At 42.4% G+C, this 69852-nt stretch overlaps 1 protein-coding gene across 1 annotated transcript; it reads left to right on the top strand.

Moving 5' to 3' along the window:
• The first annotated feature begins 16965 nt into the window (after positions 1-16965).
• Positions 16966-67749, top strand: SHC4 (SHC adaptor protein 4). Its single transcript, XM_074964778.1, has 12 exons — positions 16966-18014; positions 29058-29128; positions 46027-46090; positions 47033-47152; positions 49094-49147; positions 53356-53407; positions 55852-55978; positions 59011-59188; positions 61162-61222; positions 63217-63396; positions 65279-65532; positions 66365-67749. The coding sequence occupies exons 1-12, from the start codon at positions 17430-17432 to the stop codon at positions 66518-66520; spliced, it is 1902 nt and encodes a 633-aa protein (XP_074820879.1). The 5' UTR covers positions 16966-17429; the 3' UTR covers positions 66521-67749.
• The last annotated feature ends 2103 nt before the right edge of the window (positions 67750-69852 follow it).

Raw genomic sequence — 69852 nt, 5'->3', positions numbered from 1 at the left:
CCTTCACTGAAATGTTTCCAGGTAAAACAACCCATTTAAAGGTTTTGCATCATAGGAGACATATATTTTGGTCACTTTACAAATTTGAAAAAAAAACTTAAGTAAAAACTCTTCAGTCCTTTGCAGAAGTTCTCTGTATAAGTGTAATTTTAGTAGAACTCTTGGAACTTACAAATTTGAAAAAAGCATCAGAAGCATCTTGTTGAAGACAAATCCTAAATCTGAACTACACATTTTCAGGATGAAGTAAAGTTGACCTTGAATGCATACAATCAATCATTGAGTGTGACCCAGACAAATAAAGCAAGGCATTTAAAAACAAAAGTTGATACTCATTAACAGGTCCCATTAATTTGCTCGTGTCTTGGCATTATCACTATGGCATGAAGGCAAAATATAGGTTTTATATATAGTATGTAAAATCTACCACTGTTCAGAAATTCCTGCAATGGAATTAATCATTGTCACTGTCTTGGAATTGAAATAAAACTGGGTGTGCAAGCTCCAAGATGAATTTCACTTGCTGCTTAGGAGTAAAAGGGACAAAAAAACAGCACATAATGTCAACGTCGCCAAACATTGTCATCTTTTGTATCATAGTGTGGTAACACATGGGATTTTATATTATCCTCATTCATCTAACCTCTGCCTAGATCTTTACGCTTGCATTACTGAAGATACTGTGGTAAATGTCCTTTCGAAAATTTGTGCAGCTTGCATGTGGGGAGCTCCTAACTTTCCAGTGACTCATCACGACTGCTCACTTCACCTCGGCTATTGGAACTGCACCATTAACTTGTGTTGCTACTCCCATGTACTGTGAGATTTGAAGTACAACATTAATTTAATTCATGATTTTCTATGTATAAAATCAAGTTCATACTGTAGTTTTTCTCTTGCACTTCTTTCATGGCTTTTGAAAGAACTTCCATTATAAAGCCTAATTTTCAAATTCTGTAACTTTCTGCAGAAACAATGCTTTGAAATTTCTCATGTATGTTCTCAACCCAAAGGTTAATTTTGGAAAGTCCCCAGAGACTATTTGGCCCATTATGACTTACCACACTATTTCCATAGTTCAAGACAATTATTTAGATAACTCAAAATGTTACAAATTAAAGCCCAAACTTCCCATCAGTTTAGTCCTCAGTGAGAATAACATTTTTGAGAAAATTCTGAAAATAATCAAATCTGGGCATGAAATATGAACAAAACCAAAACATGACTTCCGATTAGTCTTTTAGCATTGCTCTGAGAATGCAATTCCAGATTGGAGCACCAAACTGAAATATTTGCAATGGCCATTAAAAAAACCCAAATACCTGTTTGTTTAGATGTTTGAATTTACACTCTGAGACATCTACTACAAGTATCCCAGTACTTCAAAGAATAACTCAAAGCACTGACCCGCCACTGCTCTTAAGGGCTCACATTCCAAGAAACTAGAATTTATTTTAATGAATGTTCATTTACAATCATCAAAATACATATTACTTGACAGCATGCATGCACTATCCATGCTGGTGCCTTTCTTTTTCTTTAAACCTAGGCAGGGTAGAACTACATAATACACCTTTTATAGGTGAAACACTTTATATTCAGAAGTCAGGGAGCAAGTTATTCCCATATTAACAAGAAATCTTCCACATTTTTGTATGTTTCTACATATGAAAGTATTTAAATTACACCTCGTGCATCTGACTCTTTTGTATTACTGTGTGCAAAGTGGCAGCGCTATGGGAACAAGAGCTCTGAATTTCTCTGTGTAAATTCTCCCTTATAATGTTGCAGTAATGCAGCTTTTGCTTTCAATATGATAGTGGTTTGCCGGAGAGGTACTGTTTTGGGTGTGTGTGGGGAACAGGTTGGTGTGTAGGCATTGATGCTGGTTTAGGGTTGAATACCTGCAAATACTTCATAAAGAACCAAAATAATTCACTAGCAATATTAAGAGCAAAGCAATTCTCACTTGGATAGTACTCTGTTTCATCTAAAAACTGTGACCAGCTGCCAGTTCTAGCTCTTGCAGAATTGTTTTACCAAACTCTTCTGAGTTAGTATCTTAAGCAGCACTATTGTATTGACAAAGCTGAGAATTTGGCATGAGAATTTTTAAATTGCCATGTCAGAGATGTGTGGTGAAGAGCTCACTGATTCAAATCCCTCTATAGTTATGCAACAGAGGCTAGCTATTGGATTTTCTTTCATATTTTTTTTCAACCACTGCATAGGCAAATTAGAAAACTATTTGTATAACTCTGGTACCTCCTTTTTTGTGTGTGTGTGTGCTCAACTTCCTCAGAAGAAAGACACAGAACAGGTAACTAACTGGTTTTCCTCCTGGTTTCTTTCCTTAGATTGCTGAGAAGTTAACTATGAAATGCAGGAGGGAACTTTACAAGTTGGAATGCCTGGCTGTACAATTTGGACAAAACAGAATTATGCAGTTAAGTGCTATATTTAACCTTTTCCTTTGACAGCTACTTGATACCTTCTGTCAGTGCAGAAGTCATTAATACACATTCTCTTTGACAAGCGGATGTGTGTGGGTGTCCATCTGGACATTATTTAAAATATCCAGCTATCTGTAATGAAGTTAGTTCCCAAGGATAGTACTTTAATGAGCAAAGAGGAGTCTAGTAATCACGGAACGCTGATACCAGACTTGCTCTTACACGAGGACAAACAGAGGAAATGGAGCACGCTGCGCTTCCCGTAGTTATATTTACAAAAGTGCTGTTTTGTCTTTAGGTTCCCTTGGAGACTTCCTGGAGGCTATGGTAATAACCTCATGCATGCAGGCATGGCTCTCATGCCTTATAGTATAAAAAGTATATTGGCTGTGTGTGGTGTGATTGTTTTAATTTTTCTGTAATGCTTCCTCCTCTCATCCTGTGTACTTGGCTCTTTGTTTCTTGCTATCACAGTTACACAGCAACAGTGAGCTCCGCTGTGCTAGTCATTTGATCTTTTAACAGCATGGTACTTCCCAATCTGTGCTATTGTGGTGTATTTTAAAAAATATTTTCAACATAAGAGCTCTCTCTTTGGATGGCACCTTTCAGCCAAACTACAAGAAAAGGCTTTAAAACACACAGATTTTTAAAAATGAATGTAAAGGTATAAGCAAAGGAGTGGGGGTGGGGGAATTGTTTTCTCATGAGGTGATTTTTTTTTTTTTTTTTTTTTTTGTCAAAGGGGCACAGGTTAGTTATGCTCCAACTCCCATTGACTTTCAATGGGCGTTGGGAGCCTGGCTTCCCTTTGTGCCTTTGAAAATCTTGCCTGATGAGTTTTTTTTAAACAGATGGTGAGTTGCTGCTTGGGAGTAAAGGAAAGGCTGCTCCAGATGGCAGGAGGTGTAAAGAATTCTCTTGAACCAAACAAGACTGTGGAGGGATGGGGTGAGGCGAATGGTTCTACAGGAGCACAGGGAATGAAAAGAGGAAAAACACGGCAGTCTCTAAAATTTCCCTACCATTCCAGTGATCTTTCTGATCCCCTAAGTATCTACAGTGCCTTAAACCAACCCCAATCCCAGGGCTAAAATAGCACATGTGCTGATCCTCAGGAACATGGGGAGGTGCTGAGATGAGTCCTCTGCACTGGGAATAAATTCTCCAGCACTGGCTAGATAGCCATCACTGGCACAGCTGCCTGGCCACTGGGGAAGGTTAGTTTCCACTGAGGTATTTTTCAGTATGTGTGTTTGGGTGTTCTCAAACTTGTATTTTAATTAAGAGATTATGCATATTTTAATGGTCAAATCTAAGCAAGGGGTGGTACTTTGCCTGTATAATATCAAATAAATGCCAATGCAGGAGTAAGTGGTGGTTATTGGGAAATCATTGTTTCCCATTTCCTTTTGAATTGGCCCCAGTTGTGTAGTGCTCTTGCTGAACTTTGCTCCCTTGTGGAGCTGATGCTGCCTAGCTGAAGCTGTACGGTACTTTGTCGTCCTGCTGAATTTGTTCCTATTTTCAGGATTGTTATTTTTTTAGCCAGTAACAGAGCTTTGATAACTAATTCTAAAAAAGCAAAAAACACCCCAACCTGTAGTGCCCTTATTTGTCCTTCAGTCCTAAGTGCCCTCCAGTTGGCTTGGGTTGTATGTCCCAAACAGCGTTGTAAGTGTACCAACTCTGTAGTAGATTTAAGAAGTGAAGAGGGCATGGATGGCCTCACAGTACACCACAGGGATAGGCTCAGACAGGCTCCAATTTTACCTACTAGCCAGGGAGTAGTATTTGCTGTGCAGGAAGCCTGTGCTGCATTCAGCACTTGGCATGTGACAATCAGCATAGATTGGTTTTAATTTGATCTCTTCGGTTGGGCTCTTCGTTGCTTAGATTTTGTGTGGCCATCCCCTGGCTGGCTGTCCTACTCACAAGATGTGCTGAAGTTATTCTCACCAGCTGTCACTGCAAATCTGTGCGATTCTTAGTGCGTTGATTTCCTACCTGCAATTTCTACTTACGGGTGACTGCATGTCCTTCCGGTATATGGCTAGTTCTGTTGCTCCTTGTTGGCCTCAAATAGCAGGCCCAAGAAACTGGTTACCTCTATTACATTTGTAACTCTCTCCCTTTGTAGAGTGGTTATAGTGTTTGTGAACGGGGTTAATTTGACAGCAGTACTGTCATATCCACAGAAGTGGCATATACAGTGCAAACTTTCCTCACAATGTGCCTTGTCTGTGGGCCTCAACTTGGGCCTGGAGGGACCGTTAGGATGCAAAAGGGTAGCTGATTCTCCACACCTCTTCAATACTTGACTTCTATCTCTCCAAGTGCCTATTAAAAGTGGTGTTTAATGTGAACACTTTTTCCCTCTTTGAACTGAAGTGAACTTCACTCATTTCATGCTTTCTGGCGAGCAACCTTTGGATTTTAGGGCTGGTCTACATTGAAAACTTACATCAGCATAGCTACCACTCTCAGGGATGTGAGAAATCCCCAGCACTGAGAGACGGAGCTATGCTAACCTAACCCCAGGTGTAGACAGCACTAGGTCAATGGAAGAATTCTTCCACCAACCTAGCTCCTACCTCCCGGGGAGGTGGATGAACTGCAGTGATAGGAGAACCCCTCCAATTGCCATCGTGAGTGTCTACATGGAAGCACTGCAGCTGAGCCACTGTAGCCTTTTAAGTATAGAGATGGGCATAGCCAAAGGCTATATCTACACTACCACTTACATTGGTATAACTTATTTGCTCAAGTGTGTGGAATAAACCACCCTGTGACAAAGTTCCTCCTCTACCTTGGTGGGTCTTGCGCTTTTTGGCGGATTTACTCGCCTTGGAGCTTCACGGCAGCCCTCAACTTGGCCGTTTTTCTGAACCCACAGTCCAGGTCAACGACTCCTGTGTCTGACCAGGAGTTGGGAGGTTTGGGGGGAACCCGAGCCCGCCCTCTACCCCGGGTTCCAGCCCAGGGCCCTGTGGAATGCAGCTGTCTAGAGTGCCTCCTGGAACAGCTGTGCGACAGCTACAGCTCCCTGGGCTACTTCCCCATGGCCTCCTCCCAACACCTTCTTTATCCTCACCATAGGATCTTCCTCCTGGTGTCTGATAATACTTGTACTCCTCAGTCCTCCAACAGTATGCGTTCTCACTCTCAGCTCCTAGCGCCTCTTGCTCCCAGCTCCTTACACGTGCACCACAAACTGAAGTGAGCTCCTTTTTAAACCCAGGTGCCCTGATCAGCCTGCCTTAATGGATTCTAGCAGCTTCTTGATTGGCTGCAGGTGTTCTAATCAGCCTGTCTGTCTTAATTGTCTCCAGAAGGTTCCTGATTGTTCTGGAACCTTCCCTGTTACCTTACCCAGGGAAAAGGGACCTACTTAACCTGGGGCTTATATATCTGCCTTCTATTACTCTCCTGCAGCCATCCAGCCTGAACCTGTGTCACCCCCCAACCTCAGCACCAGGATGGACAGCGCTATGTAGGTGGGAGTGCTTCTCTGCTGCCATAGCTGCCATCACTCGTTAGATTAAGTAAATCACAGGAGAGCTCTCTCTTCTCAGCTTAGAGCAGCTACACAAGAGACCTTAAAGTGGCGCAGCAGCAAGCTCTCTAGTATAACCATTGGCTTAGACTTTTAGGTTACAGCTGCTGACTAGGGCTGGATTGAACTGGTGCTCATAGGTGAATGTCGCCATCTCACTGCTGTTTCCCTACATTGCAGCTCTGTCCGACTGGGCTATTTGTCTAGCTTTTTCCTAAAATGAAAAGGAGAACACCTGGTCTCTGGTGGGGTGGGCAGGAAATGTAGTTGCGAGGCAAGGAGAAGAAGTAGAAACTCTCCTTCCGGTCCAGCTTTGCCTAACTCAGCTCACCAAAGCCTCATGCGTGCACCCTCCACCAGCAGCGTCAGCTTTGCAAATCATTTCACCTTTAGCAACTGGCTTCAGTCACATTCTACATTTCCAAGCTAAATAAATCCTAGTTCTTGCAATCTCCCCCTATAACAGTTCCACTGCACTTCTAACAATCTCTGTTGCCCACTCTCAAACTTCACAATTTCAAGTATATTTCTAGAGAATATATAATTTTCAATTGGTTTATGGTGAGGGGAACCACACTAGATGCAGAGCTCCAGAGGTAGATGTGCTGCTTCCTTATAAATCCTCTTACAAGATGATGTCTACATTTAATGGCCTTGGCCCCTTGCAGACATTTGATAGCCAGTGTTTAAGAAAAGCAGTGTTGGCCTAAACTCTGAATGTCCTTGCTTGTGTATTTAGGATAAAAATGTCAAAAGTGCCCATGTGCCATTTTCAAAAGAGACATAGGCTTTGAAAATTTGACCTACAATCACTGCTGACTGACAGTGTGTCTTCAGCCCATGCAATCAGTCCCTTGCCCGATGAAATCTGAAACTTAACCTACACTTATAAAGTACAGCGGGCTTTTTACTGAATTGTAATGATGGAAAAATACATGTAATCAATATCAAACAATTGAAAGAATATTTTATGTGTATGGGGAGGTGGAGGGGGGAACTTCCCCTCTCCTGAGGCCATACCTGTAGGGTAAGCTGCAATGGAAATAAAACCGCAGTGGGTGAAACCTTTCAATAACTAGCTTTGAAAAAGAATTGCTGACACACATTATAAGAGCCAGACTCTTTTGAACTGAAACTCCATCAGTGCTCACGGGCAAATGTGCATTTTAATAAATTGCTAGTTACAAAGTAAATAAAGATTTCTGCTATCATTCTGTACCAGAATTCTGTGCTATTTCGTCCTAAAAGTCAGTGTTTTTCAACCTGTGGTCTGCGGACCCCTGGGGATTTCCAAAGGCATCCACACTTGCATTCAAAATTTTTTAGGGATCTGAAAATGAAAAAAGGTTGAAAAGTGCTATCAATCATGCATATCAGTGAAGAAGCGAAAGTGTTTAGGTTTTCCCCTGCATTGAGACAGCTGTCTCACGCTCACTGTGACTGTATCAACTCTGCTGTTGCTATATGTAGCCAAGATAAAAAGTCCTCAGGGTTTGCCTGTTTCACTCAAGCTGCTAATTCATCTCTCCTCATTAACTAATCCCTTCACATTATTCCCTCACATTCACCAGGTTTTAATGCACATTTCCAAAATTTAAAACTGTTGTCTTGTTAGAAGCAGCGCTCCAGCAGAAATACAGGATATTTGTCCACTGATTACAAGGCATGTGTAATGCTTCTTTTTACCCTTCTCCTGGTGCATGTGAGACTATAACCACGGCTTACATGTGCTTTCCATTCACAAGTCGATGAATGCGATTGTAGTGAGTGTGTGGGTGGGACAGGGAATTAATATGAGAAAATGCACACAACAGGGAACGTCCACTGCAGTTTAAGCTGTCTTGGGGAAGAAGTCAATAAATCCTATTTGGTCTGAGTGCTTCTGTCTATGTTAGTACAAACATGTACCCTTGGTGCAGAGACTACCTAGCGACATGAAGTTTGGCCAGCTGAGGAGGATAGAAGTAATATTTTCACTATCTGCTCTATTAACATTTGGATGGCCAGACCTATGTTCCAAATGATCTTATCCCCCTGAAAGTAGCACCCTCCAAAGGGCACTTCTGGGACTGTTCTTATAACATATGCCACTCCAGATGGGCACTTCAATCGAAAATCTCCCCTACATAACACAGTTTAGAGAAGTAACTTGACACTATATTGTTTCCCACTTTCCAGCCTCTTGATAGGACTATGAAGAGGGGTTTGTGGGCGGATAGTTATGCAGGTCACATTAATGCCTGCCCATTTCTACTGTGTATAAAATGCAATTTTTATACAGCTAGTATTACATTAATTGAAATTCTTCACTGAGTATCCTTCACCCTCTGTTATAAGAATAGCTTGCTAGAATGCTAACCCTGAAGGGACCAATCTAACTATCCCTGCCTGCCTCCAAGGCTGCTGGAGATAAGGTGTAGTGTTCTGGGGACAACCAACACTGCCCCTGGAAGAGCTGATCGAATTGAAATGTTGTAGAGGTGTTATGTTTGCTCTTGTAAAGAAATGTTCTGTGCATGATAGATTTAAGCAATGGAACTCACAGCTCCTTAATGTAATGGAAGTAAGTAGTTTGAAGTTGAAAACATTGGTTGCACATTTATGAATTGGAGCTGCTGCAGATGACCCTAGCCGGGATAGGATTACAACTGCTATCTATTGTTGTACATCAGAGCATAGGTGGATCGTCAGCAAAAGTCATTAGGATCTTCCTTCATAGCATAACACAGAACATCTCTTAGGAATTTTACACCACCTTTGGAAGCAGTTGGCACAGTATCAAAGGCAGTATGATAGTGTAGAAGAAACATTGATCTAGTCAATAAGAACGGCCATACTGGGTCAGACCAAAGGTCCATCTAGCCCCAGAGGGAATGAACAGAACAGATAATCATCAAGCGATCCATTCTGTTGCCCATTCCCAGCTTCTGGCAAACAGAGGCTAGGGACACCATCCTTGCCCATCCTGGCTAATAGCCATTGATGGACCTATCCTCCATGAATTTATCTAGTTCTTTTTTGAGCTCTGTTATAGTCTTGGCCTTCACAACATCCTCTGGCAAAGAGTTCCACAGGTTGATGGTGCATTGTGTGGAAAAAATACTTTTTGTTTGTTTTAAACCTGCTTCCTATTAATTTCATTTGGTGACCCCTCGTTCTTGTGTTATGAGAAGGAGTAAATAACACTTATGTTCTTAAGGCAGAGTTTCTGTTCTTTTTAGGCACATTTCCTCTGTAGTGAAACTGCAATATGCATGTACGTTTAGCTGGGTTCTGGTTTAATGAGTTCATGGTATTCTAAGACAGATGGCACAGGAATCTGTGTTACAAAACCGCCACAGGCAATCCAAGCAGAATACCTGGACTACAAGGATGTTGTTGCCTGAGAAAAAGAGTCCTGATAGAGGCTTCAGGAAATATGCACCACTTCATTAAAGCAGACCCCAGCCAAGAAGACTGGAAAATTGTATTGTCCTCTGTTTCTGAGCAAGGGTTTGGCCTCCTCCCCAACAGGCCTCAGGAACTGGAGTGCAATGAACTTGCAGCATCATGCCATAACCTCCCTGTGACACGAACATAGGAGACGAATGTGAACCAGAGTGGTGTGCGAGAGACACAGCCTCCTCTTATACTTTAAACAAGACTGTAGGCTCCATTTCTCCAATGCAACGGCCCTCTCTGATCCCTGGTGGTCAGAGGTTGACCGCTTGCTAGTTTGAAACTGCAGCCCTGCCTTGAGAAGAGAGCTCTTTAATTGAAACGCACAATGTTGTTTTTCCTTCCACAAGAGCCAAAGTTTCTTTTCCTGCTGCAGTTCTGTTCTGGCTCTTGCTACCAAACTTCTGTTTCTTCTTGTTCCTGAGAACAGGGCTTCTTTACAATTCCATTGTGCTCTGGAGCTCTGTGGCTCTGAAAAATAGTCAGCTATTATACCTCCTACACCTTAATCCCACTCAATGGTGCCACCAGCTAGGTAAGTGCTGGTTAATCCTGCTTCCTTTCCCTAGCATCACGGGGGGAAATCAGACTTTCAAAGTCTTGTCATGTATGACTCAGGCATTATTAGGAGGCTCGGCCTTCAGGGAAATGGGACAATTCTCACGGCCCTTATGTCAACAAACATGTTTTGCTGAGATATTGATGATTGAGTTCCATGTATCCGGGTTAGGAGTGGGGGGACGGGGTTGGACAATTTCATCACAGCCCCCTCCCTCTGGACCATGTTGCCTTATGTAATAATCTACAAGCACAAAAGTCTTATGGGGCCAATCCACATTCCTGGCCCTCTGAAAGAAAGCCTGTGTGTCATTGCTCCCCAGGAGTTAGGGGGTATGTGTGCATGTGTGTGTAAGATACAGACAATGCAAAAGCTCAAAGCTCAGCAGGTCTCTCTTGGATTTTTCAATTTCTGCCGGACTAGAACCACTGGCATCAGCGGGTAGGTGCATGCCACTGGCACTAGTATTTCAGTTTGCTGTTTACAGGCTCCGTGCATAGCCACCAGCCCCTCCCTCTTGTTCTGCCACCTTGCTCCCATTGTAATCTCTGAAACTTCCCTTCACAAGGATCATACCGCATTTGGGTCAGGAGGGGACGGGCACGCTCGTGAGCTGTCTACACGAATTTCCAGTTCTTTTAATGCCAGCTCTGTAACGGTGCTCAGGCTAGGTCTGACGGATGCTGTGTTAAAAACACAAGTGACCCACCTATGTTAGGGTTCATGTTACTAACCCCAGTGCAAGTGAATTGGTCTTAACAGCAGTGAGGAAGGTTTAGAGTCTGTTTCTAGTGTATGCAAGGCCTGAACGCAGCCTGCCCTGCTCTCATTCCTTCTCCTGCTTACTCTAACCCCTGCCTTGGGCTGGCGAGCCCTCTTGCCTGACTCGCTCTCCCACCTCACCCATTCCAACCCCCTCATTCATTGTCCCATCCTTTCTCTTGCTTATGTGCCTCAGCACCCCACCCTCACCATAAATATCTGAGCACTTTCAAAACAGAAGTAACAATTCTCTCTCTTCCTCTGGTATTCGCCAGGAAGCCAGTACAGAGAACTCGGCACTGGGGTTATGTGGTGATGGTTACATGTTGCTAAGCAGACAGGCTGCTGTGTTTTGGACCAGTGCAAGCTATTTGTGAGTATGGGGCTTCATTACTAGATGGAATGAGCTGCAATAATTACACCTGCCCTGGCCCGGGCTGTATATGATTACATGGGGTGCAATCTCTGGGCCAGCTGCAGGTGGAACTGGGCATCTCTTGCTACTATGGCTCATTAGCCATCTGGTAGCACTGAGGAATCCAAAAGGACCACAGGGCTGGGTCTGTCCTGTAAATATTTATATGATGGTAGGGCCCTGCTGTGTGAGGGGTGCTCAAACATAGAAAAGAGACCATCCCTGTCCCAGCCTGTAAGGGCTGACCTATTTAGATTGTATGTAAGCAGAGTTAGGATGAGCTCTACCCTGACATCTGGTGGCGAATCGTGGTGGGTTATGGAAAAGTACTTCAGAGGCTGATCTCATTTGCATAGGCACACCCACCCCGCCTAGATGGTCACTTTGGCTGCTGTAGGAGCCCCAGTTTCTCTGTTATTGGGGCCGGAAGAATAAACTGTTGTTATCCTGATTATGTGAATCAAGGACAGTAGAACTGTACTTGGCCTTTTGTTATGATGGAGGGACTCACCATCAACTAAGCAACACTCGCTAGGCAAGGGTCATGTGTTCCAAAACCCAGTGAATTAAGAGAGGCTGGGGACTGGTATTAATACCTGGTGGTATGGGGCCTTGATGAGGGTCCAACATGCTAATTGCACCATCTCCTCTCTCCATGGTGGAATATCAGAGCTAGTTTTGGTTCCACTATGAGTCTAGTTACAGGCTGCTGAGCTGAATTCACTTTGGGCCAATGGTGTACCAGCATTCAGGCTCCCCTACTACAAGCTGAAATCACTGAGAATTGTGTTAAGTAGTGGGGGAGCCTGAAGGTATATTGTGGAGCAGTTCATGGGACAGCTGGTGGAGCAGAATGGCTGGCAGAGCAATTTGTGGGGTGGCTGGTGGAGTGGAGCAGAGCAGAGCTCCACGGAGAGGTTGGGCAGTCAGCTTCAGACCATGTAAGGTGGCCCTTAACCCCCGCCCCCCCCATCTCCACCCAGGTTGGGAGGTAAAACTCTGCAGATAAACTTTTGAACTCTGGGGCTGCACTGACCAGGGACAGAGACTTTTGGGTTGTTGGACTTTTGGGATTTTGGGTGACTTTTGGGTTGCTGGACTCAAAAACCAAAGGCCCAATTTGCTTGGGGTGAGTTTTTGCTCATGGATTGTGTTATGAATCCTGTTGGTGGCTTTTCCCCAACATAATGCCACATTGTTTCTCTCTGTTATTAAAAGACTTTTGCTACACTCACTCTGTGCTTGTTAGAGGGGAATTATTTCCTCTTAGAGGCGCCCAGTGGGGGTGGTATATATTTGTCCCAGGTCACTGGGTGGGGGCTCGAGCCGGTTTTGCACTGTGTTTTTAGAATGGAACCCCTAGATACTGAACCCAGCCCTTGTTGCTGCCAACTCTGATGGGCAGAAGGGTTACATGTAAATAGGGGTCCTGATCTCCACTGAGGCCTCTATGTGCATAAAAATAACAGAGGTAGTCAGGGGAAAAGGGAGCCCTTCTCCCTCAACCCTTTCCAAACCAGCAGCCATGAGAAGGGGGAGCCCCAGATACCAATGTAGGATAATTGCCTTGCATGGCCGGTAGCTGTCTGTGCATAGGGGGCCTGGCCATAACACACAACAGCAGCTTAGGGTGGAACATTACCATCTAGACTGGATTTGAACTGATGACCTTGCAGGGAAAGCCTCCATGGCTCTTCCCCAAGCTCCTGTAGCACCATTTGCAGTGACGAATAAATGCAGAAAGTCATTGGGTTTTTTTTCCTTTCCCAACTGGCTCTGTGATGTCTGATACTGCCTAGTACAATCAGATCCGACCGAATCAAATGTATTTTGGATAAGTGCATCGCACTCAAAACTTGGAGCTCTCGCAAAGCTTTCCTGCCCTAGAACTCTACCATTAAGGTCAATCTGACTTTGGTGTCTGCCCTCTGATGGCCGCTGGCAGGGTCTCTTTGAGCTGTACTGTAAGTTCATGTTCTGTTACCCTACCATTGATTAGGATGGGCTTTTTTTTTCTTAATAGGCCTATTTCCGTGTTTGCTCTGCAGCTTAGCACGAAGGGGCTAAGCAAGGTCAGGCTGATGACTGGGCTAAACCAACCAGCAGACTCTTGTACACCTCATCTTGCCTGCTGTTCCTACATGGCTGACATTGCAGAGAGGGCTGAACTCAGACAAGGCAGGCAAGCCCAGACACACTATGACACAGGGGCCCACCTTGGTTCTGCTCCCACGTTGTGGCGTGACCTCCTAGCAGCAGCACGTGACACTCCTCCCAGGAGCAGTAGGGTGGATCTGTTGGGTGGGCAGGCTGGGCCCATTGCACTCAGTGCCTAAAGAGGTCTGCAAAAAATGTGCATGGGTGGAGTTCTTCGCCCGCCCGACCCTATCCCAGGCCCGCTGCTGCAGAAATGGTGGGGAGGAGCAGAGAACCCATCCCTTTGCTTGCAGGAGGGGAGAAGAGATGAGGAGGTGGAGCTGCCCAGAGCTGCTGAGCTCCTGTGAGAACAGTTTCAGCTCCTCATGGGAGGGGGAGGGAGCTTTGCTTGCCTCCTGCAGCAATTCTTATTGTCTGCTCTACCCCAGGAGGTGGGGAAGTGGAGAATACCCCCAGGCAGGGCTGAAACGTGCAGCCTTCTGGCTGGGCTGGAAGTGCAGAAATGTTGTTTGTTCTATCTGTGACCATTTACAACTAGGTGCTCTTCACACACTGGTTGGGCATTTCTCTTCCTGCCAAAATCAGAGTCCTCTACTGAGGTGACATGGCAGACTCCCCGCCCCCGCACACCACCACCCGCCCGAGCGTCTTGGCGTTAAGACCTCATTGAAGTGCATGGGGCAGTTCCCAGCTCTGAGCTATTGTTTCAGGCTCTCTGCAGACTCAGGCAGACATCCTGGCAGCAGCTGTGCCTGGTATCATTTACGAGGTTTCTTTGCCATCGTGAGGGCTAGAACCTTTTGACTCCAGGAGCTGGGTCTCAGGCCTGTGGTGTCTGTGCATTAATCCAGCCCAGTCTGCTACTGTCTGCGAGTGGAAAGTATGTGATATCCAATAGAAAAAGCAGTTTTCAGAAGCTGGTAGGAAGTGACATGCCTTAATGTATGAGAAGCCAATGAGAGTTTGTTCTGCTGGTGTAATGGGCCCATCTTGGCGTTTTACTGGTTTGGTGACTCTGTGAAGTCCTTTGACAGTGTGGAGCAACACAGCAGCCACTCCCAGCTCATGCGGTTCATGCAAACTCAACAGGTCAGAATCATAGTGTTAATCTATGTAGCTCCATTTACGTCAATGGCGTTACACTGACTTACACCCCTGAGGATCTGTCTTATAAGATCTTCTTTTTTATTTTGCAAATGCTTCTAAAAACTGGAGTGATCAGTGCTGCAAACACAGTCACTGTAGTGCTGGGTCAGAGTCCTAAAATAGTGTCTAAAGCAAAGAACTAAAAGGACATATACTAATGCTATAAGAGTTTCTTTACTCAAAGTGTACAATAAATGATAGCACTCATCATTTGCTAGCATCAAAAGGTAGAAAGTGCTTAGAAGCCTTTATTAAATATAATTACAAGGAGTTGGACATTGTTTTAACTGGGAGTTTGGCTAGGTTTTGTCAGTGTTTGGTTTCAAAATGAATATGGTGGATCCTCCTGAAATGGGTTGATTTAAATGAAGCAATTGTCCCCTGGAGCAAGTATTTGTCCAGTTCTAGAATACAGCTCTTTTAATTTTACCTCTCAATCTACTTTCAGGAATAATACTGAATGCTGTGCAAGATGAGACATGTGTAACCTGTTGGCAGCATTGACTTATCTCTTTTTATTAACCAATACGTTATTAGTTCACTCCTGCTGTTGTACTCAAGATTATCAACTAGGAATCCAGGTCTCCTTCAGAGGGTACTCTTGGTTTATACAAATATACAGGAGAGAAGAATCAGTAGCCTCCTCTTAAAATTAATTTAATGTTGAAAACTTTAAAAGTTAGTGATAAATAAGTGTCGCAAGCAACTGAGAGAACAGACTTGCTGAGTGGCAGGAATTGAGTTCTAACTGCATGATTCTCAAACCCTTTGATTCTGAGGGTATGTCCACACAGCACACTAAGCCTGGGCTCTGACTCGGGTTTGAGCCCAAACCCTATTTCCGTCCGGAACACACATCAGTCTGACCAGGGTCCTAACACTCTAATAGCAAGGTGGGTGAGAGCCCAAGTCCTGCAGTGACTTGGGGCCATTTTGCAGTTTTTCAGTGTGGACGAGGTTTAAAATGAAGAAGCTTGGACACTCAAGACTAGGCTTGGAAACAGAGTTCACAAGCCCAGGTCTCACAGATTCAGGTTTACAATGCAGTGTAGACACAGCCTGTGAGGACTCAGCCAGGCAAATCTCTGCTCTTGGGCTTTTAGTCATGGATATCAAGAAGCTGAGTGGTGTTGAGGCCCATATAAATGCCTTCAAGAGAGGTAGGAATTTGAAACAGGGTTGACAATATCTATTAAAAAAGCTATGTGGTTTCTGTGAAGTAGCATAAGATGGTCCTTCACTTATCCTATACAGTGATATTGGAGCTAGCATTTTAATGCATAGGATGTTTACCCATCATGATTTTATCAGCACTGGTGAGTTTTAGTGCAAGCAGGTTTGAAGTGGAGTAAAAATTCCACCCCTCTAATCGAAGAAATCCGTGTGTGTGGGGGTAGTGACAGCAGGGAAGTCACCACGATACTTAATGAAGTGTGAATGCCATCTTTTCTGAAGTTGAAAATAACATCTGGATGCAGGCATTGCTTGAATCCAACTGCACAGGACATAAGTAAACACAAACGTTTCTATGAATTATGTGCTCATTATTTCAGCAATTTGAGGAAAGATTATGCCATTGCCTTTTCAGATTCTGGCTTCCTGTGTGCTTAGGCTTTTGCCGTTTTCATCATGTCTTTAGAGTAAATTTGATAGGCACAGGATGTTGCAATAAATCGGATATTGAACCAACAGTCCATTAAAAAAAAACGAACTTAGTTTCTAGGAAAGATGCATCACATCTTCTCACAGGAATCGTACCATATGTTCTAATATCAGTGGAACAATAGATTCAATTATTGGCTTCTGATGGTGCCTTGCAGACATAATAGCAAAATAGAATTTTTGCTATGTTCTGAGCAAAAATTGTATTACTGGCACATTAAAACTGTTCTCTTCTCCCCCCCCCCCCGCCCCCCAGCAAAAAAAAAAGTCATTTTTTTCATGGCTACTCCTTTAGTGTATTTATGGTGTATGAGTCACCAGGCTTTCTTCTGATTGGATGAAAATTAAACACCCCTGGGACTGTCAGTCAGTTATAGCCATTCTCAGCTTCATTCACAGATTTATTAGCTTGCACACAGAGAAATTCATTCAGAAAACTTCATTCACAAAAACGGCAGCACTCTCTTCAGAATTTTGAACAGAAAAATTCTGCTGTAACCTGGCTTTTAAGGAAAAGCTAGAAATGACTCAAGGGCTGACAAAGAAGCTGCACAAAGATGATGATGATGAGTCTGGAGATTTGAAGTAAAATTGTGCTGGACCATACAAATATTGAGCGTATTTCTAGATTGCGATGCTGAATGACTTTAAAAACAAGAATTAGCAAGATTTGTATTAAGAACTGCTGACTACATTCAGAGAATTATTTTGCATGTTTTTTAAAATCATATTGTGTGAATAAAGAATGTGCAAATTGCAGAACGATGATTTTTCTTTCCAGTTGCGCAGCTGAATACAAAATGCTAAGAATAGGGCTTGTAAGGTATCTCTTTGGGTTCCTTCTAATCTAAAATTGCTTTTGAGATTCTCTCGATCTTGTATTGCTTTCTGTGGAATATTTTTTTTTAGTCTTTTCTGCAGCCGAGGGTTTGCAGTTAATGATGCAGGCTATAACAGTGAGTGTTCAAAGCTGAGAATGATTTAGAGGCTTGCTTGCTTGTGGCAGAAGTGATTTTAGATATGGATAGCATCTCTTCAGATTAACCTGCTGTACCATTGTTATACCTGTGTGTATGTTTCCTTTAGCATAACTTACAGATGACCATGCAGACTTAAGCTATGTTTATTAAGAAAAATAACCCACGTGTGAAGCAGCCAACAAAAAATATCCAATTGGTGTCTGTTTTTAAAATAGTTTGAATTGCTTAATTTCCATGTCATTTACCTACAAGAAGAAAGCCAATTTATGCAACAGTATCCAGTTACAGAACTTCCAAGGCTATGAGAGAACGCAGTCAGCACAGTCTCAGTGGACACGTACTGTATGTAGGACGATTTAGACACCCAGGAATGCTTCACAGGGCTAAATACAGTCGCTTTAGGGATGATTTTATAACATCATTAGAGGAAGGTACACAAAGTAGTTCTTTAAATATCAAAGGCTCCTCTTCATCTTCTCACTCCTCAACACCTCATTTACCAGTTGAGGATGTCACCTTGGGGACACAGGACAGCTCCACCACTTGGTGCACTTTGATCCCCCGAATGGCTAATATTAAATTATCCAATCCATCTAATCTGCCTGGTTTTAAAAACTTCTGTCTGGGGACAAAAGAGGTGCCAAGAATTAAACTCACAGAGTGTGTTACAGTTCCAAGCAGCCCAACCTCACCAGAAATCAGTTTAATCAGCTGCCTGCCTACTTCTTATCCACGGCAGGACCCGGACAAACTCGATGTAAATACAAAACCTCAAGATGACTGCATCTTGCTGGGCTTTGAGTCTGCCCCTCTAAGCAAACAGGACAAACCTCCAGTGCAAAGCGGAGGGGACATTGTGAAGACTGGCATGACCTACTGTGTACGAGTAAGTAGCTTCTCTCAGATTTTCCACTAAAAAGCAAATAATCAAATTGTGTGGGCTTGTGCAACATAACCTTCCTTTCCCCACTTCTTCACTAGGTACTGAAATCACTGGATACTGCGTGTTCCCTGTTTCCTGAGGCCTTGTATAAGTGACGTGTTGATTATACCAAGGGGAATTAAAGTACATAAGTAATCCAAAGGAGTAACGTAATAGTAGTCTCCAAAAGCATTTCCTTGAAGGTTTATTATAAGAAATGCTCCTTAAGCAGATTAACTGATTTGAAAAAAGAATAAGGAAGTGCATGTTTGAGGGAGGTGAACACTAAATAATTTCTTTATCCCCTTTACAGCAATCCTGCAGCACAAAATCTCAAATGGGTCGTAACGCTGTCATGTTGCTGTAGGTGTGTAATAGTTGCTGAGAAGCCTGCTGTAAATTGTAGTTCTTTTGCATCATCTCTCCTGGAAACACCAAGGGTGTTTGCTTTCATGCAGCATGTTTTATAGTCCTAAATTGGCATTTGGAATGCATCTGATTTTCCTAGTACTACCAGTGCATGCGGTAAACCCTTTTATCTGTTTAGAAGCTGTCCATTCATGGACGATACCTCGGCCCAATATCTTTCATTTTCAGTGCCGTGCTGGCACTGTTACATTTTGTCTCTCTATTTTTCACTCTCTAGTGGGAAGAAAACCTTGCTGCATGAATGATTCCCTGCAAGCTGTGTTTTCTGCTTCCCTCCCGCATGGCACATGCATCATTTCTTTTTCTTCTTTCCCAGTGTAAATTTTACAATTGTTACCCTAATTCTTGCACTGTGAAAAGAACTGACAGTTGCTTCCCAGGGACCTTTGACCCTGACCTTTTCATTTCTTAAGGTTCATCTCCTGTCTAATAGCTTTCCAAAATGGAAGACTGTCTACATTAGGCACAGAGAAAGCTTATGCCATGGGAAAATTACAGCAAAATTTTTTTCAAGTTACTTCAGGAATAATGGCGTAAGAGGCTGGGCAAAGCCATGGCTTCCGTACTTTGGTTTGGCATGATTTTTGCTTGACAAATTGGTGATTCCTTATAGCCCTATTATCCTTTAGGTGCGTACAAATTGCTTAATAATTTGTTCCAATATCTTTCTAGGTATCAAAGTTAGGTTGACCAGTCTATAATTCTCCTGGTGCTCATTGTTCCCCCTTTAAAAAAAAGAAAAAAAAAAGATACTATATTTACCCTTCTCCAGTCCTCTAGACCAGTGGTTCTCAAACTAGGGCTGCTGCTTGTTCAGGGAAAGCCCCTGGCGGGCCAGGCGGGTTTGTTTATCTGCCGCGTCTGCAGGTTCGGCCGATTGCGGCTCCCACTGGCCGTGGTTTGCCACTCCAGGCCAATGGGGGCTGCAGGAAGCGGCGCGGGCCGAGGGACGTGTTCCAAGTTTTGGCTAGCTCTAGCATCTGGTACAGGCCACTGACAAACCCTGGATGCTGACTTGATGGTCCACGATCTCGGATGGTATAGCAATTTCCATGTTTCTGTGTTCCAAAATATGTTTTTGGTACTTGATCTTTTAGAGAGTATAGAAGGAAATGTATTTACATATCCTTTTTTTTCATGTACTGCCTAATTGGTGTCTTCCTATAGAAAGACTGAGTAGCTAGACAGCATGAACTGTCTATATGTTGTTTGCCAATAGAACGTGTGGGACTGTCCGTATTCATTATAATCAGACTGGGGACTACACAGTGAGTTACTGTACTATACGTGCTATTCTCAATTTGATAATTACTGTGGACAAGGCTTGCCAAGAAGTGATTATAACTATGCACAACAGTCACAAAGACAGGCTGGCTACATGTTCTATTCACAACAAGATACAGACAGATGAAAATAGTGTCTTTCCTTAACACCATCCAACACTGAAGGCCCAATCCACAGAGGTTGCTAGGGATCATTTTGCTGACTTCCATGGTCATTGAATCAGGACATAAAACAGTACTTTAACAGTACTACAACAGCTCAGTCTTTAAATCAATAGTATGAACAGTCTGCAAAATCTTGAATGATTTTTGTTAAGCACATGTCTGCAACAAGTCTTATTTACTGGAGTCCCCTATTAAAAATATTGAAGGGGAAATTGTTGGATATTTTAGAATTTAATGTTATATAATGTACTAATATCATGTAGCTTATATTTTTTCACAGCACTTGTTCTCTTGAAGGATCTGAGAACTTTACCAATATAAGTGCTATTCATCTGATAGCTGTTGGGTTACCTCTATAAAATAAGTTGGGGGTCTCTTGAGTAAGGGGGTTTGCAAGACTGGCCTTAAGGCAGGAAGTGAGGAATACCATGTCCTCTTCGAAGTTTTTCCTGAGAGATCATGCACAGGAGCTTCTCAACCCCACTCCATTTCATGGTGGATAGGTCCATCTATTAGCCAAGATGGTCAGGGATATAACCTCTTGCTCTGGGTGTCCTTAAACTTCTGATTCTGAGAAGCTGGGACTGGACAACAGGGGATGAATCGCTCGGTAATTATTCTGTTCTGTTCATTCCCTATGAACCAGCCACTATCAGAAGCCAGGATACTGGGCTGACCCAGTATGACTGTTCTCATGTTACCCTGTGCAATCCTGCCTTTACTCACAGGTGATTTCTTACTGAAATCTGCATGAGAAAACTAATGAGAGGATCCAAGTTGTATTATCCAGGTTATATTAGGGGTGTCTAGGGGCAGGGTTTGGTGTATTTTGAGTCAAATCTTAGCTAACTTTATAGGTGTTCCGTACAACATTTTTCTTGTATTATTTTAAAAATAATCAAATTGGCTCCCTACAAAACCATCCCAACCTAGGGATGAGCTCCCATTGAGTATGGGGGAGCACTACCAGCTGCTGGCCCCCACAAAACAAAATAAAAGATATTCAACGCTGCAAAACATTGTAAATTGAGGCTATTTTGGTTCTATATCGTCTTAAAACTCATTCTCTCATTTTGTTTCTTCCATCATTATGATTTCTGTTACAGTAGTAGCTAAGACTGGGGCCTGGTGGGGCTAGGCACTGGACAGACAGTTGCCCTGCCCCAAAGAGCTCTCACACTAGAGCCCCAATCCTGCAAAGGTTTAAACACCCGCATGACTTTCCATATCTGAGTAGTTCCATTGGCTTCAGTGGGGGACTACTCAGGTGTATAATATTATGCACAGTCTTAAGTCTTTGCAGGTTTGGGGCCAAGGTAGGCAAAGGGTGTGAGAAAGGAAAGCGTGGCCATCCCCACTTGGCAGAGGGGGATTTGCGATTAAATGATTTGCCAAAGATCACACAGTGAATCTGTGGCAGAGCCAGGAACTGAGCTCCGGTCATGTGACTTGGTGAAAACTGATAAACCCATAACACTCCAGTAATGTAAATGCCAGGATCTGGCCAGAAGCAGGAAAATAACGGGTCACATGCAGTTTTAGTAGCAGCAATGTTTTTATTATGCCTGTAGAGTCTCGTGCAGCTAAAGCTCTGGTTTTTGAGGCTTTTTGGAGCCGGAGATGTAGTCCCAAAAGCATGGATTGAGTCACTCAGATATAGGATGGACACACATATGTTTGGCATTTTGCCAAACCGACCCCCAAATAAATGAAAAATCCAAGACTTTCCTGGGAAGTAGATTAACTTCCGTGACTCACTGCTTCTCAGCCTCATCTATGAGTCATGAACCAGGATGTATTTTTAGCTCTTTTGCTGTGACAGGCATAGCACTAGGTGCAAGTATTTTATTGTAATATCCATGGCCGAATGAATAAGAACACAGGTGTTTAGCTGAACCACCCCTGTGGGTCAACAGTTTACAGGAGCGTTGGGTGAAAGGAGCAGGCAGCCGTGGTTGTAACCGCTGATTTAGGAATTCCCATGAGTCCTGCTCCTGTATAGCCTGTCAATAGCGGCCTGGCCCAGTGGCTTATCAATTGTGATTAGTCCTTTGTTTCAGCATTCTTCTCCCTGCGCGAGTAGAAGGTGATGGGAACAGGGCAGAAGCAGGTCCATCAGCCCCTCTAAGGAAGGGAGTGACCCATGGCAACTAAACAGCCATTTCTCTGCGATGGCTTGGAAAATGTGGCGGGTGCTGGGCAGTCCTGCTATGTGATAGCCCTAGGGATTAAATTCCTCTATCCACAGAGCAGGTTCGGCCCGGGCAGTGGTAGCGCAAACGTCCTCAGTGCTCTGGTCATGTGTTTCACCCTGACTTGGAGGTACCACAGCTAGCAAGGTGTGGCAGGAGGGTAACACAAACTCTGTCCGTGGTCTCTGCTGCGACAGCCAAGAAGAGACGGATAGTATCCTCTCCGATGGACAGAAGTCCATCAAATAGCCATCAACTGTTACCAACTTTAACTCTGTATTGACCGTGTTTACATTGGTACTCAGGCTCTTCACTGTAGCAAGTGGTTTCTAACAGAAAATCGTGCCGCTTAGGCCTTTTACCTCATCTGAAGCTGGTAGCTCAAAGCAGGGCTGAGCTTTGAAAGAATCCAGTTAGGGCTACAGCCTGCAAAGGGGCCCAGTGCAGCCAGTTGGAAAATGCATTTGATTTTCCACAAAAAAAATCTGCAAGTGAATATTTTGTTTTCATTGAAATTTCTCAGCGATTTTTTTAAAATGATTTTTGTCAAAAAATGGGGGGGGGGGAATGCAACCGAAAATAATGCTTTTCTTGGGTAAGTTTCCATTTGGTGAAAGTAATTTTTCATCCCAAAATGTTTTTGCGTTAAAGGATTTTGACTCGCTCTAGTGCCGAGAACCATCTGCTTCCGTTTGGGTTCTAGTCTAGTCTATACGGCTTCTTATTCTGCCCTCAGCCCCGGAGTATCAGAGCACCTGCCAGTAGTGCATGAAGCAACCTAACATCTGTCACACGTGGTTCATTCTTTCTCTCGCTCATCCTCTCCCTAGGGGGAGAGTTGTGGATGTAGTGCAGTGTTTTGTTTGCTCTGTTGGATTTTGTTTGGGGTTGGAAGGTGTTCAGAGTTTTGCAGGAGGAGCTCGGCACCCTGCAGGTTGGGGAACAGGCAGTTAACGAACTTCTGGAGGAACTAAAAACCTGGGGCAGAACTGAAAGGTTCAGCTGGTCATTAGCAGCCTGATGTGGTGGCTGATAATGATGACATAAACCAGAAAACTGAAAGAAGAAGAAGAAAGAACAAAACCAAACCTCAAACCACCACCTTTCTGCATTGACGAAAATAGAATTTTGAACTGTATGTTGCTATGGTTAGAGTTTTGTTGACAGTACCTGACCCTTTCTAACAGTTAGACCAATACATAAACCAACAGGAAGGCAGGGCTGTCACTGGATTAATCAGGCTTGGTACAGTGACTACCAGAGCTTGTTATTTATGGCTATGGCTTTGTGACAGTTTCCTTAGCCTTTGGCTCCACTAAAAGTTCAGAGGTGCATTATAAAAAACAAACAAACCCAACAGTTGTATGAAGAAGCTTAACCCCACTACACATGAGCTGCAGAGATCAGAGTGTGTTCAAGCACCCTGGGGATGGGGACACTGCGATTGGAGCACCCCCGGGTGGCATAGCCCTGTGAGTGAGGCAGTCCCAAACACAGGGCACCATTACCCAAAAAGGGGAGGAAGAGGCAGGGGTGGGAAACTCAGAAACTTTTTCTAGTCCAAAAGCTCCTTGTTAGAGCAATGCTGGGTACAGAAGTATTTGAATCAGAGTAGCATTGTTGGCATGCTTTTTTGCATTCAGTACAAATGTTTATGATGCTTTCTTTCCCCACGCAGCTACATTATGTTTATAGTGAATTGAACTTAAGGTCAGTACTTAAACTCATATACATTGGATACAAAGCTATTTGGTAGCAGCATAATACAGGACTGTTTTCATTAAAAGCACAGAGTGCCAATTCCTGGCTAGTCAGCCTTTGGATCTGCAGGGGCTGACACTGACCGAAGAGTGGGTCACCTCTGTTAACTAATAAGTAAAACTGTAAAGCTTCAGCTGAAGGGTTTAATTTGAAGCACGGCATTTTGCTCGCTGTCTCACTTATTTAGGTGAATCAGTGCAGTCGTTCAAACTAGTACCGGAAGCATTAGCTGTATTAAGGAAAGGCAAGGCAGGAGCCTTGGAGCTGTAGTTGAAGGGGTCATCAAAGTCACATAACCTATGTTGCTGCATCCTGGCACCTCCTCCCACGCGACCTTTCATCCTGCTTTTCATTGACTCTGCATCATACTGTTGTAACTAGAAGGGAAAAGATTCCACCTTTAACTCCCCCAGCTTGGTTACACAGGAATTGTTCCCAAATCAGCTTCGGCATAAGGATGTCTAGACCCCGCTATCCAGGATTACCCTCCCCCACCCAATACAGGGAGTCGGGGGTTATTCTCACACCCATACCTGTTGGAAGAGTTGTTGGCCTCTCCTTTAGCAAGGAACAATCCTCTCTAGCACATACTATCAAATCCTGTCCCTCATACCTGAAAGAGGGACTACCATGTATGTGCCTGACCCTGCCTCACTGAAGTCAATGGGAACTTTACTATTGACCTCCGTGGGCTCTGGATCGAGCCCTAATTGCAGAAGTCATGTTCTTAGCCTAGGGCTCAAATTTAATTATGGTGCTTTTCCTTAGGCAGAGTATTTCTGTAGTCAGGACAGTACATTATCTGCATTCCCTGCTGTTCTTGCTCTGTGCAGTACCCTTGATTCAGCTTTGATTCTCTCTACTGCTTTCCTTTGGCCTTTGAGTCTTAGTGACAAGTACCTCCTTCTACAGCTTTGGAAATCAAGAATCAAGCTGCTATTGGCATATTCAGATGCTACATCAGCTGTTTAGCTCAAAAGTTTGCATACAAGTAACTGGCCCTTATACTTGTATCTTTTATTACAACAACCTTGAGTAAGCTAATTACTCTGGCCTATTTCATTTACATTTTTTTACTTAGTCAATTATTGTGGCATGAAAACACCTTCCAAATTTAGACTTAAACCATCTTGCAGTTGGGATTTTCTTTCCATTCATCCTGCAGGGGGGAAAACAGCATGGGTAGCTTGCTAGAAATATATATATTACAAATAATTTAAAGTGCTCTGCTCTGTGTTTGGGAAGATCGGGTTGAAAAAGTTTCTTGCTTTTCAGCTGGACCATGGTAAGGTGTATAATAGCTCTGAGCTCCTATGGGAGAGACCACAGTCCCCATGGGCCCCTGAGAAAGGCCTGTCTCCTCAGCAAATGTCCTCACCCTGGCAGTAGATTGTTTGATTATTTTTGAGGAGTGGAGCTGTTGACAGTATTGAGGTCCTGGACAGTGAAGTGGCCTTTTAAGTATCCTAGGCCATGACCATTTATAGCATGGAAAGAAGGATCAAACATCAAATGTAACATTGTTTTCTATTCAGGTCCAATGTAGAGACCAGAGCTCCAGGGCAACATGCTCTTGGTAACCTATGAAGCTATGTGGGGTCTGCTGCAGCATCCTGCAGTAGCTGCAGTTTTCTCGGGGCTGATGCTTTCAAGCCTAAATAAATTGTATGGCCAGCATTATCATTAATAAGTGATCATCAGCAAGGATGGGATGTAGTCTCTTAGCCAATTGGAAATGGTGGGATGTGTCTCTGGGAATCCTGCTTTATTCAAGACCTGAGTCAACAAGGAGCCCAGAACTCCTAAATTGCACATTGTCTTGAAAATTTGTGGAACTCTGACTTTGTCAATTTGTGGCCTTACCAAGATGGCAAACTCTTCTTCAAGCATAACCATTCTACCTTGCTAGGGTTTAACATCTGGCTGCTGATCTCAGCCAGTCACTGAGGAACTGGGGGAAAGCACATTTCCAAGATTTAACTTTGAATTGGTGTAGAAGTAGCACATTCCATTGTAATTTCTAAAGGTGCCTCTGCCCCAGGCAGTTGTTCAAGTAGACATCCTTTCTTCTAGCCAACCCTGCTGGGATTTTAACTATTTTCTTAACCCAGGAGTGTTGGTACTGAAAGTTTTATATGCAGAAGCGTATTATAACTTGGGAAAGAGTATATAGAATATTATAACTTATACTACAAGGTATTTTATTACACCACTAGGGTTAGGATGTCATACTCACAAGGGCTTGATCCCACTCCTTCTGATTCCCGAAACACTTACACCAGATGCTAGGCTGGCTAATCCCATGCCTATGCCCTATTTTAAAATAAAAAGGGGGAAGCCAGGAGAATGCTGTCCTGTGCAAACCTTTGGCAGTCTCCGACTCCAGCCAAACTCCTTCCATACCCAAGGTGGCTATTTCATGGAGCCAGTGCTTCCATCTCCACTTCCAAACTGAGTCAGACAGCCATTCTTCACTGCTGAGGTAACTCAGGTGATTTGCACCTGGGTTTAACCTAGCATGAGTCTGAGCAGCTACAACGCAAAGCCCTACCAGAGTTACTTGTTACTCCATCCTTCCTACTGCTGCACTCCCGTGAGAGTATCATTAGGCCTTCTCAGGACATATTCCATGGTTCCCTGTGGTACAGTAAGCTGAGTGGCTCAATTATTCTTTCCCAGTGAAATGTGGGAGATTTGCCCATCCTTCTGGGTGCATGAAGGGAATTGTGGGAAGGCAGTGGATGACTATTGGCACTCAGATGAGTGAGCCTGCATCCTCACTGCCAAGTGGTTACCAGCCTGAGCGAAAGCAGAACCCAGGCTCTTGCCCAGTTCCCCATCCACGCCAGCTAGCCCAGTTTGCAAGCACCAGTAAACTCAGATGAGGGGGTTTTGTTGGGGGGGGGGTACACGAGGGTAGTTAGGGCAACATTTGGGTAAGACCCCCAGCCCTACCTAGGTACTTGGGTGGCTAGCCCATCCCGCTGCTCATGCCATGGCAACTAGACTTCTACTGGTAGTGCACTACTCAATCAGCGCTAGTGTGGGTATGTCTACCTGCACTAGAAGTGACACCTCCAGCTCCAGTGTAGACAGACCCGAAGTCAAAGACATCGCACTTTTTACTTCCTAGGGCAGTCTCTTTTGCTTTATTTAGCAGGGATTCCAGTCTCCTTTAAGTCCCTTTTTGATTGCTCCACAGGTCTCTTCTTCAGCACAAGTTCCTGAATACTGGGGCACAGCCTTCCATTTCCCTCCCATTCCCGTTGATCAGCTTCTCCCATTCTCTTTGACCGGCTTCTCCTGGACCCTGGCCACTATCTTCTTTCTACACTTTTCCCTGCTCTTTTCCCCCTGAGATTTGGAGATTCAGACTTTATTGATCATGTATCTTCAGGTCACTCATGGACAGTAAACAAATCAGGGAACTGAGGAAGCTGCCATATTAATGCATTTCCTCTACCCAGGTTTTAAGTAAGGAGTCATCTTTTGTGAATCAGATCAGCTCCAGTCAGGGTAATTTATTGCGAAAACCTAGTATTGATTTTTTTCATCTTTGCTTAGAGTAGCTTCCCACGCATCTGTTCAGGATGCAAGGGTGAATTTACTCATCATCATATGATCTCAGCATATGACTCACTCCCTTCTCTGAATCTTTCGTTTCATCCAGGGAAGCAGTGTGTCGCCGCCCAGCTCACTGAATTTCTGTTCCTAAGAGAAAATGGAGTTTAAAATCTGTGCCTGAAAACAGACTTTTACAATGCTTTTCTGAGCAACATGCTTAGCTACTCCCCTTCTCATTAGTTAGCTCTTACGAAGGAACACACCATTCTCCATAAATGCTGCAATGTATAACTCAGATTTTTATTTCCTTTAATTTTTAAATCACAGCCCTACAGGACGATGTCACAGTTTCCAACAGCAGAAATACCACTTTGTACAATTAAAAAACAGAACAAAACTTGGGTACACTAAAAATATTTCTGTAACAGTAATTTCAGAAATCCTTAAGCTAGTGTCAGCTGTAGGTTCTGTGAGAATATTCCATAATCTCCTTACTTTAGTTCTTTTCATTCACCAAACAGAGGCTTTCATTCAGGAAGAGACAGTCATGTGGCTAACTCACCTGAAGAATGTGCAACTGTACTGTATTTGCTTTTTTTTGTCCCTGTTGCTGCCTGATTGCGTACTTCCGGTTCCAAATGAGGTGTGTGGTTGACTGGTCAGTTTGTAACTCTGGTGTCTGTGTCTGTAACTCTGAGGTTCTACTGTACATGTTTTGGAGAGAAGTAATATCAGTCAGTGGCTTTGACTTACATACTGTACTGAGCTAGAAATGTCCATAGGTTCGTATGTAACCATCAAAGAATCCCTAGGCTAATACATCCTGAGATTCCACATAGGTTCTGATTGACACTGTTCTTTGTTTCACCCCTATCCCTGTACAAAGCCCATATGAATCAGCTTTGTTGCAGGAAATCAAGTGTGTACTGTAGATTGGAGGGGACAGAATTCATCCACTGATCTAGGGGCAGGCTGGTGCTCTATGATACAGTCCATCCATACCTGCTGCTGTGGACTGGAATAGCAGCCACTGCTCTCCCAACACCCTATATGGGGGTTGCCAGCCACTGAATCTGCACAGGTGTGGATCCAAAGGCCCTTCCTCTTGTACTCACCAATACTTCCCTCCATGCTGTCCTATTTGGAGTGACATGCAGTTCCCTGCCTGGCCACTCTGCAGGACAGTTCTAAGGCATATGGCCCTTCTGCTAATGTATAAATGTCACCACTGCCTTTCACACATCCCTCATGGTCCAGTGGTAAACCTAGTGGACTGTCACAAACTGAAACAAGATAACCAATGATAAGTAGGGTCGGGGAGAGGGAGGTGGTTAGATTTTTGTGTGTGGCAATTGTCCTGCCTCCTTTTAATGTTATGTTGTTTACAATCCTTGTTTCATCAGTTACATTATTCAATCAAATACAATATATATTGATGAGTAGATTTGAAAGCGGTTGTACAAATGTTTCTACATCTATTTAATGTCCGTAAATGGCCAAAATTATGTCTGTACCCAGTTGTGACCCTCTTTCTGTTTTTCAAGGTGTTCTTTTAAATAGCTGTGATTTTTTTTTGATTTTTTTTTTCTTTTTGCTCTCCATTTCTACTCTAGTACATGGGCTGTATAGAAGTGTTGCAGTCAATGAGGTCTCTGGACTTTGGCACCAGGACACAAGTCACCAGGTAAGTGGTGGGCGACTGACATCCAGCTTAATACAAAGTCTGAATGTTAATTGCTACACAAAGCCTTAGATGTGGGTTTTCTCTTCAGACTCCTGTGTTTTCTCACATAGTGATCTAAAATATCTGACCATCACAATAGGGAGTGTCTGCACTAGAAAATAATCTGTGTTCATCACCACCACCACACAGGGCCCCCATCCTGAGGTCCCTCCTCTTTCACGCTTGGTTTTGGATGCAGATGAGACCAAAATGTGTTCAATATCCGATATGGAATGTGTGATTGATCCCTCTGTCTAGCAAGGGCCCAGTCTTGAATTCTTTATTAGGTGTGTGGCATTGCTTGGCCCAGTTTACACAAGCAGCCAAGCAGGGCTGAACATGGAGTCTGACAAGAGTTAGGCTGGACAATGGGTATGAAACACTGTCCATTTTCTAGTGCACAGCAGGCCTTAATTTCCAGGCTTCAGATCAGCAAAAGTTTGTTCCTAGATACTAAACCTCTGAGTTTGGCCAATAATAAAAAGCACCATGTTATCACTCCTCAGGGTTCAGTAGAGTTCCCTTAGGGCTGCTTAAATGTGAAATACTTTGTGTTATATTATCTTTGTAAGTTTGTAACTTCCTCTGCAGATCAAGTGAATGGGTGTTGATATTCAGTCTTCTGGAGTAAGGCATTAGTGTTTTAAATAAGATACTGTGTCAGGACTGGGAAGGGCCAGAATTTCCTTTCCTTTATTTTTCTTTTACCTATCTGTGAAGTCCATGTTACTCTATATTTGTGTGTGAGTGTATATAAGTGTGTGAGTGCACATGTTTGAGGTTGAGGTTCAAAATAAATGCTACTTTTCCCTTTCAGAAGAAACTCCTTATTGGGAAGTAGCGTGGCTCATGTAAAGCCCTTTAACAGCTGGGGTTAGATTCTATGCTGCCCCATGCAGGAGGCACAGCCTAGGTGTGTGTGGACAGGTAGCTCTATGCCCACCCAACCTTTGCCCCTCTAGGGCTTATCTACATTACCCGCAGGATCGATGGGCAGCGATCGATCCAGCGGGGGGTCGATTTATCGTGTCTAGTTTAGACACGATAAATCGACTGCTGAGCACTCTCCCGTCGACTCCTGTACTCCACCTGAGCGAGAGGTGCAGGCGGAGTCGACGGGGGAGCGGCAGCAGTCGACCCACCACGGTGAGTAGATCTAAGTACGTCGACTTCAGCTACGTTATTCACGTAGCTGAAGTTGCGTAACTTAGATTGTCTCCCCCTCCCCCGAAATGTAGACCAGGCCTAAGATTCTGGGCTGCTGGAAAGGCCAGCTGCCAGTGAGCTGCCCTGCAGCCACACTAGCCAGAGTAGTCTGGCTGTGCCCCAGATATGCTCCCTCCCATCCCAAGCCATTCCCCAGCCCAGTTTATGTTGGGGAGTCAGGGAATGTGAGTGAGGCTTCTGGCACCCAACTACACCACCTGTATATTGAGGAATTCCCAAGGGGCATTTCTGCTCCTCAGTGTGTTTGTGTTTGCGCAGGGCTGAGAAGGGACAGGAACATGAAAGAAAAGTTTTAAGCTTCCAGGGGATTATTATAAACAAGATTAAGGAAAGGGGACTTGAAAAATTACAAAAACTGTTTGAATTTGGCCAATCTATCTTATAAGTGAAGTTGCTAACGCTAATATTGATTCTCTTGATAAGATGCTGCATCATTTTTAAATGGGGCTTTTGTACGAAGTGGAATGTTGGAGGTGAGCCTCTGCCTTTGAAAAATAAATTGTTAAAATCATCATCATCATGTTCCCATTACGCCTCTGGCCTTTTGGGCAGCGACGAATCTCCTCCGCTCCTGTCTGTTTCTGGCAAGTCTTTCAGTGGTTCCCCAGCTGTGCCCTAGGTTTTCAGCTCAGCTTCTGCAACTCTTTGCCATGTTCTTTTCGGGCAGCCTCATTTTCGCTTGCCTTCAGGTGTCCATCTTATTGCTACTCTGGTGATGGACTCAGTTTCCATCCAAAACACGTGGCCAATCCATCTCCAGTGCCTCCTGGCAAGGATGGTGCTCATATCCTCTTGGCTGCACTGTGTCAATAGATCTAGGTTTGAGATTGTTCTGGGCCAAAAGATACAGAGGATTTTTCTGAGGCAGGTTGTATGGAATGAAGACAGTTTGGACATGTCATACTTTCTCATTCCCCAGCATTCTGCACTATAAAGTACTGTTGAAAATACGTAGCTCTGATAAATCTTGAGTTTGGTTTTGGTGTTGTATTTTGATGATTTCCAGACTGTATTTAAGCTCCTGAAGGTGTTCCTGGCTTTATTGATTTTGTTCCGGATGTCCTGGCTTGTTCCACCGTCTTGGCTGATGGTGCTGCCCAAGTATGTGAATGTTTCTACATTGGTGAGAACATAATCCTCTCTCTATAATGGTGATGGTGAGGCAATATTAAAGGCCATGATATCTGTCTTATTGCGGTTGATCTTCAGTCCAATTTGCTGGCTGAATGCGTTGAGTCGAGTTGTTTTTTTTTCGTATATGGTGTTGGGTATGTGATAGGAGAGTGAGATCATCTGCGAAGTCCAGGTCTTCCAGGGATGAGAAGGAGGTCCATTTAATGCCTCTTAGCATGTCTTCTGTTGTATGCCACATTACCCAGTCGATGGCAACGTTGAAGAGGATTGCAGACATGACACACCCCAATGTACTCCTGTTTTGACTTCAAAGCTGAGCTCACTGTAATCAACACTGCATGTAAAGTTGAAATAAGGGATTCCATATGCCTGCAGAATGTGCCATAGGCTGGTCCTGTGAATGCTATCAAAAGCCTTCTCAAAGTCTATGAAGTTTATGAAGAGCTGCTGTTGCCGTTCTAAGCACTGTTCTATTATGTTTCATAGAGTGAAGATCTGGTCTATGCATCCACGCCCTTCTGAAAACCGGCTTGCTCTTTTCTGAGAACGCTATCAACTGCTTCTGATATATGTTGGACTGTGATCTTACACAATACTTTTGCTTGGCACAGATAAAAGTGTGATACCACGCCAGTTATTACACTCACTGAGAGTTCCTTTCTTTGGTATCTTCACTATAACCCCATTGGTCCACTCATCTGGCACTTTTTCCCTTTCCCAGACTGATGTAAATAGAGGGGCCAGGATAGATGCTAACTCAGGATTTACCTTGAACAAATTCTGCCTTCAAGTTATCCTCGCCAGGACCTTTCCTGTTTTTTTAAGGATTTGATGGCTTGAATGATCTCTTCCTTAGTTGGGATGTCTGTGTTGATATCAAGATCTTCTTCTGCCTCCTGGATGTTTGCTTCCTCTTTAGGTGGCTCCCTGTTCAGCAGTTCTTTGAAATGCTCTGTCCAGCGTATTTCTTGTTCTTTTTCTTTTGTTAGTAGGTGGCCTTGATTTTCTCTGATGAGATTGTTTGTTGGTGTCTGCTGTTTACAACTGATAACCCGCATCATTTTGTAGACAGTTCCATGTTCACCACGAGCAGCTGCATCCTCTGCTTGTGTTGCCAGATTATCAGTATAACATCGTTTGTCCACTCTCACAAGATGTTTGACCTCCCAGTGTGCCTTGCTATACTGCTTGTGGTATTTGTCCTTTAGCTTCTGGGATATTGTGTCTAAAACTTTTTTTCTTCAGGGCTCGTCTGGTTTCTATGGCGTTCCATGTGCTGGGTGTAATCCACTCCTTCCTTCTCTTCTGCCTGTAGCCTAGACAGGCTTCACTGCTCTGTTTATAAATTGCTGTTACTTTGTCCCGCTTCTTGTTGATCTCCTCATCTGCATTCCCCTCCTCTTCATCAAGGTCTGCAAGTGCCTGAAACCTGTTCTTTAACTGCAGAATGAAGGCTTTCTGTATTTCAGAGGACTTTAGCTTGTCAATGTCATAACATCTTTGTCCCACACTTCTCAGTTTTAGCTTGACGGAGGCTGTCACAAGGTGGTGGTTGCTGCCAATATCTGCACCTCTTTTCACTTTCACATCTGTCAGTGAGTGTCACCATTTGCCATTGATCATCATGTGGTCAATCTGGTTCTCATCTCTGCCATTTGGAGAACACCATGTCAGCTTGTGGATTTCACGGTGTTGAAACAGGGTTCCACCGATGACTAGGTTATTCATATTACAGAAATCAACAAGCCTCTCTCTGTTTTCATTCATGGTGGCACACCCACGTTTTCCCATTGCTCTGTCGTTGTTTGTGTTGTCCTCACCAACTTTGGCATTCAGGTCTCCCATGATGATAGTTAGGTCATGGCATGGTACTCTCTCTAATGCTGCCTGTAGTGTAAGGTAGAATTTGTCCTTTACTTCTTCATCACTGTCATTTTTCGGAGCATAGCACCTAATCAGGGTGATATTATTACATTTCCCTTTCATTCTGGCTCTCATAAGTCTGATGCTGATGGACCTCCACTCTCTTCTTCAAAAGAATGGCAACACCCTCATGGTGTTGTCCATCATTCCATCCAGAACACAGCAAAGTTTCTCCAAAGGCTGTTAATCTTCCTGATCCTGTCCGTCTGCTCTTGCTGACACCCAGGCTGTTTAAGGTGTAGCGTCTCATCTCTGCTGTGACCTGAGCTAGCTTCCCTGCTTCGTATATTGTCCATACGTTCCAAAAACCAAGTTTGCTTTTTGTCTTGGTGTTAAAAGTCTATTATTAAAGCTCCTGTGTGCCATATTTTAATGCAGCCTTGATTTGTGTATACTTGAAATTAGAAGCTGTTTGCACTTATAATCAACTTATGCACACAACCAGCCCAGTTCCTGGCTTTGTATATTAAAGAAAAGCTATTGTGCTATTAATACAATTCCCTCGCGCTAATTATTCACAGATGGAAAACGTATGTGCCGTTCCATTGGCTCGTGGAAGTCAGCATTTAGCATTCAGACCAATAAATTGTCGTCTTCAGTAGCTCTAGAAGCCAAAAAGTGAGGTTATCTCATAACTGCATGCCATGGAGTATGTCATTACATTTACAAAATAGAGCTGTTGATGGATTGTTTGGAAAATAATGAGCAATTAATTGTTTAAAGGAAATTCACCAAGTCCAATCTGGCCCAAATTTTAGGGTTTGTAAACATGAGCAATGTTAAAACTTAACAATAGAAATGTTTCCATTACTTTAAAAAATTCTAGTGAGAACATTTAAAAAAATAAAATAAAACAGCCCCTTGCAGTGTGTGTGAAAGAGAGGTGCAAACCTAAAGCATGTCTGCAACCCTAATGCTGGCCTAGTGCAGCAGAATTTGAAGGTCAATAGCTTAGCAACTAACTAGACGCAAACAGAAAACTGATTAGTCTATTCTCCTCCTCCTAGCTGAGAAACTAGTATAAATAACGTACAAAAATACCGGCTATTTTAAATGTTTTCAGTTTTAATTATCTAAGGTATCTGCAACATGGGAAAATAGATTTGATTTTTTTACCTTGATAGCATTCCTCTACACAACGGAGCATTTTTCAAAATTGCAGCCCCAAAATGTGTGTCTAAAGCTTCATCTACACTACAAGCTGGGGGTGAGTGTCCCTGCTCATCTCCACGTACTCACACTAACGCTCACCAAGCTAGTGCGAATATAACTAGCCGTGTATCCGCGGTAGCGCGCACAGCAGCGGTGGAGGCAAAGCTGGGTGTGTACCCACCGGTTTCAGGCAATGTTATGTATAACCTATTATGCTCCCCTTCTTCCTGTACAGCAGCTTAACTCTTTGCTGAAACATAGGCTAGAGCTCTCTCTTTTCAGAAAGTATTACACAGAGTTAAACCTCAGGGCTATTTTATATAAAGCCCTGTGGGTAGGCATTAATAGATCCCAGACAGTTTGAGAGAGGGAACCATACAGTTTCTTTACAATCAAATATTTAATACACAAAACACATTGTAAATAGTCTTTGGAATCATTTACGAATAACGTCTTAAATAAAATCTGTAAGGTACCAAATCTACTGTTTCTTATATAGACTTTCCCACTGTGCTTTTGTGACATATGTTTACATGCAAGGTTTCACGATAACATTTATACTTCTCTACTAAAATACACACAGGCACGTTCCCATATGATCTTCTTTCAGAGATGATTTCTCAGTTTCTATAACGTGGCCTTGATATGTTGTGTGTGTCACCGGGACTCTTCAGGGCTTGAGAAGAATGGCAGAATTTCAGTTCCTTTCCCAGCACTTCTTCAGCGGCTTTCAGCAAAGAAAAGTCTGGGGATCCTTACAGCTAGCATGGGGATAACAAGATGACTGGTCTTCTCAGTTGCTGTAAGATAGGAACCGTAGCCTGTATCCAGACAAGTACGGTACTGGGAGCTCGCCCCCACAGCCGACAACATCCGTTGGTCTTGCATGCTGCTAAGTCTCCAGGACTGTCTGTAACCTCTGTATTTATAAACTTTCCTCGTGGTGAGCTCCGACTGGCTCAGCTGTCAGTGAATTTGTGGAAGCTGCAAGACTCCTTGCCCTTACTGAAAACTCTCTGCCCAGCTTCAGAAACAGCTGCTGAACATGCCCAGTAACTGCCACACCCTATGTCTGGATGTTTCTGGACCCTTCTAGTCAAGTTGCCCTGCTCTGCAGACACAGAATATGCTAAAATCCATGACATCTCCCCACTGCTTCTCTCCCTTTCTTTGGACTTAAAATCCCCCCCGCTCCCTCCGCCAATACACCCCCCCCCACACACACACACATATCAAATGCTGCAGTAAAAATACTTGGTTTACAGTTACAGGCACAAAGGAGCAGGAATTGTCTTTATACTGCGCTGGTGGTTCCATTTGTGCTGATCAATAATAATGAATGTACCAGGTGGGGGGCACTAGCTGCTGTAGAATTTCTACATAGGTGTGCTCTGGAGTGTCATTCCCTGCAGATTTTGCCTGTGCAAAGCCTATTTACTCAGACTTTGTGCAGGGAGAGCGGATTTGATGCAAGTCATTTTTGTATATTTTTTTAATATTCCTCCGAGCCAGGTGAAGGAAAGATCCTGGGGTCAGAGGCAACAATGAGTCAGAGAGAGGCAAACCAGCTAAGTAGTCGTGCAGCTCATGGCTGAGCAGTATCAATGTGCTCTCTGCTGAAGCTGACTGGACTGACTTCAGAGTCCTTGCACCTTCTGCCATGGGAGGGGGAGGAGGACAAAGATCTCTCCTGGGTGGTTGGCAGGATCAGTCTCTCTGTGTGCAGGTGGGAACTGACTGGGGAAGAAGAATATGAAGGTGAAATCCTCGCCCCTGCTCAGGCCCCTCTGTGCCCCTGAAAAGAGCCAGAATGGTATATGGGGCCCTGATCCTACTATACGTGGCTGGGGGAAGATTCCCCAAGCACAGCAACTGTGGAGACAGTTGTAAGGCTGCCTCCCAAGGACACAACCCTGGCGTAGGGGGTGGGGCTGAGGGTAGGAGAGATGTGTCCAGGATGTGGCCACAGTACCTAGTATTACAGTCCCTATGGCAGCTCTGGAAGGCTGCAGTAACTCAGACATGTCCCCAAGACTTCATTAAATTATAGCAGGAGCTTCTCCAGCTCCGAGAGCAGGCCAGGATCAAGACAGTGCAGAGGTGTCTTAAAGCCACCTTCTCCCTTCCTGCCCCCGGACTGAGAGTTCTGTGCAGGATTCTCTTAGGGTGTGTCTGTGTTGCAGCTGGGAAGTGTGGTTCCCAGCTTGGCAAGACGTACACAAGATGGCTCTGCTCAAGCTAGCATGCTAAACGTCGGAATGTGGCCTCAGCCACAGGCAGTGGCTCGGGGTAACCACTCACGTACCATCCCACCCAATGCCCCCGGGTACATACTTGGGCTGCTCGCCCAAGTCCGTGCTGCGGCGACGGCCACATTGCTACATTTAGGTGTTCGCACCAGTAGAGCTAGCACATGTACATCTACCTGAGCTGGGAACTGCCCCTCCCAGCTGCTCTGTAGACATGCCCTTCGAGGCATAGCTCACCGTAAGTCTGTGCAGGAAGGAGACCTAGACTGGAAAAAAGAATCTGGAGCTCCTCTGCTCTTATTCTTCCCTGAATTTGCTGCACTTAGGCCTTGTCTATCCACAGAAGTTGCGCTAGCTTAATTTATGTAGGTTTTTAATCCTGTTTAGTTACAGGATGATGCTTGTTTCAGTCTGAGTGACTTATTTCAAGGTAGCTTAAACCTGTTCCTAATTGACGTAAGCTAAATATCGATTAAAGTGTCCTTGTTCCCTTTTTCATCAGGTTAGCAAAATCAATTTTATATCACACCTTTAGCTAAACTAGGGCAATTTGCATATAGACAAGCCCTTGCTACTCCTTTACAAAGTGAACATGTGCAAGCTGTGAGACTGGACTTTCATGCTTAACTTCTGTTTCTATCCGTGCATGTTCTACTCTGCATCAAGGTCACTGTATACCCTAGAGGCTTGAACTTGCTTTCAGAAACTGACTAAATTCACTGCACACAACAAGGCTAACATTCCATATGGCATGTTCTAAGGGACCGCAGGGTGTCTTGGATGGCTTATTTAGTTCCACTGAAATTAACGGAGCAAGTCATGTGCCTTATGCCTGAAAGGACAGGATATGGGGTAGATGTCATCAGTTTCTTGGAAGGTTAGAAACAGGACGATTTATCGTGGTATTGATCTATAGTCCAAACCATAAATCTCTTGGCCTGTTTGAAAAATGAAAAATTGTCTTACACATTCAGATGATCTCTTATGCATCTCAAAATGTTATGTATATTTGTGCTCTAAAATTATATTTAGATTGCACACTTAAACCAAAAAAGTAGTAATAGAGAGGGGTTTGCCCCTTGCTTCTTTTTGGTGCTTATCCTATAAGGGTTTAGTGCATGTTGTTCTCCAGAGCAAAATGCTTTTCCCAATGGAGATTATAGTTGCGCTCAAATCAAGTTATTTGGATCCAGAATGCAAACACCCACAAGGTTCAGCATTGGTTACAACAGGTTTTTAGTTCTTCCCATTATAAAAATAAGGGCTGTGTGCAAAATGTGTCTGTCACTGAATCACCTCAAAGGTCCAAGAGTGTTCAGAGCCACGGTTTTAGTTTGGGGCCCCACTCTGTGGAAAGTGAATAATCTTTGTCATTTGTTCACATGAACCAGTTGCCCCCTCTTTGTTGTACTATAAACATGCATTTTCACGGTTTCACTGAGCCCTCTGGCTAGTTCCCTGTTACGCATCTCCTAGCTCACGCTCATAAATCAAGCTCATTATTAGAAATTATACTTGGACATTTATGGGAAGAAGGGAAGAGATTCTGGATCTTTGATTGCTACATTAACTTGTAAACTTGAAAATGGCCAGGCAACTTTGTTGGGGCTAAGGGCATCTGCAGTGGGGTGACAGGGATGGCCGGCTCAATAAGGCTGACTTTGTTTGGATGATTACTTTCTACTTTGTTGAGCCACACAATCCGTTTCTGTTAGATGGCGTAGGCAGGCCTTTAGATGCTTAAAAGCAAATTTCAACAGCATTCTTATTCACTTACATCAGCCCACGTCTCTTCTTTTACTCTCGTTTGGAGAAACAATAAACAAAGTGGTCTACTGTTGTTGTGAGTTCTTCTCTTTAAATTAAAAGGAAAAATAAAATAAAATTCTGCAACAAGTTTTCTTCTAGAGAGTCAAACTCCAGAGAACAAGTCCCACACAGCTGGGAAGTTGCTTTCCACTCAACAGGTTTGTAGCAGCCAGCTAGCTTGACCTTTTTTTGTTAAGCTTCCTAGAATTTCAGACACCTTCAATCCAGCAGACAGCAGAGCTGCTGAAACCCTAGGATTTGTAGAACAGTGTTTCTCATCCTTTTCAGGTTGGCTACCTCTTATTTGAAGTAAAAAAAAAAAAAAGAAAAAAAAAATTCCACAACCTCCTTATATTTATTAGAAAAGGTGAGAGTTAAAAACATATCAGTGATGATAAGCCTATTGAGTTGGGGTGTGTGTGTGTGTCTTTCGAGAGGTTGATAGAGAATATTTAACTTGGAAGGGTAAGGGTGTGCAGGGAGTTGGGAACAAGATTTTCTTTGCTTTTGACTGTAATAAAATTTTCAATCCCACTCAGCCCCTCGGTTGCCTTTCGGGACCCACCAGTTGAGGAAAAACTGCAGTAGAGTATAGAGTGGAATCACATTGTTTCATTCCGAATGTGATAACAAGGACCACATTTTCAGTCACAGCCTCAGATTTTAAGTGTAAAAATGTACATACGAGTTCTTGTGTCCACACAACTGCACTTCCATCCATTTTGCACGTGTGGACTGGACTGCTGGAAGCCTAACTATCACATCTACATCCACTAATTCAGGTGTATGTCCTATGGCAGGTACAAAATTGGAGGCTGGTTTGATGCCAGCTGAAAATGTGTTCCTGAAAGAGCAACCTAAAATCAACTTGCTTCTAGAAATCTATCAATATAACAAGTGCTATTTCATCATAGCAGGGGTATATCCACAGTGGTTTCTTCTCTCTAATCTATGGTGCAATTTATGTTGTAATTATATCTGCCCTATTGAATTGTACTGTACCTTAGAAATACTTTAGGATACAAATCAGGTGTTATCCCATTATTTATTTTTCATAACTATCAAAATAAATGTGCAGCCACATATGCTGTAAAGTTTGTTACTAACTTAAAAGTATGTCATTATTATGTAATTTACACGTTAGATGTGCTTGAAATAAGCAACTTAGCACAATATTAGTGTGCTGTAAAATATGTCATTACTCAAATTAAAGCCAGACATATCATGGCTAGCTTGAGGAAACTATTTTATGTATTGGAAAGGTGGTTAGATCATCTAAAATGCCATCCATGGATACCCAGCAGCCAATACATGAGACAAGGGACTAGGTGTTCTACATTGAACAGTACAGGTAATGGAAACTGCTGAGTAATTATCCTCCTATTGCTTTGTTCCCCTTTGCTGAAAATTGCTTGTGTGGATGGGTACTCCCAAGGTTTCATTTTCTAGTACAAGATTGGGATCTATTGTTATCAGTTTTGCTTTGGACTCCTTCATTCTGTATAGACTGTCCTGGCTGAAGAGTCCGATCGTTCATCTGCTGCCAAATCTCCTTGTTTTTGATTTTGGCCAGTGTCTCTGCATCTTTTGCTATATAACCAGCCTCGGTGTTCTGGGCTAGTCCATACCTCCCAACGTTTTAAGATGAGTCCTGTCCTGGGGGATGGGAGGCTCTGGCGGAGGGGGGAGTTGCAAAGAGAGCCCACCCCACACTTACCCTGCAGTGTTGGCTCCCGCCCGGCACGGCTGGCTGGGCTTGGCTCCTTGCTCCAGGCATTGCAGGACAGGGAGTGGACAGCAGACCAGGCCAAATCTGAATAAGTAGCACTGCAACCTCATGCTCCAGGGCCAGGTCCCAATGCCAGGAGCTAAGCTGAACCAGCCCTGTGGGATCTGAGTCACTTCAGCTAGGACAGGGGGTTTGGGGCTCAAAGATGGACAGTCCCGCAAAATCTGGGGCTGCTGGGAAGTAGGCTAATAACCCTGATTGGTTAATTTATACGATGTCAGGCCAGTTTGGTTTCTTTTAGTACTGACCTAGAATGCAAGATGAACATTTTTTTTTTTACCATTTTAAAGGTTGATTTTGTGGCTAGGAATCTCACAGGTTTTTCATATTAATCATTTATTGGCCCTCCTAACTGCATTTCTCGCCATGGCTTGCAGGGTTTAGTGCTTATTATTTCTAAACTAGGTGATTGTTTTGGCAATTCTCATTGCTAAGAGCTTGGCCCATGCTATGGTAATGCATTGTTTAGTCTGCTGAAATGCACATGTGCTTGTCTTCCACTTTCAGCCGTCCAAAGTCTTTCATTCCCTGCAGAGTATATCCGCTGAATTTACTTCTCTTCTTAATCGTGATAGCCTTTAAGTTTAATTACTCAAGATTTCCTTTACAATGAAAGTTCAGTTGAACATTAATGTCATTAATGTTCAAAACCCATAAGGCTGGATGCTGAGCTGGTACACATTGGCATATTTCCATTGAAACCAATAGTGATCTATCAATTCACACCAGTTTAGGATCTGGCCCATTCAGGTGTCATGCTCAACTTATTTGCAAGTTTCAGAGTAACAGCCGTGTTAGTCTGTATTCGCAAAAAGAAAAGGAGTACTTGTGGCACCTTAGAGACTAACCAATTTATTTGAGCATAAGCTTTCGTCCGATGAAGTGAGCTGTAGCTCACGAAAGCTTATGCTCAAATAAATTGGTTAGTCTCTAAGGTGCCACAAGTCCTCCTTTCCTTTTATTTGCAAGTGTGTATCTCCTCCTGAAGTGTAGGTTCTGCAGTAGGTTGTTGCAGTGTATGTTTACTTGCTCTCCCTAAGCTCTGGGATTTTGCTACTCGCCCTTTGAGGCTGCCATTGGTAGTGTTGAGTGGTATGTCTGGTTTTCTCTAGCTTGAAAGCCATCATTGACATTACACTATTCTCCAGGTGGCAATTTATCTGATGGACTGTACTCTATCGGTACTAATTCTATATTAGCATTATTGCTGTACCAATAGCTTTCTCTCCTAATGCAACTGGACCACAAGCACTCATTGGACTAGACTCTGAGACTGAAGCCCACAGGCTGTTATTGATGTTCACTCTCTTGAATTTTTTTTTAATTTGTTTTTTCTTTTTTTCTTTTTGAAACTGAGCTTTCTCAGCACGTATCTGTGCATGTGAGCTCTCTCTCTCGCGCGCTCTCTCTCTCTCAAAGGTAGCCAACTTTCCTAACCACTTTGTCCCTTAATAATAAACTATGACTGGAAAAATCAAAATTGAACTTGCAAGTTTTAATTTACTTCCTGATCTCTCCTAGATGAGAGACAGCCTGTAACAGGTTTTTTTGTTTTTGGTTTTGGTTTTTTTAAGAAAATTACCCAAGGCACAGAGACACACCAAGAGTATAATGCCTTTGTAACCAGAATTGGTGCAATGGAAAATGATCCTTCATAAGATAATGATTAGTAAATAATCCTCATGTGAAAAAAGAATACAGGCATAATGTATATGCAGCTGTGAAGTGTCAAATGATTCACTGGAATCAGAATAGTGGTTCTCTAGCTGCATGCGCTGACTCCTGAGGCCTAGTGTGTGTAGAACAGAGGTACATCATGAAAAAGTCCTGCTTCACCATTACAATGTGTCATTTGGATTTTTACATGTCAAATGGGGGGTAAATGGGTTTCCTGAATGTCTTTAAATAATGTGAACCTTCTCTCCTTCCATCTGGGCCTTCATACAAATGTGCACATTCAGGCATGTGCAAATGTGTGGGTGTTTGTCTCCTTGGTGAGTGCAAAAGCCTCTCCGTGGTTTGGAATATTTGAGTTCCCAGATGTGAGTGGTGGTGTTTATGCTACAGACTGTGCATTCCTGACAATTGTCAAGAGAGGCCAGATCCAAACAACAAGAACGGAGAAAGGATCCAATAGGCTTTTTCATATATTTTCTTCTTGTGAGCATGTAGGAGAAATGACAAAGGATAGAAATTGAGTTGTGTAAATTATAATTCACCTGGGACAGCCTCTAAGGTCCTGACTGTCATAGTAAAGGTTTGGGGGCGGGGCGGGGAGGGGGGGTAGATACATATGACATAGACATGACAAGAATGCATTAAAGCAAAGCCTTAGGAGTAATGTTAATGAAGAAATGACTGAATGATCACACTTCTTGCCATTTGCTGTAGAAGAAGATGTATTAGAGCTAACTTATGAGCTGTTTCATTTACCAGCATGCTGATGTACTAAAGTAGGAGTTTACAAAAATCTGACATGAGAGATGTGGTCTCCTACAACTGAATTACTCTTACCACAGATTAATTGGGTCTCTGGGAAAAGGCTCATGCAACACATTGTAACTAGTTGCAGTCTAATGAGTTGAGGAAAAGGGGAACGATCTTGCGCCAGTGCTATAATGAGCTGCATGGGGTATAAGTATACAAGTCTCAATCCCTCTCTTCTTCAGCCTTGAAGTAGGACGTTCTAATTAAAAAAATAGCCATAATAATACTTAGCTCTGATACAGGGCTTATAGTCAATAGATCTTAAAACATTTCTCAAAAGTGGCTAAGTATCGTTATCCACATTTTACAGGTGCAGAGAAGTTAAGTGTTTTGTCCAAGGTTATACAGAATGCATACAGCAAATAGAACAGAACTCCTGTCTTCTGAGACCTAGTCCTGTACCCTAGCCACTGGACCCACAATGCTTTCATTACCTGTGCACTAAGTCCACATGTCACCTGCAGTACATCATAAACAATTGTATTAAGACACAATTAAAAAGAAGACCTCCGGTGAAATAACATATAAAAGCAATAAACTACAATAAGCTTCTGTCGCCCTATTTGTCTTACGGTTATGAAAACTAGAAGGCTAGAGTTCAAATTATTCCTGGAGTATTTTAGAAATTATAAACACTCTGGGCCAGAGCTATGTAGCTTTCAGTTTAGCTGCATTTCTGGTAGAGGGAAAGCAGACATGTGAGGGGAAAAAAATCTAGTTTCATTGCTTCCATTAAGAAGCTGGTGCAAGATCAGTGCTTCTAATCAGGGTAGGTAATGTACAGTAAAGAGGAGAGACTGATGGAAGGAAATTTGTTATAGATTTTTTTCTTCTGCAAAATGACATGTGGGTTCAATGGTTTTTAATGACACATTTATCAATAGGACTCCATTTGTGGCCACCTTGTGAATTTCTCTGTCATCACAGCCCATCTAAATTTCTTCTCACCTAAGCTCAAAGCATCCTTTTTTCACTTAGTTCTTCTTTTGTGACTATGTCATGGAGTCCTTAAAAATGAAACCGTTGGAAAAGCCATACCAAGCCAACTGTGTTATTAACATCAAGTACTAACACCTTAGAGCCAGCACAGAAGAAGCTACAGTGTATGGTCCTAAAGTAGCTGGGGTCAGGAATGAGTCCCTGGCCTGACTTTTATCTTGCCCCCATATAGGGAGTCTGGGCTTTAGAAATCTGGCCCTGAGCACTGATGTGATTGATATGTTTTTAGGATTTTTTGGATCGATGAATGTTCTGAAAACGCCTGAACAAACTGGCCTCATTTTAGGAGCCAATTAAAGTTATCACATACAGAAGATGACAAGCACACTGGGTTGATTTGGCAGTAATCAGAACAAGCAATTCAAGGGGGCTTTAGCTTCCTTCTTCTGCACAGTATAGCTCTACACCTGGATATCTGCTATGCAATGCAAAAAAGGCACCAACACACAAACCTTTAGTTTATAACATTTTAAGGTGACAGCTCATCTTTCCCCTGTGACCCCAATGCCAGAGGTCAGCTGGAGATGGAAGTAACTAAGTCCAATCCTGCAAGAAGCTGAGCACCTCCTGCAAGGTAACTGGCACCCTTAAGTCCCATGAAGTCAATGAGACCAGAGGGCACTCAGCACTTCACAGGATCAGGTCCTTTAATAGCTAAGTTGCTGTACTCACATGTACTATTTCTTGTTTACCAAGACAAGGGGATTACATTTGATTTTGGAATGTTTGCTGTTTTGAGACTGAGCTGACATTTTGTCATATTCACGCTGTCTAAAACAGACCCCAGATAAAAGGTCAATAAAGTAAGATGTGCTTGTGCTGAATACCTCTCATTGTAGTAGGGTTTTTTTCCATTGGCTCCAAAACATTAATCCATCACTAAGTGAGATGTTAATGACCTTCAGCAAGATACATTATTTTGCCCAGCAACTGTGCCATCCTGGATCAGGATAATTAAATGCTACATTGCATATTAAAAGTGATAATCGGAGTGATTTTAAATCAGAAGTTTCTTTGTTGAAGTGTGGAAAATAAATAAGCATGCCACTTTGCTATATGAAGTGTGTAATTTATCTGTCTTTGATGTAGGCCAGTAAACACTGTAAGTGATTTATGAGTTATACCCTTCCGTTCTGCTTTCATAAATGGGAAGTACCTAAAGAGAATACTTGAAAGTGAGAAAAGGGGTTTTACCGTGGGAAATTCCTATTAGACAAAGAAATCTGAACTGATACTCAGAGCTGAAAAACCTTGAGAGAGGACAAGTAGAAGCAGAAGCCAGCTCTGGATTTCCCCTCTGGCCCTTATTTCTACAATGCACCACATCAAAACTCAAGATCCAAACTACCCCACATTTGAAGAGGAGAGGCTTTGAAATCCAGATTCCAATTTTGCGACTCATATACATTGTTCTGAAGCAGAGATGGACTCATCTGAGATTTACAGAGGGCAGTTTCCTACTTAGACAAATCTAGCACCACAGACAATAGCTCTTGCACTATTGATGCCACCACTCCTGGAAAAAGGTTACAAAATTTCTAGTGCAGAAGCTGCCCATGAGAATCGTAGTTTGAGTTTGGTAAGGTACAGCATACACCCAAACTAGCTAGCCTGGCCATCAGGTAGGGGAGTGTAACTAGCTGGGGCAGTTTTGGAGTCCAGTCAGATACAGCTACTGCTCCTGTGAAATATTCACCATGTACTGTGGACAGTAAAAACAAACTAAGATAACTGCTAGAAGCCTTAAATGTTTAAGGGTGGAACTGTAACTATAAATCACCAGAAAGAAAAGGAGTACTTGTGGCACCTTAGAGACTAACCAATGTATTTGAGCACAAGCTTTCATGGGCTACAGCTCACTTCATCAGATGCACGCAGTGGAAAATACAGTGGGGAGCTGTAGCTCACGAAAGCTTATGCTCAAATAAATTGGTTAGTCTCTAAGGTGCCACAAGTACTCCTTTTCTTTTTGCGGACACAGATTAACACAGCTGCTACTCTGAAACCTATAAATCACCAGTCTCCTGACCTTTTTGTAGCGGATGCTTGTTAAATGGTCAATAGTTTGTGCTGTCTTTTCTATTCTGCAGGGAAGCAATAAGCCGACTGTGCGAAGCTGTATCAGGAACAAATGGAGCTATAAAAAAACGGAAGGTAAATATTGCATTAGTGGGACATGTTTTCCTTTTTATAGCTGCTTTTTATGGGTTAGATGATTCCCTAGCAGGATTCAGCCCACCATGGAATTCATGCAAGTTTAGTTCAACTACATGTTATAAACAAGAATATTTACAATACACCGTTTAAAACTACTCATTATTTGATAAGCAATAATAGTACTGCGTCCTGGAGCCCTAAAAGGTTAATACCGTGCCTGACACTTCTGTTCACACCCAGATATCCCAATTCCCAGGGCTTTGCCATAATCAGGTTTTGGTTGAAAAACAAAACAGAATTTTTGATTAGTAAGGAGACTGAGTTAATCGCGGCTTTTCCCTGATGATCTTCTTTAGATTAAAAGTTTAAAAACTACCAGGATGACACTGGACAGTGGTCATCATCCCTCATTGATTTAGCGAGGAGTGATATTAGCACTCCATGCTGTGCTGCCCTATGTTAATTGGAAGTTGTAGATTTCTGTCAGGAACTCTGGAGTGCCGTAGGGAGGATAACTCTCACTGACCACATTCTTGTTATAACCTGGGAAACAAATACATTGGAGAATTTCCTCATTGACTCAGAAACATTTTGTCCCCAAGAAAAGAAGCAGAATTAAGTGGATAAATTACTCGTTATGAATTATTCACTCAGCTCTATCACTTACGAACATAGCTCTTTGGTGTTTCGCTTTTTAAAGTTTTTAGTTTATCATTATTAACATACAGGAATGTTGCATACAGATATGATGAAATCTTAATCATAGCCTGTAAGTCTTACCTTTAAAAGCCCCATCTGAGTATGATTAACATCTGTGTCTTTATTTTGTACAAATTCTGGAAATGATAATCGTAGGTTATAAAATCTACTTGACCTGGGTATAAGGCTGTCTGAGATACATGAAGTTTACAGTGTGTGTGTTTGTTTTTGTTTTTATAGCCTCCAGTTAAATTTCTGTCTTCTGTGCTTGGCAAAAGTAACCTTCAGTTTTCTGGCATGAATATAAAACTGATCATCTCCATGAGCAGCCTTACTTTGATGAATGTTGATACCCAGCAGGTAGGATCTTTATAGGTCTGTTGTTTTCTGAGGTATCCTTCCATCCATATTAATGTTTCTTCCTCTTTTAGGTGCAGATAGCTGTGGTTTAAGAACAAACAGGTGCTTGACAGGGAAAGCAAAACTATTCAGGTTTAGGTTGTAAGCCTTGTAAAGATTAGCCAGAATTGGCCTCTGAATTTAAAGGGGAAAAAAGCGGTGGAGAAATTTGATATGTCACATGTACTTTGTGTTTATACTAGTGTCTTTCATCTGGAAGCATCCCATAGCACTTGACAAACAGTGTCTCTGTGGGTGTATGTGTATACGTCTGCCTGTTCACTTGAATGGTGCCTAATAGGGCTGCAGTGCAGACTGGAGTCTCTTATCACTACCAAAAATAAATATTTAATAACAATAATGGGTCATATGACTGGCCTGTGTTAGGGAGGTTTGTCAGTTCCCCGGAGCAAAGCTGCCCTAGAGTTACTTACCTGACTTCCAGGGGATCTCCCATAGCACCCCCTCCTGGAAATCCCAGGCCTCAATGATTCTGCAGCCATAGGCAGTTATCAAAACTTAAAGCAGCCCTTAGGCTAGTGCACAGTTGTCCAAAGCCGGGTTAAGGCTGTGCTAATGTGTCTGTCTTGTCAGTTACTTATCACATGCATTTGCTGATTCTGCAGGATATGTGGAGCTATATGCCTATGGGGCTGAGGTCTGATTTGGAACTGTGATGTGATTCTATTCTTGGATCACAGTAGCAACACAGCTCCCTGAGATGACCACCTTAGTTGTGCTTAACCTTTTGTACTGGTTTTAGTATTTTCTGTTACAGGGCTAGGTTTTCTTCACGGAACAGGTGGTGTCCAGGAGCTAGGTTCTAACTCCCTGATTCTGTGGGCCAGCCCTGGCTGTCACACATTGTAGAGCTGCTGCCAGGCAGCTCTAAGTTTTGCCATTGCCAAAGAGTCTCTAGTAGAGTTGACCCTGTGCAAGTGAAAGATAATCATGGGCAGAGAGGAGCTCTATCACATTTCCCCCACTCTGGATGTCTCCTACCCGGGGAGAGGCAAAGGTGCAGGGCACCAGGAGAGTTCTCTTTACCCCAGGGGAATTGCACCATTCAAGAGTGCAGAAGGACCAAATCCCAGCTAAAGAATCTGGTCCCAAATGTACTAATGCTTTCTCAGTTAATTTGAATTATGGGAATTCAGGGCACTGTCTCACTGTTCTTTTTAGCCCCTATTTATGGATGTTGGTAAATTGAAAATCCAGTGTATTCAGTTCTCATTTCCACCACATTTCACTGTTTGCCTGCTTGCTTAATCAATTGCAGTTGGTTCTAATAAAGAACTCTGTGTTCATTGTGATGAGGTAATGCATGAACCTAAGAAAAATTGATGCCTGATCCAGCTAGAGAGATTTATGACAAATAAAAGAACTGTACTGGTATAGAGATTGAATATCATCAGACCACAAACATCGGAGAGCCCTGTTCAGAAAAATATTCTTCCATCAGCTGACTTCTTGTGTGCCTTTATGGATAACTGTCAGTGACATTTAACTGAACTCATTTGGCTTTTAACTTTAATCCCGGATTTGTAAAGCCACCTCTCTCTCTCCTCACGTAGCCCCAATTCTCCTAATATCCAAATACTTTAATATTTAGTTTCTTATTAATCATATAAAAAAATCAACAGCTGAATTCATTTTGAAAACCTCCTAATGGCTACTGGGAATTAAGAAGTAAAAGATTGTGCTGTACTGTATGTGAATCTGATGTTTCTGGGTGTATTCCCATCTTTAAGTTCCCTCATAGGAAAATTATATGATGTGCATATTATTGGATCAGGTTTTCATGAGCTAGGCCCTGTATTACTTTCTCTGCGGGGTTATTATCTGGTATTTTCTATATGCACAGCACATGGGCACTCCTAACTGACTGCTTGTATTTCTCAGATTATTGCCAACCACCACATGCAGTCCATCTCATTTGCCTCTGGAGGTGATCCAGTAAGTACAGATTTGTAAGATATATTTCTGTAAGCATAAGGATTAATTACAAGACTAAAAGTACCTGCAATTCCTCTACTTCATCCCCTCCTATCTCCGGTTAAATTGCACTTACACAATACTTAACATTTCTGAGTCATTACACGTAGGACAAGGAAAGTGGTTAGAGCAGAGGACTGAGATTTTGGACTCTTAGGTGCTATTCCTGGCTCTGCTGTAGACTTGCTGCATATGTGGGAACTTAATATGTCTTTATCTTTTTTCTCTGTCTTCAAAATGAGCTCAGCCTGCCTTTGGAGGTCTGTGAAGCCAGCAGCCATAGTTCCCCCACCCTAATTTGGGGGATCTAGAAATGGGAACATATGAACATAGAAATTGCCAGATTGGATCAGATCTGTGGTCTGTTCAGTGCAGTCTCCTGTCATCAACTATGGCCAGCACCAAAGGCTTCAGAGGAAGGTGCAAAATACCCTGCCGTAGGCAGCAGTGGGGCAATCTGTGCAGCCTGGGAGAGGGAGATCTTCTCTGAATCCCTAATAATTACAGTTTGGCTTAGGTCCTTAAGCAAAAGAGGATTTATATCCTTTCCCAAACTTCTTTTAAAAGATTTATTATAACTAGATATTCTTGTTATCCATATACATGTCTCTTTCAATCATTATATTCTTTGCTTCAGCAGCATCCTGTGGCAATGAGTTCCACAGTGTAACTGAATTGTGTGGACAAATATTTCCTTTGATCAGTTTTGAATTTGCTGCCTTTCAATTGCATTGACTGTCCTCTGTCTCTTGCATTATGAGACAAAGAAAGTAGAAGTTCCTGAACCTCCTTCTCAGTACTGTTTAATTGTAAGCCAGAATCTCAGCTTTCATTCAAAAATGTACATTCTCTCCCTTTTGGCTATGAAAATGTAAACTGATCAGGCAATATAAAGCAGATGGAAGGCTGCCCTAAGTGGGCAGTTGAGCATTCCCCTTGTGTAGAGAATCCCTGGGTGGTATAAAGCCAACAGAGCTAGCACTCCATGACCTGCTCCGAGCCCCCTTGGTGTAATGGGATTTCTGGGGTTGGAGCGGTGTGGCCAGGGAAGGCTGTGCTCTGGCAATCCTGGATGAGTAGAGTAGACCTAAGGGTGCCACTACTACAGTGGTAACTGAACCTTGAGGCTACTCCATATCTGGGAGCCAAACTGGCCTCCGGCTGCCACCAGGTGCCTTTAAAGCCATCCTTGCCCCTCACCTTTGGTCTGGCAATGAGCACAGTTTTTCTAGAGCAGATCTGGCCCTTGAAATTCTGCTTGTACCACCTATCTGATAAGGTAATAGTGGAGGTATGAGAACAGGAATATTACCTTGCCTGTATTTTTTTTTTTTTTAAAGGGTGGGGTGGTGGTGGGGAATTCTTTGGTCCAAGACTCTTTGTTCTGAAGTTCTTTGAATCATTAGAGATGGGACTGATCCAAAAACTTAAATCCTAACTTCTGACTTTGGGGAAGTTCAGATCCAGATCCAAATGTTACAGCTTAAGTCCCTCTTTCCTTTTAATTAAAACACATTGAATTTAGGTTCACAACTCACTAAAGTTCACTCTGAATCATATCATCAGCAGTTACGTTACTTTGCTGTTACATGCAAATTCTTTGCTTGCCAGAAAAGGTCACACACAGTGTATGCTGGATGGTAGTTTTCTGCACATGCTGCCTGAATTCAAATAGAAGAGTCCATGGAATAATATGATACCAGATTTGGGAACTGATTTATGGCTTTTTGTTCATTTGATTGGGGAGGGTGTTGGGTGGAATTGGGGGAGGGCACTATTATTTAACTAATTTACATGGAAGTGTAACCAGTTTTCTTAATAGTTTTTAACTTTTAAAAACTGGCTTTAGCCCATCTTTAGATTTTCTAGGTAGGGTGTACTTTATAGTAAGTTTTAGATTTCTAAATACAATTTCTCCTTATTTTGCATAACTTTTTCCATTTTGAAAATATTGGGATACATTTTCAGTACTCTGCTCAGCAGATTAGATGCAGAATTCCCATGGCCGCCTTGTTTGTTTGTTCGGCCTGAAGCTGTATTGTGCTGTGAAGTCATCAGGTCTCACAGGATAAGCGGGGGTGTGTGTTGTCAGTATTTGGAGGGAAGAGCTCTAATGAACACCTACACAGGGTACTGCAGAAGTTGGTGCTGGTGATTCAGTAGGTCACACTCTTCCCTCTTAGGCCTGGTCTGCACTTAAAAGTTAGGACAACATAACTACAGTGCTCGGTGAGCGCCATAACTATGCCAACCCAACCCCTGGTGTAGATGGAGCTACGTTGATGGAATAATTCTTCCGTTGACCTAGCTGCTGTTGCTCGTGGAGGTGAAGTTCCTAAACCAGTGGAAAACCCTCTTCCATGGCTGTAGGAAGTGTCTACACTACGGCACTACACAAACATAGCTATGGCACTGTAGCTCTGCCACTGTAGTGTCTGTAATGTAGATGTGGCCTCAGTCAGAGCTGAAGGAATGCCCCCAGCATGGATGAGAGGCACTGGCTCTGTGAGCCAGAGCCGTTTGCATGAGATGTTAAATGGAGGTCCAGCCCTCTTGAGGTCACTAGTGGCACTTTACATAAGAATAAGGATGTGAATCCTGGTGGCCAGATGCCATTTTGGGTAATTACAACCAAATTTTTTCTTACAATTTCAATTGGATATGGTATTCCTCACTTCCTGTCCCAGAGCCCAATCCTATAAGGTGCGTAGCTCTATGTAGGAAGGTGTTCAGCAGCTTGCAGGATTAGGCATCTACACTGTGTCATGTTGTTATGCACTGTGAAATAGCCGCTGTGTTCTACTCCAGAGGTGGCTGCATTTCAGTGCTGAGTGAAGTCATTCATGTATGTGTGTAAACTTTGTAAAGATGCAACAAAATCATCTGGTATTTTTCTAGTTAATTGCTAAATATGGTTGTACATCTAATTTGAATTGACAGTGTACCCCAGACTGTGTCTGAGCTTTTAAAAATCTGAGAAAGAAATTGAGGAAACTGAGTTCACAAAAGTTATTTAACAAGAAAATTTTGGCTTCATTTGCATCCACAACAGTTAATTTGGGTGCTTTTTAAAATAAACATCGACAAGTTATGCTGGCCCCAAGATCTACTTCTTTCATAATTGATTGAGCAATATTAAATGATTATTCTTGTGGCATTACAAACAAGGGCTTTTATTTCCTGCCAGTTGATTGCATCTTCTGTAGAGAGCCATGCCTTGAACTGCAAAGTGCACTCTCCCCACCCTTTCCCTAAAGATCCAAGATAACAAAATGCATCTTTAATTATTAAGATAATGCTATTCATGACATCACCATTTTACTGTAGCACTGAATTATCAACTGGCTCTTCTGCTTTTGTACATTCTCTACATGTTTTATTTTTGCTATGTCAGTTACCATTTGCTGTTTTTGTACTAAAAAATAATGTTTCGATATTAGTCGTGACCAGACTCTGAATACTTCGGCCTGTCTTCTCATCTCAGTGACACCAGTGTTAATCCAGACTAACTCCACTTGACTTCAGAGGAGTTACCTGGGATTTACGCAGTGATGTAATAGAGATCAGACTTCAGCCCATTGAATGTCATATTTTAGTTCTTCTTTGAGATGTTCTTTTTAAAAAAAAAATTGCATAATAGGCAAAATTCTAGTCTGCCCTCTGCAGTACTTGGGCTCGCTAGTTTGTGTTCTGCTCTTGAACTTCCATAGGTAAGTGAGCTAACTGACTTCCATTGAAGCAGAGGGCCCTTGGCTTTCCTGGATTAGGCCTAATATGCTTTAGAACCCTGCATAACAATTGAAGAGGACAATTTTGTCCATTGACTGATCATCATTTAAATGACTGCTGCTTCTTTAGCAGAATTGAGAATGCAGAATATAATTTATTTAATATACAAAGAATGTAAAACAAAGAGATTCCTGCATTTTTGCCCAGGGGACGGGGGGGGGAGGGGGAATTAGCACTTCAATGTACACAACAAATTACTCTTCCTTTCAATGAACTAGGCGGACTACTGTTTGTTTTTCCTAAAAATCTAAGTAAGTATCATTTCTGAAGCTGAAGGGAGTGCCTGAATTTATCCTTCTGTGCTCATTTACACTATTTTGTTGACAATGGTGCTTTAATGACTCACTTGAAAAACATTTGTTTGTTTTTGTTGTTTTTAGGATACAACAGACTATGTTGCATATGTAGCTAAAGATCCTGTTAATCAGCGAGGTATGAAAATATTTTCAGATTAAAGTATTTTGTCCTATCTCTACTGAGCAATTACATGAGCTTTAATGTGCCTGTGATACAGAACAGCTTGATATTCTGCCCATTTCAGGGCTGTATAATTTCACTATTTGGTCAATGGGATGATAGTGTTGTCTGGCCTGCAGCACTAGACACCTCGCTACTCATGCCCCACAATGAGAATCTTCAGGCGTGACTTAACTCCTGCTAACTGTCAAATTCCAGGAATGAGAAGACACTCGCATCCTGCCACTCTCCCAGCTTCCCAAGCAGGACTGGCAGCTCTGCACACAACCTCTGTGCTGGCTGAGAGGAAGGGAACTTACCCTGCCACCATTGCAAACTGAGCTGCTCCAGCTGAAGTTTCAGGGAGAGGAAAAAGTGTTGGTGATCTTGTCTCGTAATTTATGATGTTCCCAAAATCCCTTAATGGAACTATAGACCATGCAATTCAGTTGCTTTCACTTTTATTCACCTAGTTTGTTTAACTACCGGTCTGCTGCCTCATCCGTGGAGATCATCACTGCATCCTTTGCATTACTTGTTTGAGAACAGTTATACAGTGAACAGCAGGTTACATCAGTAAAATTTTGAAGCCAGCCAGCAACTGATGACCATTGCTGACAAGAGAATACGGTGATTTAGAAAAAAAGCCCCGTTCTCCTGGTGGCATTGCAACAGGCAAAATACTGACTAGCACAACTGTGCAGGAGCATCTCACAGGCAGTGCAAAAGCAGACAGTGGGACAAGACCAGAGGGACTGGAGTGGTCAGAGTAATTCTATATCCTTCTGCAATGCACTGACTAGCATCTAATTTGTACAGCAGCCCACTAGCAGATGGACTGGTGAGCCTTACTCAGGTGTGAGAGCATGTGTCCCTTCAGTGGCTGGCCTACAGAAGAAAAAACCCCGAACACTGCTCTAGCTAATTTCCTTTTAGTTCAGGTAGCAGGGAGCTATGTTTGTTAGAGCTGGAGGTTGTGGGGATCATCACTGCTTATGACTACTGAGTCTCTGTGATCACAGTATGTAAAACAGCTGACTACTGAGATGTCTCCTATGGTTAAGGAATTGTTTCCAGGGAAAGTTGGGCTGATATTTATAACCCTCATTTCTTAGCTATGTCATCCTTATTCTGATACATGAGAAAATGACTAATTCAATTAAGTACGGCTGAATGCATCCGATGAAGTGAGCTGTAGCTCACGAAAGCTTATGCTCAAATAAATTTGTTAGTCTCTAAGGTGCCACAAGTACTCCTTTTCTTTTTGCAAAAATCATTTGTGATTTCAGTGACATTTAGTATTAAGCATTCAGGTATGAATGTGGCAACATATTAAAAACCACTGTAAAATCAGTGCTTGTGTTTGTATTGCACTAGTGAATTATACTACCATTTGGAAAGTAGACTTTAGATTGAGGCTTGAATGTTAGGCCTCAGGCTGGTAGCAGCTAAGGCAGCCATGGTCTGCAGTTCTGTGTGCAGGATGTAGTGTACTGTACTAGCCAGAGTGATCTCACAGTGCCATCTAGTGACTGGTCTGCCATCTAGTGCAGTGGTCTCCAAACTTTTTGGCTTGCACACCCCCGGGGTGAAGACCGGAAGACCTGCCACAGGCGGGCCACCGACGGAAGAAGACCAGAAGACCTGCTGCAGGGGAACACCAGCTGTGGACGTGCAGAGCTGCTGGCGAAGAAAAAAACGGCGGAGTGCCGTCCGGCGGTGCGCCTGCTGCTGCGCACCCCCTGGGACCATCTCATGCACCCCAGTTTGGAGACCACTGATCTAGTGATCTACTGCCAGATTTTCAGGAGTTCAGGGCCAGATTTTAAATGCATAGCACCCAAAATTGGAGGCAGATTTTTAAAGATTTCAGTTTCCTTGTAAGCATCTAAATAAGGGCCAGATTTTCAGAAGACCTCTGTGCCCAGTATATGGCTAACATGCTGAAGTCTTCAGCAAATCTGGCCACTTACATTGGACTTTTGGTTTAAAAGGACCCGGAATGATATTGGAAAATCTGGCTCTTAATGCATAGCAGTCACTATGAGAGGAAGAGAGACAAGGGAGGAAAAAAAAAAAAACAAAGCAGAAAACATAAACACAGGTTTAGATTCTTTTGCAAAGTTGTAGATTTATTTTAAAATTAAAACACATGCAAGGTGGCTTTCTTAACGCATCAGAAGCGAAATCAGCATGGTCTCCTCAAATTACTGAGGTATTTCCTCTATACTTCACCTCTGGATTTGCTGATATAAGAACTTTCTCAGAATATATTCTTATAAGCTAAGTGAACATGTTTTATGAAAGTTTTTTTTGTTCTGTGTTTATACAGTGCCAAGCACAGTAGGGTCCTCGGCACTATGATAATACAAATAATAAATAATAGTGTTTTTTAAAAACATTTTTGCACCACTTTGTAGCATGCCATATATTGGAATGTCCCAACGGAATGGCTCAGGATGTAATAAATACCATAGGGCAGGCTTTTGAGCTCCGATTCAAGCAATACTTGAAGAATCCTTCTACTCCGATTACTTCCAATGAAAGGTCAGTGTGGTGTTTTCTAGTAACCCGAATATTGCTCTTCTGCTGTAAGGATGAATATATGCTATAGGGACTGACCCCCTAAACAAGGTGCATTGTGCATGGCGTTCTTTTGGACACACACAGACTTTATTTAAAAAAAAAAAAACAACTCTGTACACACAATATATAGCAGACCAAGTTCTGCTTCTTCTAGTGCATTCCCATTTGTTCAGGTGTAACTGAGAGCTGAATTCAGCCTTTTTCTCCCTTCTCCAAATAGCCTTATTTTAAATTATGCATGTTAAAGTGAACATTTCCAAATAAGGGCAGAATAAGTGAAATGAGCAAGTTCTGCTCTCTAAATATTGTGCTTACGTTGAGCTCCAACCTCAGCTGTTCCAAGTTTATGTTCAGTGCAGCTGCGGGGGGGCGGGGAAGAGTAACTTTTAGCCACCTTTCTCCTTTCCTGATCCTGGCCCTGTTAGGCCAGATAGAATTTTGGCTCCAACTTAGAACAGCCTCACATACTGAAATAAACACAAGTGCAACTTGGAATTTGAATGTGTGAAGGGTGTACCTGGAGCTCTGCACTTAGCTACATTATTAAAAATAGAGGAGCTAGATTATTACTTGGACTATATGCCTGCACATGGGAGTAAGGGCAAGTAAGAATGCTTCTCCAAGGGCTGTGCAGACTTTGGGTGTGGGCACACAGGAGTAAGCACGAGCTTATTCCCCACAGCAGCTGGGCAGGGAGTAGGTGGGGAATTGGCAGAAACTTAGCTTTACTGCTCCATATACCCTGACCGACACAGCAGAGAAATCATAGGGGCACGTAAAATCTCAGCCTATCTTTCTGACATATCCTTGCAGATGTCCACTCATCAGCTGAAACCTAACATGGCCAGAACCTGAGTGCCTGATCTTTCCCCTAAAACCCTCCCCTTTCCCTATCACAGCAAGCAACACCACCATCCTCCTTACTGCTCAAGCCCGTCATCGTGGCTTTGTCTTTGGCTCAGTCTTCTGCTTTGACCCACAGTTACAGGCCATGTCTAAATCTTGCTGCTTCTTTCTGCAAAACATCTCCAAGATCCAACTTTTTCTTCCTGCCCATGCTGCGAAGACTCTGGTCCAAGCCCTGATCATCTCATGCTTTCACTGCTGTGATCTCCTGCTGTCTGCCTTCGGTGTCTGCAACCTCATCCCCCTAAAATCTATTAAAACATGGCTGTGAAAATGATCTTCTTGGCTAATTGCTCTGACTTTGTTGCCCCCCACCCCCATCTTTAAGTTTCTCCATTGGTTCCCCCTTCTCCATTGCATCAGACACAAACTTCTTGTCCTTACTTTCAAAGCCCTCTGCAGTTTAGCCCCCTACCCACCTCTCCAACCTATTATCTTATTGCAAGGTTGACTCACACTTTCCCTCTACCCATGATGTCCACCTCAATCACCTGCTTCTCTGACAAATACTTACATGTTTTCTCCCATGCTGCCCATCATGAGTGGGAAAAGCTCCCAGTCTGAATCATACCCATGATAGGTAGGGTAGAGGTCCCTATAATTTCAGCTATCTAGTCCATAAAGGTGCTTCACTGCTTTTTATAATTATCCTGAAGAAAGGCAGCTTGTATACCCACAGCTTCAGTGAGGTTTAACCCAACCCATAACAATAATAACGATACCACCTTAATTATATATTTTTTATTATATAGCGTATTTCTCTCCCTCCACATTCTAATACTAATCTGTTACCTCAGGGGGCAATAAGTATAAAGATGATCTTCCCTGTGAAATCATGCTAGGCTACATGATACGTAAATCACAGAAATTAGAAATGGAAATGGTTGATTACATTATTTAGCCCAGCACTCACCCAGTCCAGGAGAACAGTCCCCAGACAGAAGACTTCCTTCCAATACTGCTGTGTGACTGAGTCACCCGCTTCCAAACTACTATGAATCACATAATCAAATACTTGAGCTGTGTATCACATAATCAAGTACTTGAACTTTATCTCTTTCCTGCTTGTGGCCTTTTATCCAATTATCTTCTTGTTACACAGAGAAGTAAGATTCCAAATGCGTTGTTGTTTTTGGAGGAAAGGCATAGTGCAGGAAACACACTGCAAAAGCAGGAGGTATCAGCTGAATGTTGAAGCCATCATCATTTGGTTCATGGCATGCAGGAAAATGTGGCGCACAATCGATGATGCCATTTAGGGCTTGTCTATACGATGAGGTGATGCACATTGTTGGGGTGTGAATTCTAACGGGCCCACATAGATCCTGCTGGCATGCACTCAAATTTCCCTAGTGCACGTTAATGGAGTCCAATTTCAAACACTACTATGTTAACACACACTAGGGAACTTTGAGCCCACGCCAGTTAGTATGTGACATGCTATTGTGCACTAGAATTCACACCCCACTTAAATGCACTATTGCACCGTGTAGACAAGCCTTCAGTGTTTGCTTCCAGCTGAAAGAGTCTTTTTCTGTTGATTTTGTTTTTTAAAATTAGACTAGATTCCACTCTGGAAAACTGTATTTGTTGTAGCCATATTTGATTTCCTGAAGCAACTCCAGGCCTATCTAACTGCTGCCCAAATGCCCACATGAGGTTTTAATTTCCCTTTATAAGTCCCCCACACTTGCTTTATGCAGGCAAGATAAGAGGCAAAAGGAACTGGGCCCAGAGTCTATAATGTGAATGCATTAATGAACAGTGTCTCCTCTGACGGTAAAACATTGCCAAAAGTGGCTCTTGTATCATTTTCATGGCTAAGAGAATGCAGACTGTCCCAACGTTAAGGAAGTATCTATGCCACCCTGCCAACTGAGTTATGGGTGATTAAAACAAATCACAATAGCTGAAAAAATAAAGAAGTAGCTGGGTGAAAAGATTTAATCAGACAGCTTTTAACATTGGGAACAATGGCATTTCTGTGGCTAGTTTGTCCATTTTGTTGTGGACAGACTCATGGAACATCTTTACCCTGAGAATCATCTGATTACATGGGTCATTTCATGTGGTGGTTCATTTTTCAGTGAAATGATGAATCTTGATGGATCAGCTTGGAATATACAGGAGAAGGAGGATCATGAATATTACAATGAAATTCCAGGAAAAGAACCTCCTACAGGTGGACTATTAGACACGCGAATAAAAGTGCAAACAGACCAAAGGGCAAACTGTCCCATACAATGTGAAAAGCAATACTGTTTGGTAAGCATGTCTATTTCTGGTATTACTATTCACTACCGTTCTAGGGAAGAGAAAGCAACTTACTGTGGTGGAGAGCATATGAACACAACCACAACCAAATCCTACTTGGTTTGGGAAGGGGTTTTTAGGCCAGTTTTAAAGCACTTAGCACATATTTGAATCTCAAAGCACTTTATCAACATTAACTGATACATCCTTACAATACCTCTAGGAGAGCAGGTCTCATCTCTTTTTTCAGATGGGGAGAAAGTGGGACATAGATTTAAATGGCTTGTTCAAGACCACACACCTGCAATCCCTCAGGACTTACCAGCTCCCAGTCCCATGGTCAGACCATGCTGTCACTACGCACTACATTCTGCATGTACGAGATGCAGTTTTTGGTAATTCTAGTGTGTTTCAAGATACAGCGTGCTTTCAAATGACCCAAAGGTCTCTGGGACTTTAGGGGGATAGACAAACCCAGAACCTCTCCGACTGGTTTTTGAATGTTATGTACATTGGCCAAACCGGACAGTCTCTACGTAAAAGAATAAATGGACACAAATCGGACATCAGGAATTATAACATTCAAAAACCAGTCAGAGAATACTTCAATCTCTCTGGTCACTCGACTACGGACCAGAAAGTTGCAATTCTTCAACAAAAAAAACTTCAGAAACAGACTCCAACGAGAGACTGCTGAATTGGAATTAATTTGCAAACTGAACACCATTACATTAGGCTTAAATAAAGACTGGGAGTGGATGTGTCATTACACAAAGTAAAACTATTTCCCCATATTTATTTCTCCCCCTCCCTCCCCTCACTGTTCCTCCCATGTTCTTGTCAACTGCTGGAAATGGCCCACCTTGATTATCACTACAAAAGGTCCCCCCACCCCCCTTCCTGCTGGTAATAGCTCACCTTACCTGATCACTCTTGTTACAGTGTGTATGGTAACACCCATTGTTTCATGTTCCCTGTGTATATAAAATCTCCCCACTGTATTTTTCACTGCATGCATCCGATGAAGTGAGCTGTAGCTCACGAAAGCTTATGCTCAAATAAATTTGTTAGTCTCTAAGGTGACACAAGTCCTCCTTTTCAGTTATGCTTGTAGCTTTGCAGCAGAGGCTTATTGAGGAGGGACAGTACAACCCCAGGAGATGTAACTGAACGCTGGTTCACTGCTGTGATACTGTGTTTCTCATACGCCCAACCCAGGTGTTGTTTTCTCAGTACTTCCTTTCAATCTTGAAAATTCTTTAATGCCATTCAGACAACAGTGTGACCATTCTGCTTCCGTGCCATGTTGTCTGTATTCTCTCTCCCTGTTTTTATTGCAAGAAATGTTTGCATGAAAACAGGATCTTCATTGCCTAGAAATTAATCTAATCCTGATGCATATTCCTCAAATGAAATCATCTGATTCCCATTTGTGACATCATAGTCATCTCCTTAGCAACTAATTGTGATGATACAAACAGTGGGTTATGATTTCAGGTGAGGAATTGGTCCCAGAAGCAGAGCTGCTGCTTGGCAACCAAAGTTCTGTCTTCATGAAAATATCCTTAGGAATAAAATCAAAACAAGGGGTTATTCATTAGAGGAGGAAGGGTTAGTGTTCCCAGTGTGCTGAATATTAATGTTTTGCAAGTCAATATGTTAAGACTGTGTCTGTAACATGCTACAAACATAAAATGCAAATATAGAACCAAGCTTCTCTCTCTCACCCTGTCAGAGGCTGGCTGTGTACCCATATTTTCTAAGCCTTCCATTGACTGCCATGGAGCTTAGACTCTTCATGAGGAATGGGGCATGCGTCACTGGAATAGCCAATGGGAAGTAAAGCATCTGCACTGACTATTGTTTGAGGGGGTGGGGAAATTTGTTGTCCAGGGATCACTGGAGTGCATGGTGTATATTGCAATGATATCTGAAGTTTATTAACAATTGACATCCTATGAGAGTAAATTGTGTGATTCTTCCAGGCTGGGAGCCCAAAATGCATCAACATATATGAAAACTGTCCAGAAGAAAACAAATCAATGGGTATGTGCTATGTCTTCCTTCCCCTGCATATCTATTTCAATTGAGCCAGACTGTTTGGAAGTGCTGAGATTTTTGATATAGTAAAGAAAAGTATTCTGCTTATTAGGTCATGACTAGTTCCCCAGCTGAGGGGTGGAGAGGAAAGCCTTACAATTTTTCAAAGGGGTGTTGATCCATTTTTATGCCTGCTGGTGGATTTTACCAATTTTACTTGTCCTGACACCATACAGGAGCCCTTTGTTACTTTATTTTCTTTCATTGCCTGCAAGGAAGAAAGATGCTCCCCTGCTTAACTAGCTCTGACCTGACTCCTACAGAATATACACATGCATTACAGGGTCAGAACTGTCAGCGTCGCTGTGACATTCCCAGAGGGAGCATGTTTGTGGCCTTGATTCCAGTGTTAAAGGATCCTAGTTTCAAATCTAATCTTAACTCTGTTTCTTCACTTGAGCTTTCCCCTGTTTCCCTTTGTGTGGCTGGTTATGTGTTCCAAGTTACCGTCATGGTGGGGAAACTTGCTCTCCGATATCCCAATATATCGGTAGGCTCCCCTTTTTTGGACTTCACATGGCACTGTTGATGCCACTGGACACGTTTCTTTGGCTCCATCCTCTTCCTCATACAACAAGGCCTTTTAAAAATCCCATCAGCCCTGCTGGTGGGGACTGTATTACACTGCCCACATGGTGGTGTTAGATTTCGTTATTTGCAGTATTTCTGCATTTGCCATGTTTAAAAGAGAAGCAACTAATTTCTACATATGATGGATGAATAAATCAAATAATAAATGTGATAAATAGCACAAAAATGGTTGCTGTTTGGCTAGCTGAGTAGCATTCCCTTAATATCCTGCTGCTCTGTTAACCCTCTCCTGCATTAAGACCCTAGGCTGAGTGATAATCCTCTGGCTCACCAGGCAGAGCTACAAAGCACAAATCAGCTCCAACCTCCCAACCCTTCATGGGCAGGGAAAGGAAGAAACCCCTCCCCTTCACAAAATGCTCTTAGGGAGGGGAAAGGATTTTGTAATGCAACTGAGGATGTGCAGTGTGTCTCCATAAAGACATACATTAGGATTGGAAGGGACCTCCTGAGTCCTCAAGTCCAGTCATCCTACTGATAAACTTACAAACTCATCTTAAAACTGGGAGGCTGTTCCAGAATGTCACTCCTCTGATGGTCAGAAACCTTCTTCTAGTTTACAGCCTAAATTTATACCCATTTGTTCTTGTGCTAACATTGTTCATTAGTTTTAATAGCTCTTCTGTCTCCCTGGTGTACCCTGATGTATTTACAGAGAGCAATCAGATCTCTTCTGAGCCTTTGTTGCGCAAGGCTAAACAAGCCAAGCTCTTTTTAGTCTCCTCTCATACAAACTGCTCCCAGAATGAGGAGAGCTCAGAGGTCCAGTTAGACTCAATGGATGTTTTTACATATGAATCAGGGTAGAATAAGTGTGGAAAAAGTTAATTTATTCAGAATTATCCAGGGCCAGTAAAAATAATCAGCCACATATTCCATAGTAGGGCATTAGGAACCCTGAGATGAGAAACCTAAAGAAAAGTTAAGAAAAACTGCATGTATTTTTACCATAAATACATAAAATACTCCTATAATAACAAATACTCACTCCTATGATTTTCAGTGAACCGTACTAGAGAGCTTCAGGGTGGGGTTTTCAAGATTACTCAGCTTTGGCCTAAATTTCTCTCACTGAAGTCAATGGGAGATTTACCATTGACGTCAGTAGGAGCAGAGTTAGGGCAAGGGTTTGAGCAATTTTGATGACCCCATTTTAATTCTAAAATGGTTAGGATGTTGAACATTATGCTTTTTAGAAATAAAGGCAAATGTGATAATTTGGCACATTTTTTCTTTTGTCCATGAAGGGTTTAGTGGAAATGTCAAAGCTGCAACATTCAGATGCAGCTGTGGTGGTTTTTTTAGCTTGGTAAAAAAGAAGATACAATGTATATTGCCATTAATTACAGGTAACTATGGTGAAAGATCGCTGACGGCAAAAAAAGATGTATCCTTACTGAAACCTGCTTGCAAAATGGATCTTTTTGATGACCCTTGTTACATCAACACTCAGACCCTGCAAACTACAGCCTACACAGCTAGAGGTCTTGCATCAGCCCAGATCTATGGGAGCCCGCTGTGTCATGAGAGTAGGTTTATATTTCAATTACATCTTTTTCTAAGTCTTGAAATGAGGATCTTGTCATCTGAATGCACGGGGAAGGAATCTGTTTCCTCCATAATAATTTGGGAGCGAAAAAGTTCTTGTAACTGTGCTAGGCTCCCCTTTTGGCTGTTAAATTCAGGATAAGCAGCACCAAAGATTAGAAATCCTCACAAGCAATGAGTAGATCTAACTTCTGTCTTCTGAAGTTGATCAATAGCAATAAAATGCATAGGGTTATAACTTTCACAGGGAATGACAGGCAGTCCCTCCAAGCTGCTTTGAAAACATAGGACCATATCATGTCCCCAAGACATAGGATGGTCTTCCACTTGTAAGTCTTACCCATTCTGACCAGGGGAGGTCAACTGCTTCTGATGCAACTTCATACATTTTAAGATCATAAGGGACCATTATGATCATCTAGTCTGATGTCCTGCATAAACCAGCTCAGAGAACTTTATCTCCTAATTGCTACATCAAGCCCATAACTTTGGTTTGAACTGTAGCAGATCTTTCAGAAAGACATCCAGATTTGATTTAAAGACTTCAAGTGATGGAGAATCCATCACGTCCATAGGTGAGTTGTTCTAATGGTCAATTACCCTGACTGTTAAAAATTTTCTCCTTATTTCCTATCTTCTCCATTCCTGAACCACTTATGCGGTTGGCTTGGGATCCATCCACTCAGAGAGAAGGGGATGGAGACAAGAGAGGCCTGCATAAGAGCAACCCTCTGGCCATGATGACTTTCCCAGCTTGGATCTGTGGGTTCCCTCTGTGCTTGGAGAATCCTTCTTTAAAGAGGCCAGAGGAGGCCCTGCTAGCAAAACTGCATTGAAACAGTGATACCAGTCAGTTTTCTAAGAGAAATGTTGCCTATGAGTCATTTGCGGCCTGACTGGCTGTATCCCAACTCTCCTATACTGTTGTTGTGTTTAGTAACATTTTGGTTTTGCTTAGCAGATGCATCATGCTGTAAATGCTTCCTTTCTGGCTGTATCAGTCATATTATCTTAAACTCCAGTACATTGCTGGAGTCATTCAACATGACCCTCACAATTAGATGTGGCATTCTCTTCAGTGCCAGCTAAAGAAGAATGAAAAATTAGATCTTTAAATAATGTAGCCAAAAGACAAACTTGTTTTGCAGGAAAGATCTGATTTTTTTGTTTTAACAAAATACCTACCAGATCACAAATAATCAGATTGTGTTCTTTGTCATTTTTCATGTGCTGATAATACAATAGGTAAAAGTAACCATGCAAACAAACCAAGCATTTTGTCTGTAGATTTTGGTGTAAGACAGACTGTTTTACAACTGACACAACCCTACAGAAGTATTTTTGTGCCATTCATAATTGTATGTAGTTCAGTGAACTACATAAACAGCTTTCTAATACATGCCACATTCAGATATGCAATTGCAAGATAGAATCTCCTCTAAGCTTCCAGACTTTGTGATTCTTTCCCAGAGAAACCCACCACACTCAACCGTGACAATACAAAACTCAAACACTACAATATCAGAACAAACTTTTTAATGGCTAATCCCTGTTCCTGTTACCTAGCAATGTGAGAACTAACTAGCTATTTAATGGATCTCACACTTTCCAAAGTTTCTACATCTGTAAAAACGGAGGTGATAAGTTTTAACTAACTTGCTGGGTGCTGTGAATATTACTGTGTGCATAAGGCTTTGAATATGTTAAATATTATTACTACCTGGAAGACTGGTTTGATTACAGCTTCAAATCTGAATCATTTGACTCTCCAAGTGTTTGTGGTATAAAAAATTTAATATCTCTTGCGTTTATGCTGAAGTTTTGGGTGAAGGGTCCAACATCTTTCCTTTCGTTTAATTTTAGAATTGCCAGAAGCTGTTCAGCAGCGTGCCACAACCAACATGGATAGCGTATGTGTTCTGCCACAAATACAGCAAGAGTTAAGGAATGAAGATTGTTACCATGGGAAATTAAACAGGAAAGCAGCAGAGACCCTCTTGGTCAACGATGGGGATTTTTTGGTGCGAGAGAGTGCAACATCACCTGGTCAATATGTATTGAGTGGATTGCAAGGAGGGCAAGCAAAGCATTTACTATTGGTGGATCCTGAAGGCAAGGTATGGATAATCCATGTCTGGAAAGTATCTCATTAAAAAGGTACTGGTTTGCTCCAACATTTCAAAGGCAAAGTGCATATTAAACTGCCAAGGACGAAATGCGGGCTCTGTTGAAGTTAACAAGAGTTTTGCCAATGACTTCAGTTGGGCTAGGACTTCACCCCAAGACTTTTAATAGTGTGCTCATTATTGTAATTAGCTGTCTCACATGGATGTATAATTAATACATCCTTTGAGTATTAAATGTTGCTATAATCAAATGCCGATTGCATCCAATAATAAAATTGACCAGTAAAGGGTTTCCAGAGGCAGAAAAGATAATGGAAAGAGTCAGTTGTATAACCTGAAATCTACCCTTCTAGGACTTCTGTACAGCTGCTTGAGGGGCTTCCCTGAGTGATATTTCTTACAAGTGGGAGTGAGGGGAGATGCCTCTTGGGAGAAAAAATTGTGGCTTTGCTCCCCTTTCATAGCTGTGTGCCCCTGTGCCCAGTTCTGCACACATTCCACCAACTTCCCCTTTCTCCCTCAGTTGTTCTCCGTTGCCTGTGCAATGGGTATGACGTCACCATAGCAGAATACGTAACCAGCACGAGACAGGGTATCACAGGTGTTACTTCTGGCTGGCACACAGGAAAACCAGCGCGAAACAGAGAACAGAACAATAGTTAAAACTATTTGTTCTGTTAAAGTGTGCATCACTGCAATCCTGTGTATTGATTCTGCTGAATTCAGTGGCTTTAATTCCTGTTGACTTCAAAGGAGCAGGTTCAGTTTGTGATCATTTTTAATTGAAAATAAACTTCAATCAATTCTTTTGCTTCCTTACAAGGTGAGAACCAAAGACCACGTGTTTGATAGTGTGGGTCATCTTATTCGCTACCACATGGAAAATAATCTGCCAATCATCTCTTCTGGAAGTGAAGTGAGCTTGAAACAGCCAGTGAGAAAACAGAGTAACACAGGACACATGCAATACAACAAATAACACTGTTGGATCTCAAAATTCCCACGGCAATTCATTTGTGAAAACTCCATTGACTATTCTTAAACTTCATTACTACAAAGCCAACTCAAAAAGTATAAACTGCACTTTTCAGCTGCTGTTATGGAAGACTTCTTTTCATGTGTATGTATGAATATATGTATAACTATGTAGATCTATAGAGATCAATATGCATAGCTATATATATAGATCTACATAGTTATACATATGTTCATACATACACACACACACACACATATATGTATGTGTGTTAATCTTATCAAAATGAAACCCCTGGAGAGTGAGAGATCCATTTGGGAAAAAAAAGACATGCACAGATATCACTTTCAAGGTCATACTGAATCAGTAACTATTTAAAAGCACAATTAAATTTGTACATGGAAAAGCTCACTTGAACAAACTGCTGGGACATTATTACGGTAGTATGTGCCTTCTAGTCATGGAATTATTGGAAACAAATATTTATATTGGATTAGTTTCAAGTGGGTACATGAACACATGTAGGTTTAGAACTATTTGCCAAAACAAATGATTTGAATATTACTAACATGTCGCTTACAGTAGACACTAATTTTATTTCATTTTGCTTATAACAGCACTTTAATAGCAAACAATGTTTAAAATTAATTGCATACACAATACAGAAAGGTTGCCTGTTTTCTTAGTAACAATCAGTTTTTTAATCACTGTCTGACTGCTCAAAGATTTGAGATTATGCAACATTTACTAAACTGAAATAAAGATATGTAAATGAAGTGTAAGTTTGGAATAGAATGTGTCAAAGAGCAAGCATGCTAGATCCTAATATTTTTGTGTCTTGCATATAATTTTACTATGATTGCCAACAATTACTGGAAATGTCTCTTTTTAAAACTAGGTTAAATATATTTTTCATTGATTCCATAGATATTTACAGATTAGAGAAACTGAATGAGACAAATGATACATTTTGAGGGGGGAAATATTAAAAAAAAATTTGAATTTCGCATGTTCTAGAGATTATTGTACAAACTTTTTCCCAAAATGATGTGATATCTGCCCCTTGCTTACTTAGATTCCATTTGATCATAAACATTGGAAATGTCTTTTTAAGAAAATATATTCTGTTTTGTCACAATAAATGCTCTAAATCTGAATGAACCTGTAATCAGTGTATCTGAGAGAGTCAGTAGTTCATTGGTAGTTAAGGAGCAGTGTTTCAATGAGTAATAGGAGAGAGGAGGTGGAAGTGGAACTGAAGGCCCTTGTGGGGACTTATCTAAGGGCTAGAGCTGGCCAAATAATGGATTTTTCAGTTTGCTGGAAATTCTGAAAAATCGAAACAAAGTTTTGTTTTGGGGTAGAAAAAATAACTACACAAATTCACAAATAGCTCTGGGTCAACCAAAACTGCATTTTCAGGGGAATAAATTACTTGTGAAAAATAATTAGCCCAGCTCTAGTAAGGGCATCCTTGCTTGGTTTTAAAATAAGCGATGCCTTTTGGCACAATCAACTGCACCCACCCCTTGCCAAATTCAATTCCATTATCCTGTGGTAAATGAGCTTCACTAAAAACAAGGAAATTCTGTGTCCTCCATTCAATACGAACATCTTATAGGATGTTACAGAGAGAGATCCTTGCTTCTTGAAAGAAAAAAGGCTCACATATAGGATAAAAGGTCTGGCAACTGAGGGCATTGTCTTCCATTGAAGGGAAAATCTGATTATTTGAAGAGCCATTTTTTAAGCAGTGTGAAATGACTTACCCTGTTTTTTCATCAGTTTCTAGGCCTGAAAAAGCTATAATCTTTCATCTTGTGTAATGTCATTAGAATATTAAGATCACATACGCACCTTGAAGCAAGGAGAAGCTTTGAAATGTCACTGTAGTTGATTGCCTTGATAACTGTCTGGCATGGGTCCTATTTTGTGCCTTCAGCACTGAAGACCTATGTTGTTTCTATTTGCTCACAGCAAAGGTTCTAATCTGTGGATCAAAGCCGCAAAGAGAGTCACTGAAGAGTTCTGTAGAGTTGCTGGCAAAGTGGTATCAGGTTCTGGATTGGTGCTCTGCACACTCTCCCTCTTAGCTAAAGCACCACCGTGTAACTTACTCAATACAAGTGCATTTAGCCGAAGGGAGAGAGAACACTTTGGCTGTTTGTCTGTGAAAGAGAACTGCAGTTGCTCTGCTCCCTCTTCAAAGTTGGAGGTGGGGAAGGGGAGAAGAGTGGAGCTCTTCTGCTCCCAGGAGGGAGGTAGAAAGCGAGAGTGTGTAGAACTCCACTTCTGCCAGAATTAATTGAAAGCCTCCCAAGACTTGAAAAACAAAGTGTTTGGGGTTGTGGGGCCACGGGAGAAGAGTTGTCTGAATTTGATATTGAGAACGACTGTCCTAGGACTTTCATTTTTCTTTTATGGACAGATGTATGCAGAAAATATCTAGCATGTGGGTATGGTATTTATAGCTTGACAAGAAATAGACTGAAACCGCCACCCTGAAATTGAACATCCCTAGCTTGTAGGAAAATTTGGCTTAGGGCCCAAACTTTATGGCTTGGGCTTCTCTTAGGTGTCACTGAAGCAAAATTGTGAGAGAAAAAAAGGGAAAAGAAGCTGGCTAAAATGTACATTGATAGAATAATCAAGTGATAGCTCAGAATCTGTTGCTGTGGAAGGGAGAAAATGGAACAATCCTGAAGATTACTGATACAACTCAGGTGCTGCTGTAACACACCCATATTCTATTGACAAAAGACATAATTTCTAGACTAAATCACTAGAACTCCAGTTAGTCTTCTCCAAAAAACAGAGAGGCCTCTATCATTTGTGTATTAATAAGTCCCTGACCCCCTCTGTGGGCTAGCTACTGCTTACAAAGTACATTATCCTATGCACAGTGGCAGAATTCTAGAAAGTTTTCCTGAAAACCATCTTAAAGCCTCTGAGAAAAGTCATTGGCAAGCATGCCTATGCAAGTCACTTCACCTTTCTGTGCCCATGGGGATATTACTTCGCAACTGAAGTTGTAAGAATTGGTTAATGTATGTAAAGCTCTATCTGTGCTAAGTATTATTAAGATATTACTAAGCCCCACTAGGAAGGACACCGATGTACTTAGGGAAGCCACATTGAAAATGCTGAGCATTTCAGTCCCTTTATCAAAGTGCATGCAGATTCCACTGAAATAACAGAAATTTCCTTGAACAGATTAAAATTTGTATTTGGATAATTTCAATAAATAAAATGTTATAACACACGCACACAAATATCTGTGTGCTCTTATCTGCCTCAATATGTCTCTATGAGGACTTCCAAAGTTTATATGATTT

The sequence above is a fragment of the Natator depressus genome, chromosome 10 (genome assembly GCF_965152275.1).
Source record: "Natator depressus isolate rNatDep1 chromosome 10, rNatDep2.hap1, whole genome shotgun sequence".
Classification (NCBI taxonomy): Eukaryota; Metazoa; Chordata; order Testudines; family Cheloniidae; genus Natator; species Natator depressus.
The sequence above is the reverse complement of the archived record's forward strand: the minus strand, read 5'-3'. Positions and strand labels throughout refer to the sequence as shown.

Coding starts and splice junctions, on each gene's coding strand:
- SHC4 (XM_074964778.1), top strand. CDS start 17,430: ATGAGAGAACGCAGTCAGCACAGTCTCAGTGGACACGTACTGTATGTA. Junction 46,091..47,032: donor GAGCTATAAAAAAACGGAAG/GTAAATATTGCA, acceptor TTGTTTTTATAG/CCTCCAGTTAAATTTCTGTC. Junction 47,153..49,093: donor TGAATGTTGATACCCAGCAG/GTAGGATCTTTA, acceptor TGTATTTCTCAG/ATTATTGCCAACCACCACAT.